This window comes from Centropristis striata, chromosome 5, assembly GCF_030273125.1.
Source record: "Centropristis striata isolate RG_2023a ecotype Rhode Island chromosome 5, C.striata_1.0, whole genome shotgun sequence".
Lineage (NCBI taxonomy): Eukaryota > Metazoa > Chordata > Actinopteri > Perciformes > Serranidae > Centropristis > Centropristis striata.
This window is the reverse complement of record NC_081521.1, coordinates 13,414,217-13,486,305: the sequence shown is the minus strand read 5'-3', so window position 1 is coordinate 13,486,305 and position 72,089 is coordinate 13,414,217. Positions and strand designations below refer to the sequence as shown.

Below are 72,089 nucleotides of genomic sequence, written 5' to 3'. Positions count from 1 at the left end.
ATCTGGTCATAGGAGGGACTGTCTTCCCCCATAAACCCATCCACAAAGCCACCTGGATATCACCTGACCACACTACCGAAAACCAAATCGACCACATATGTATAAACAGGAAGTTCAGGCACTCTCTCCTGGATGTACGAGTGAAGAGGGGGGCAGACGCCGGGACAGACCACCACCTACTGACTGCAAAACTCCAACTTAAGCTAAAGCGCTGCAACAACCCCTCTGACAGCAGAACAAAATTCAACCTACAGCTCCTTCAGGACATTGGAACAACTGAACTGTATCAAACCACCTTACAGAACAGGTTTCAAGCCCTGCAAGAACTCCAACAACCAGTGGAAGAGTACTGGAACAGCCTGAAAAACATATGGAAGGAAACATGCCTAGAAGTGTTGGGGAAAAAGACAACGAAACACAAACCCTGGTTGTCAACAGAAACACTGAAAAGAATAGAAGAGAGGAGAGCAAAAAAGGACACACTAAACAAATGCAAAAGTCGAGCAAGAAAGGCAGCAGCCCACAAAGAATACGAGTTAGCAAACAAGGAGGAGAAGAAAAGCGCCAAATGTGACAAACAGAAATACATCGAGGCCTTGGCACAAGAAGCACAGGAAGCAGCTGAAAAAAATAACCTCAAGGACCTCTACATGACCACCAAGAAACTGGCTGGAAAGTTTAAGCAGACGAACACATAGATCTGTGATAAACAGGGACGACTCCTTACCACCAAGGAAGAACAACATCAAAGATGGACAGAGCATTTTAGGGAGCTGCTTAATAGACCACCCGCCGTCCAAGAGATAGAGATTCCACCAGCAGCACACATGCTGAACATCAACTGTGCCCCCCCAACAAGATCTGAGGTAAGGAAGGCCATCAAGGCACTACGACGTGGCAAAGCAGCAGGACCAGACGACATCCCAGCGGAGGCCCTTCAGGCTGATGTGGAAACCTCAACCACCATGTTATACCAGCTGATCAAGGAAATATGGGAGGATGAAGAAAATATACCAGCAGACTGGAAGGGCGGGCTTATTGCAATCATTCCTAAGAAAGGAGACCTCAGGGATTGCAATAACTACCGAGGAATCATGTTGCTATCAACACCAGGCAAAGTGCTCAATCGCATAATTTTAGAGAGACTGCGAAAGGGGGTTGATGATGAGCTGAGAGAAAACCAAGCTGGTTTCAGAAACGGAAGATCATGCAGTGACCAAATTGCTACCCTCAGGATCATCATCGAACAATCTATAGAATGGAACTCACCTGTTTACGTCAATTTCATCGACTTTGAAAAAGCATTTGACAGTGTAGACCGAAAGTTGCTATGGAAGTTAATGGCACACTACGGAATCCCCCCTAAATACATAAACATCATCAAGAACACATACCAGGACATGCAATGCCAAGTGCTCCAACAGGGACAGGCACAAGAAACATTCACGGTGCTCACTGGGGTGAAACAGGGCTGCCTGCTTTCCCCTTTCCTTTTCCTCTTGTGCATTGACTGGATCATGAAGCAAACTACCCACAATAAAAATACTGGCATCCAATAGAGTTTGACAGAACAGCTAGAGGACCTCGACTTTGCAGATGACATTGCACTACTCTCACATAGCCACCATCAGATGAGAGAGAAATCCCAACTGCTAGAAACAACAGCAGCAGGACTGGGGCTCAAAATAAACGGAGCAAAAACCAAAATAATGCAGATAAACAACAAAAGCGTGAGTCCTATAAACATCGGGGACCAGACACTGGAAGAAGTCGTCAAATTTACATACCTGGGAAGTGTGATAGCTGTGGACGGTGGGACAGAGGAAGATGTGAAGTCAAGAATAGGGAAGGCAAGAACAACATTCAATATACTAAATAAGATCTGGAAAACTAAAAACATCTCACTCTTTACGAAGCTCAAAATCTTCAACTCCAATGTCAAATCTGTACTGCTATATGGATCAGAAACCTGGAGGACCACCAATACCATCACCAATAAACTGCAAACTTTCATCAACCACTGACTTAGACGCATCCTCAGGATCTTCTGGCCAAACCGTATCAGTAACACCAACCTGTGGGAACGCACCAATCAAGAGCCAGTAGAGATACAACTGCTAAGGAGAAAGTGGAGCTGGATAGGTCACACACTAAGAAAAAGCAAAACGGCAATAACCAAACAGGCACTAACATGGAACCCACAAGGCAAACGGTGCAGAGGGAGGCCCAAAAACACCTGGAGAAGGAGCACAGAGCTAGATGTGAAAAAGAAGGGACTGACGTGGAAACAGCTGGAGAGGATGGCACAAGACAGACGGGGTTGGAAACGATTCATCAATGGCCTATGTTCTGAAAGGAACACATAGGCCTAAGTAAGTAAGTAAGTAACCACCTACTCACCACTAGCTTTATGCTACATTGTGGTAACAAAGATAGCTCATATAAAAGCAGAGATTTAGCCAATTCCAGTGGTACCAGCCATGTACCACAGCAGCAAAAATGTGATTGTACACTTATCATAATTTCTGCCTTACCCTTATTGTGCGACAATGAAACAGTGATTTTGTGTGAACCATTCCTGAAAGTCTACAAGCCATTTATCCGTTCTGGGAGCCCGTTTGTACAGGGTAGGGGGGAGGGTCCTTCACCTGGCTCCCTTGCATTCGAGGCCAATGTGGTGTACATCTAGATTTGGGTGCCAGAGATATCGCCATGCGTATTCCACACAACCAGCTCTTTTTAATAGCCCGTCCAACCGCCTTGCATCTCTGCTGAGGAGGCAGCATCGCGAGGTGGTTGGACAGACTGGTCTAAAGAGCTGGTTCTGTGGTGTGAGCCAGGTTGGACACACTGGAGGAGGTGGTGGAGAGATGCACTGTCAAGATGTTCCAAGGCCACCTTGAAATACCTAGATCATCCGCTACACAAAAACTTTATGGACCAAAAAAACAGCAGTGGATGGCTCCTCTCTGCAATGTGATAGGTCAGATGCCAGATTAGCCAGCTATTTAATAAAGAGCTTTGATGGTCATCAAATCTCAACAATGGCAGATCTGGCTTTACTAGAAGACATTTATGTGCATGGACGGCTGGAGGGGGTCTTTCGGGACCGCCAGGACCCTTTTTATGGAGAATGACGCATGGCTCATGAATCGTTATCGTCTCCCAAGACATCTCCTGGTGCAACTGTGCCATGATTTGGAACCACGACTAAGAAGGAAAATGCGGCGATCACGTGCCGTACCAGTCCCCGTACAAGTGCTCTCCACATTGGGGTTTTTGGGCCACTGGGACCTGTCAACAGGAGGTAGGGGATAGGGCTGGCATCTCACAGCCTACAATAATCATGATGTTACCAGCTGTGTTGGCTGGTGTTAAGGGACTTTGTCACAAATCTATCAAATTCCCATACAATGATGCTAAGCAAATAGTGATTAAGAGACAATTTTATGAGAATGCTGGGTTTCCTAATGTGGTAGGTGCAATTGATTGTACACATGTGCATCTGAAGCCGCCATCCATGAATGATTACGCATTCATCAATCGTAAGAACGTCCCTCCTAAATATGGTAGCCTGGTGGCCCGGGGTGACACGACATGTATATCTTCCAGAACAGCACTGTGGGGACACGGCTAGAGCGTGGCGCACTGCAGGGCCAGAGTCATCTCCTCGGTGAGCTAAGCTAAGCTAAATTAGACCCAACTAAGCTAGATTAAAAGGCTATTATACAAGCATTTCAATGAACATGTTAGTGTGATTTTTTTTACAGGTGATAAAGGCTATCCACTAACTGATTACCTCATTACCCCACTGGCGAACCCTGACACCGAGCAAGAGTGCCGATTCAACCGTGCGTACACGGGCCACTGTGGATCGCTGAATAGGACTGCTCAAAGGCAAATGGCTCTGTCTGGGAGCAGCAGGGGGAACCCTACTTTACACGCCAGAAAAGGTGTGTGACATCACCTGGTTTGTTTGTTTTTTTTACTTGAGCAGCACATTGGCCCTCATTTATCAAATGAGCGTAGAAACAAGCACACATCTGAGCATATATTTTGTCTAAAGACAGGGTTCACGTGTGATTTATCCAACGATTGTATCCCGCCAATCACAGCGTAAGAATGATCGGACGTTGATAAACGGGGCGACTGAAAACAATCGTAATTTGAATGTCACACCCTAAGAATTTTCCGACTCAGACGTGTGGACTTCACGCTGACTTGCGTACACGAGCTGAGAGCAAACGTGAGATCTGATCGTACCCTCCGCTCACGTCCAAACTGATAAATGCCGAGCCTTGCGTAGAAATGATCGTGCGCCCACTTTACGCTCATTTTCTGGCGTACACTCTTTTGATAAATGAGGGCCTGTGGCTGTGTCCCAATGTCAAGGAAGGATGCTCAAACGGCTGGATTTGAAGGACACTACGTCATCGACATCCGCCGAAGGACTGTCCCAATGTCGAGGATGCTCCGGAGGACAGAGTCCTTCTTTTGCCCAAATTCCGAGGATGCATGTGTGTATCCTCCGTGCGCTCCGACTACCCATAAAGCATTGCGCACACCGGTCTACCGGGAGATTTAAAAATGGCGAGCGTAGAAACAGCGACGCTGGCGGCGCAATATGCATTTAAATAAGTATTTACAGTTTACACTGAATGTTGTCACATAACTTACAAAACGTGTGTTCAAAGTCAAGCAAAAACATAAACATAAACAAATGCCAGAATATTAAGCTAAAGATAATAAACGTCATCTTGATACATTGCCGGTTAAGTTAATTAATGCCGTCTCAGTCGCTAAAGTTATTGTTTATTAATTTATATGTGTCCGATGATGATGTACTATGTGCAACTATGTCATTCAGAAAGTTATACATTTCTTTATTGTGTTTACACGGACCGAAAGTCCGCTATTATCCGTTATTGTTGTTATTAATAAATAACTGTTGTACTGTACTGTAAAATAAAAAATAAAAAATCACAGAACATATTTCCATGATGAATTTTGCGCAGCTGCATTCATGGCACTAAGTAGCGGCCGAATTCAGCCAGGATCAGTTAAATATTCAGGTTTAATCCACTTTATGGTTTTTACTTGATAAATCGTGGAGATTCAACCTTAAAGCATCTTCTTCCATTTTCACAAATATGTGTCAGAGTGCTGATGCCAGAGACACATTCATGTCGTGAACTGATTTTGAAATTGCGGCGCTGAATTTATTTATGTATTTTTTATTAAACTGATAAGAACAGATACTACACTTGATCTTAGCCAAAGGGCCGAGAGCGGCGCTGAAGTTAAGCAGGACGTCCAATTACGCAATGACGCACAGCTGCACACTCCGAAGGCTGTCCCATTTGTGCATTACACCAGTCAAAGGAAGGACTCTTGCCTTGCCTTCGGAGGACCCGACTCTGAAGGAAGGATCCTACCAAGGATCCTTGACATTGGGACACAGCCAGTGTGTGTATTTTTACATTTTAATTGCTAGTGCATTAGGGTTAGGGTTAGATTCTACTTCTAATGTATTTGTTTTTCTTTCACATTTGGTTTCACAGCAATGATTAGGACTATAAGCTACCATTGTCCATTCAAGGATCTGCGCAGCCCCCATCTGAGACGAGGGCAGGCCCATAAACACCTCGCCGAACCACTGAAGGTGTTAATGTAGTTGTGGAGGGAAGTGATTGTGCCAAGGACGCGTTATGTGGTTGTTAATGTTGTAATGAAGAAGTGTGAACAGTTGTGTGTTAATTTAAGTGAGTATGGTATTGTTGTATATATTTGTTGGTTGAATATTTGTGTATAGACGTGTATATTTTGTGTTGTATATTTTTGTATGTGTTGTGAAGTCAAACGTTGTGGACCTTATTTAAGGCATGTAAGATGATATTTGGTGTTTTTAAAATATAGATGGTGAACAGTGTACTTTGATTAAAAAGTTGATTGATGATATACATTTATGTCGTATTTAATTATAATTTGTTTTATTATTGTTTATTTATTATTTATTGTTTTATTTGTTTTATATTTTGTAAAAATATAATAATTGGGGCGTCCCCAGCTCACACTGGTAGAGCGCTTACCACTAAGACTGAGTCCTTGCTGCATGTCTTCCCCTTTATCACACCCTTTCACTCTATCACTTTCAATAAAGCATAAAAATGCCCAAAAAATAAAAAAATATATAATAATTATATTCAAATAAAATTAAATATTTAATTATAACATGTTTTAATTAAATACTTATATTTATCAGCTCTATCAACTTTCATTTACTTAATCATACAATATTGATTATTTATTTATGTAGGCTATATATTTATTTATACATTTTAACTGGGACTCCTTACTGTTCTCTTTACTAAGAAACATCTAAATATATGACATCACTATATTTTTATTGAGGACTGAGCTTACTAGCATTATTGTGTTTTTCCTTTTTCCTGTGGAAGTGGTTTTACTGGCCGGTCTGGAACCGGGGACCTTTCCCCCGCTCATCTATTGGTTGTTGATTGTGTTACTTCACTGAGACTTGAGATAATATCAAACACGTTTGATATGATCCAAACCCAAGACTAGGAAAAGACTGATATGAAACAGAGCAGATTACTACCTTACACTTAACCATGGAGATGACGGGACAACGTGACTCCAGTAAAACTCTTAGATTTACTAAAGACTTTCACTTTTTAGTCTGGGACTGGGAAAATATTTTGGTGTAAGCCCATGGCAGACAGCTGCAATGGAGTTAGTCAGTGGAAGGACAGTGATGTTTTATGCTGGGCTTACACCAAACGATTTTCACAGCCCCAGACTAAAAACTGAAAGTCTTTAGTAAATCTAGGAGTCTTACTGGAGTCACAGCGCGCTCCCGTCATCCCGATCGTTAAGTGTAAGGTAGTTATCGGCGCTGTTTCTTATCAGTCTTTTCCTAATCTTGGGTTTGCGATCATATCAAACGTGTTTGATATGATCGCAAGTTGCAGTGACGTAACACAATCAACAACCAATAGATGAGCGGGTCCAGACCGGCAGTAAAACCACTTCAACAGGAAAAAGTAACATCACAATAATGTCAGAAAACTCAATCCTAAATACAAATATAGAGATGTAATATATTTATGGCCACAAGTGGGATTTTGGGGGCGCTGTTTCTTAGTAAAAAGAACAGTAAGCAGACCCAGTTAAAATGTATAAATGAATGTATACATAAATAAGTAATAAATAATTGATGATGAATGTGTGATTAACTAAATGAAAGTTGATAGAGCTGATAAGTATAATTATTCAATTAAACAAATAATTAAATAGGACATAAATGTATATCATGAATTCTTTTCTACAGTTTCCTTTCCTTTATTCTTCCTTATATCTATTTTACTGTAAAATAGTCAACTTTTCATGTCAGAAAAACAGAAACCCCTTTTCAGCTTTGTGAGGGGGCATTATGTGGCGTCTTCTCCTCTTCTTTTTGTTGTTTTTTTTTTTCAACACAAACCACTGCACACACAAAAATTGCACGGTAGGTAGAAAATGCTTAAGGGAATCTAGTTGTAGTCTTGTAAATAGTGATCCTGCAAGATTCACAGTCTTTGTAGAATCTCAGTCTGAGACTAGGCTGGGACTAAAAACTCTCAACAGTTGTCTTTAGATGTGAGCAGATGTGAGCTGATAGTTTTGCAGGAGTCTTTCCAAATCTTTTCAAAGTCTTCTGGTGTATAGGTAGCATTAGACTTCAAAATTATTAGGGACCGAGCACTAACGGTGCGAGGACCCTATTGAAATTGGTCCGTTTATTATTATTCTTCTTGTTGTGATTTTTGAATTGCCTTTTTTTTTACTTTATCATATTCAGAACTTTACAATTTTTGGAATATACGTCAATCTCCCGTGAAATTTACGTATTCTGGTATTCGCGGGAATGGACCTTGCAAAATGACTCACTAGCGCCCCCTTGAAATTTTCAAAAGAGCCTCACAATATAGGATTTTTTCACCTAGAGACACGAAATTTGGTCCATACATATATCATGGCAAGACGCACCAAAAAGTCTCAAGAACCCATACCCTAAAACGTACAGGAAGTCGGCCATCTTGGATCGAAAATGGCGTTTCCTGCTGTTTTGGGCCATTTCCACGTTGCATACTTTAACGAACTCCTCCTACAGATTTCATCCAATTCTCTTCAAACTTGGTCAGTAGCCTCACAAGGCCTTTGGGATCAAAAGTTGTATAAATCTTTACCGTCGGTCACACTATGTGGGCGTGGCATGGCGGCAAAATATGGCGTCTCGCCATAAAACACGAGATTGTTATAACTTTTCCATTCTTTGTCCCATCTGGTCCAAACTCCTCATGCTTCATCAGAGTCTAGCCCTTAACACTTCTACATAATAATATTTCATAAAGCCCCGCCCCTAATGCTCAATCCACGCCCCCTTTCATCAAATGATCACGTTGCATACTTTAACAAACTCCTCCTATAGATTTAATCCCATTGACTTCAAATTTGCTCAGTACCATCACAAGGGCTTTGGGATCAAAAGTTATATAAATCTTTACTGCCTGTCACACTATGTGGGCGTGGCATGTCGGCAAAATATGACGTCTCGCCATAACACAAGACACTGTATAACTTGACCATACATTGTCCAATCTGTCCCAAATTTCACACACGTGATTAGGGTCCAGCCCGGAACACACCCATGTGTCAATATTAACACACAGTCATAGCGCCCCCTGCTGGCTACAGGAAGTCACATGTTTTATACTTAGCCCTCGCAGTAGGCTTCACGTAGAGACACGAAATTTGGTACACACCTGAATCATGTGAAGACATACCAAAAAGCCTCTTGGACCCATATCTCAAACCCAACAGGAAGTCCGCCATCTTGGTTCGAATATCGCACAATTCATAATTTTTACCCATTTCCACGCTGCATACTTTAACGAACTCCTCCTACAGATTTTATCCAATTGACTTCAAACTTGGTCAGTACCATCACAAGGCCTTTGGGATCAAAAGTTGTATAAATCTTTACCGACGATCACACTATGTGGGCGTGGCATGGCGGCCAAATATGGCGTCTCGCCATCTAACACCAGACTGTATAACTTGACCATACATTGTCCAATCTGTCCAAAATTTCACACACATGATTAGGGGCCAGCCCTGGACACACCCACGTGTCAATATTGACACCCAGTCATAACGCCCCCTGCTGGCTACAGCAAGTATTATGTTTTACACCTACCCCGAGCACAGTGGTAGGAGACACGCCATTTGAGACGCATAGGGACTCCCCCGACGTGCCCTACCCCGACGTGCCCTCCTCCGACGGCTCCACTCTGCGAGGGCCCGTTCAGTACTGCTTGCAGTCCTAGTTTGGTTTGGTATCTGTGCAAGTTAAACTTTAAGGGGTCGTATCATAACTGGTCTGTGTTCAAAAGCATATTAAAATGTGGGAAAACTGAGCCACCAGTTCCAGCAGAAAACAACGGAAAAATCAAAACCAAACAAAAGCCTGATCACAAACTACAAGCTGCTTCTTCTGCTACAAGGTGCAAGTGAGAGAAGAGGTCGCCGCCTCCTCTTTATAACTTTCTCTCAATCAGCCTCATTGATTACACCTGAGGGAAAGCACAAGACACCAAATGACCTACAGGCTCGTGAGGGGAGCAGGTAACAATTGCTCAGATGTGATATTTTTGTTTGGCTGTACACATTTGTTTTTCAAATAAGGAAGTGTTAAGACCTGCAGTGTGAACATAGCCAGAGAGAACTAATTCAAAAAAACTAATGCTTCATATACAACTATTAATCATGTTATTTATCAGTGTTAATGATGGACCAGGTCACCACTTTTTCATGTCTTTACTTGAAGGGTCATAGACATGATAAAGTAAGTCATGATTACAACACTTGGGGATCAACAGAATACATGTTCACTAGAGTCTTAATGTCTTCATGGTTAATTCCGCAGTTAAAAGGGTGTAGTTGCAGTTTCTTCCCAAAATATTGAGAGTGTTTCTAAGTCTCTAAAGAAAAATGCAACAAGCCGGTATGGTCAATCAAAGCCTTAAGTTACGTGCGGCACGGAGAGAGTCCTCACATTCTCTCCTGACAGAAGAAACTTTCCATACTTTTATACAGTGCCTCAGTCTTACATGATCAAAGGACAGGAGATGTTACAGATGAAGTCGCGTCTTAATGTAATTAACATACATGATCCAGACATTACAGAGTAGTGAGAGAAACTTCAAAGAAACAATAGAACGTGGATTGGGAACACAGCCAGTTAGATATTTGTCGTGCAAAATACATTGTAATCAACTGCAGTAGGCTTGTCTGCCCATTTGTCCATGAGATATGATTTAATTAAATGTGGTGTAATGTTTATTGTTTAAATATCAAGAATCTAATACTAATTTTCCACAAGGGACAGGCTAAACATCATTAATTCTAAAATAACCACGAGATATCTTAGTTGCATTAACTAACACATTGTTCCTGCATTAATTCATACATGAGACGCTATTAATTCCTGTTTATTCCTGATTGTTCATGAAGCACTACATTAACTACTTAACTAACTTTTCAATGCATGAATTCATGAAAATTCATGCATCCTCACAATAAAGTGGTATCTGCTCAATAACAACTGCAAGCCTGGTACGTGGTAACTTATCAATTAATTCCAATAAATGTCCAAAACAATGATGTGATGTGTGACTGCGTCATCAAAACAACAAAGAAATTGCCACAACAGCTGATGTGACATACCAGCTTGTGAATGGTTATCATGTACTCATATCATATTGTTGAAAACTCTATACTCCAGTGGTTCATACTGGCTACAAACAATCAGAAGCAGAAGCCTGCAACATTTCAGGCAGCTTGATGTCTGTTTCAATCAGAGAAACAACATGACTTGCACAGATGGAGTGCAGCTGGAATCAATAAGACTAAATAGAATCAATGTATAATCCACAATGCTGCCTAAATTCTGTCTTGTTCTGTGATTTTTTTGCTGCCCTGCATCTCTGCAATACTCATTATTTAAGTATGATTGCAAAAAAAGTTGGGTCACTATTACATTTTTGGTTGTATGGATGCTGTCCTCAATTCAAGTTTTTCCCTAGAACTGTTAAAACGTTAGTTTGTTTATTGAGTAAAACTCTTTAGAGACACCATGGTAATATGGTTAATCTCTTAGGTATTTTACTGTTATCCCTTCAATGACTGTGGAGCGTCACCTGGCTAGGACTTCCCCTCCAGAAACATTTGAACAAACAACAAAGCAGGTATTATTTTGAAAAAATAAAAATCAAAGAATTTTGATCAAGATCGTTCAAAACTACATTTGGTGACACAGTTGTAAAACAGAAATTCTAAAAGTTATGAGCCTGGCTCATTGTTCTGCTAATGCTAAGGATGTGGCTTCTGAAGTATTTTAAAAACAAATGTGAAGAGACTTCTAGCAATTCAGACAGTTTGTGGGCTGGATGACAAAAAACAACAACAAGCAAAACAAGGCAAGCAAAAAGGCAGATTGAGAAAGGCCAATTGATCATCTGATTAATTCCCCATTTTATTCAGTGATGAAAACAACCCCAGCAGTTTAGTTCTCTAATCTTTGCATTTCAGTGTCAAAAGGACACCCATTAGCATTAGATATATCAAGGGTTTTGCAGTGGCATGTTCTTGCTCCAGGTGTTGCACAAGCTGGTCCTCGGTGCCTATTTGGAACTAAAGTCACACATTTAAAAAAAAAAAAATGTTTTTCAATGCTTTTAACAGCAAAATACCAAGCAAAGAATGCCTCAGTGCAGTTTCTCCTTGGAAATTGATATTGCCAAGCAACATGAGTCAATCAAAACTGTCTCTCTGACCACACTGGGCGAGAGTTAAAGTCTGGACCTCCTTGGAGACCTCACACCGATAGGCCTTTCTCCCTTTTTCTGCCCTCTATTCTTCATTGTCTAATTCAAGTGTCAGTTGCCTGCGTGGACCCTTTCTTCTGTCATTGTCTCAGCTCGGCGGGGTGGGATTCCTCTCACTTAATCGTTGATCCAATTAGTTTGGGAAACCTTTCTCCTCTTCTTTACAAGAATGAAGGCCACTGAATAAAATGTGCAACAAAAGAAGTAAGTTAACACAGAGCAGTGTCATTGATTGACACCGGTGCCAAAATGCCTGTGTCTTGCCATTATGCTGGATCGAGTTATTGAACCTTAGCATAGAGGGGTTGCCATGATGTAAGACAATGAACATGTCTAATGAACTTGTGTCAAATAAAAGTTTCTAGCTCCTCACAAGTGACTCGGCCACCCCACAGCTTTTTATGGTTTTGCCTCCTGGAAGGGCTTCTTCAATGGCAGGAGCTTATTGAACTGATGTCATTTTATCTTTTTTCTTCTGCAGCACACACCTGGCATCTCTATGCACCATTCTCTATTGGGTGCACAAGAAAAACACTTGGGTGTGCTACAGTAGGTTTCAAACTGCCACACACTACAGGGGAACTGAATAAAAAGGTATTCCAACACGTCTCAGAATGTAACTATACACTTTGTTAAACTTGTGTTGACTTAACAGAATCTATATTAATTAGGATAAGACCATAATTGGCTGCCTGTAAAGTTACACAGCTGTATACAGAATCATAGACAGGGCATTCTCTTTGTAATTCCTGGCTTCATTATTTGATTGAGCTGGCTAATTGGGTGCTGAGGTGGAATACCTCACAGGGGCAGAAACATATCAGCAACTGGTCTGAGTCACTGGAGGGCCACATCTTTCAGTTCTTTCAAGGGATTCAGAGATTGTGGGTTTGGACATGAATAAATCATTATGTGGCCAGCCTCGAGGGAGACGCTTTCAAATTTGCCAAAGAGGAATCAGGACTGAGATGACATGGTGCTCATATGGATGCAGGTGGTACTAAAGTGAAGGAAGACATGCATATATGATGAATTAATGGTGAATATGAATCTGTTTGTCACATTCTCAGGAACAATCAAGACTTGCAGCATGACTTCATCCTGTTATGGTTCTCAATATCTGATGTGTATTTATTTCAGAGTTAAATATCTCCATAACTCTTGGATGGATTGCCTTACAATTTACATTTAGTCATTTAGTAGACGCTTTAATCCAAAGCAATTTATAGAAAAAAAGGGAAACAATCAAGGAATAGTGCAATAAAAACCATTAGTGCAGCAATAAGTGCTAGTGAGGATTCTTTAAGGAGTAGAGTTGTGGTGTGGTCTAGGAGAGAAGGTCCTCTCTGAAGAGTTGGGTCTTCAGGAGGGTTTCAAAGGTAGAGAGGGACGCCCCTGCTCTGGTAGGAACTGGTAGTGTGTTCCACCAACGGGAACAACAAACACAAGCAACGGTCTTGAGGTACTGTATGTCTGAATCAGGGCGTTCAAGTAGGTAGGAGCAGTACCAGAGACAACTTTGTAGTTCCAGCATTAGAGATCTGAATTTGATGCGGGCTGCAACAGGTTGCCAGTGGAGCTCAATGAGCAGCGGTGTGACATGTGACCTTTTTGGCTGGTTGTAGACCAGGAGCACCACGTTCTGGATCATCTGAAGCGGTTTTATTGTGCAGGCTGGCAGGCCTGTCAGGAGGGCGTTACAGTAGTCAAGTCTTGAGATGACAACAGCTTGTGTCAAGAGTTGAGTGGCATGTTGAGGTAGGTAAGGTCTGATTTTTCTGATGCTGTAAAGTGCAAAGCGGCATGACCGGGTAACTGAGGTGACGTATCTGGAAAACGTGAGTTGGTCATCAATCATCACCCCTAAGTTTCTCGCCACCCTGGTGGGGGCAAGACACAGGAAGTCAATTTTGATGTTGATGTTGTGGTGTATTGTAGGTTTAGCAGGGAGGACCAACAGTTCAGTTTTTGAAAGGTTCAGCTGGAGGTGAAGTGCCTTCATCCATGTGGCTATGTCTGAGATGCAGTCACAGACCTGTGCAGAGACCGATGGGTCATCAGGAGGAAATGACTGTTCGATTCCAACACAAGCCTCCTCATTGTAATTAATGAGACACTGATCAGCTGATCTATCTAACACTGGAATGGACTGGCTGCCATACATGTAGAGATGCTGATTTAAGAAACATTTGTGAGAGTGGTCTCTTCATTTTTTCCAGAGCTGTATAGGCATACTAGTACAACTACAAACATGCTTATTATTACAGTCTACACTAATTTTAGGTTCAGATTTTTTTGCAAAAATAGTCTAAGAAAAGCAATATGAAAAAAAGGTTATAGTGCCTAAAAAAACTATTGTGATATGATATTTTGGCCTTATTGCCCACCCCTAATCTGAATTGGATCACATAACTTCTTTCATCAACAAATGAGACAGTTTGTCCTAATTATTGTGTTCTGTTTGTATGTCATACAGGGAAAAGTAGACAGCGGTGTGCATGAGGAACTTAAAAAAATATGTGGATCATCTGAGGCGCCACCACCTCCAGGCCTAGAACAACGTACACAGTTTACTATCCAGCTGTTAATATGTTTTGTTTGTTTTGTTAATAAATGTTTCTTTTTTTGTTCAAATTGAGACTTGTGTAACATTTGTTATCATTGTGTCATTGCCTTTTCTCCCTCCATTTACATGATAAAAATATCTGCTTCAAGAATCCGCCCAAAAAAAATCGGCAGCACATATCGGGGATCGGTTAAAACTGATGTCAAAATAATCGGTATCGGCATTAAAAAACACATTTCGGTTGACCACTAGGCTGAAATGTTGTTGCGTTGTGATTATCTTCATCTGATATCAAATAAAAAATTCAAAAAGGATATTCTTGGCATTTTTCCAGCTTGTTACACTTTGGGAACTGCTGTAATATAACATATGCACCTAAATGGTGTATTTGCATATAGCCTGCCATGCAGCAGTTAGACAAAATTGCAAGTATTTTAACGTGAAACCTGCATTAGTGAAATCCAGGGGACAAGGGATTCATCTAATAATGAGTGCACATCGTCTACCCTCTCCCAGCCATGTGTCCCTGTGGCTTCCCCCTAAGTGGCTGCAGGTGAGTGTGCACAATTACTCTCGTCTTTGCCATTTTGGGGTGAGTGGGCTGATAAACAAGCGGCGTACGGCGCAACTAATTGTTCCATTACACAAAATGGAAAATGCAGGAGGGGTAATCAAGCAGCTTTGTTGCAAATAACACGCTACAGAAATGCCTCTATTCTGTCTGATGATGTTTTGAGTTTTGACTACTGAAAGCCTCCTATCCAACCAACAGTCCACCTGCACTCTTTTAGAGAAATAAAAAAACATCAAGTATGTTTTTTGGCAGTGGATAACATGCATAAGTGTGAGCTATTATTTTTTTACTTTTGAGTTTTGAGGAAGGTTGTCAATAGAGACATGGTTAGCAAGTTCTCCTTGTTTCCGTGTAGGTTTTCTCTAGGACTTCCAGCTTCCTCCCTGCAAGTTAGGGTAATTAGGTTAATTGATTACTCTATATTGCCTTTTGGAAGAGGATAGTACATTTTATGGTTGAATGTACAGTATAAAGTATGGATCCAGCCATTCAGTTCCCTCCCTCTTGTGTTCCCCAGCCTGATTATCCACACCTGGTATGATAATCACCTAACCCTGCTCTTCCCCATGTGTCAACCTGTGTATAGTCATGTGCTTCCCTTTCTTCTCTGGCAGATTGTCTTTGTTCCCCTTGTGTGCACAGCTCTCTCGGTCCACGTCATTTGTAACTTTTAGTGCCATGATTATATTTTCTATATTGACTTTTAAGCGCCTATTGAACACACCTTTATAATATCGACTAAAGATGCAATAAGTTGACATTTTATACTTCACAGAAAAATCATAAAAATGATGGGGTTGGATGGACACCTCACCTCCACCCAGGTGTCCAAAAAAATGGGACAATTTAAAGCCAAAACATAAGGTAAGATATTGTATTTATTAGGAGCTCAAAGTATTTGACTTTTCCACAATGCATCTCACTCTAGTGGTCTTAGTGTGTCTATATCTTGCTAAAAAACAGAGACAGGGTGGGGGAGGCCACATCAGCCACCTGGCCATGGTTTTCCTTGATGCATGGGGCCATCGGGGCTGCTACTTGTGGCTAGGCACATGAGGAAGAGGACGATGCACAGCCTGGTACAAGTACCAACCCCACAGAGCAGGATGGTGAGCCATCCACCTCTGGCTGTCTGGCAGCGGCTATGGACCCTCAGAAAGTTGAGTAAATTTTGATCTTTAAGCTAAAAATATCTACCCTCCAGACGCAACACAAAAACAGCATTACGTCCTTAAACGAAGGGCAGAAAGTTACGTTTTGTTACCACAAAAGTAAAGCAAACCACACTACAGCACCATGTCTATTGCATTGTGTAACTTGTAAGTGTAATTTGAAATTATTTAAAATGTTGGTAATGTTGACATCCCGAGATGGGAAACCTTATGACCAGTACCACAGAAAGCGTGATGAGCAGCAACATCACCTTACGAAAGTAATTTGCACTCCACATGAGATAAACAATATCTTTGTAGGGTTTCAAACGAGTGCTATTGGGGCTCATTGTGGAATTAACAAAACAATGAACGCAATTATTCAGCGTTATTACCGGCCTGGAATGAAAGCAGATATCACAAATTGGTTAAATTAAATTACTTGATATTTTTTGGATCTTATATAATATTAACATATCATATCTCAATGTTCTCTATTGCCTTTCTTTATTAGATTACCCTGTGTGATGCATGTCAAAGAAAGCCGGTCTCTATAATGGAGAAATATCAGTATAAACCTATAGAGGTGAATGATCTAATTACATTTAGCATATGTCTTGTCTAACACGAAAGTCCTGATGTTGATGTAACATTTTGGTTTGTATTTAAGGTGTCGTAGCCATTTGAACTTGTGGGGATGGACCTTGTAGGAAAGTTGAAATGCTCCAACTATTGCCACATGTATATGTGTGTCATGGTGGACTATTTTACAAAATAGCTGGAAGTTTATCCTCTCAAAAGTAAGAGAGCAGAGGAAGTGACAGAATGCATAATGGACTTCTGCTACAAGTATGGTGCGCCAAAAATTACCATCAATGCCCTTGGTCTGGAGCGCCATGCAAGATTTCGCCTTGTGGGGTTTCAATGATCAGAAGAAAGGTGAGAAATCAGCCCAGAACTACACAGGAAGAGCTTGTAAATAAACTCAAGGCAGCTTGGACCACAGTCACAAAGAAAACAATTGGTAACATACTACGCCGTAATGGCTTGGCCATCTGAAGTTTGCTAACGACCACCTGAATGATTCAGAGGAGGCTTGGGAAAAGGTGATATGGTCAGATGAGACCAGATGGAGCTATTTGGCATTAACTCGACCCGCCTTGTCTGGAGAAAGAAAAATGCTGCATATGATCCCAAGAACACCATCCCCACTGCCAAGCATGGAGGTTGAAACGTAATGCTTTGGGGCTGTTTCTCTGCTAGAGGGGAAGATTGACGGGGCCAAGTACTGTGAAATTTTGGGTGAAAACCTCCTGCCCTCAGCCAGGGTACTGAAAATGGGTCGTGGATGCTCCTGGTAGGGTCTCCCAAGGCAAAGTGGTCCCAGGGGAGGGAACAGACTAGGAGCGATTCGAAAAACCTCTACCAAGCGGACCCATGACAGTACCGTACAGTACCCATCAGTGTACCTTGTGTCACACCGCGGTGAGTGTTTTGTCAAGTTGCGTTTTTGTCCTGTCTCTGTCTTGTCAATTCCTGTTTTATTTTGAAAAGTAACTCTCCTCTCGTTTCAGGTCACTTGCCCTTCCTCATGTGTCTCCAGTCTGATTGTCTTCCCTGATTCCCTGATTGTGTCCACCTGTTCCCCATTACCCTCATGTGCTTATAGTCTGTGTCTCCCCTTTGTCCTGTGCCAGTGTGTCATGTCTTTTGTCCGCACCACTAGCTCTGAACCACAGTATTGCCACAGTCATAGTCTTGTGAAATTGTTATTTTTCCTTAGCCCTCGTTAAGAGTGATTTTTTGTTGGCCTTTTGCCCTTTTTTGCCTAGAGATCTCCTCAGTTTAGTTTTGGTATTTTTCTTAGTAACTCCCTCGTTTTTAGAGGCGCCTTTTGTTACCTGTAGCTCCGTTTTTCTTGGACACAATAAAGACCTTGTTTTTTTCTCAACTACTCTGCATCCGAGTCCTATTCCTGGGTTTCCCCTCCGTGTCACCTTGCCCGCCATGGGTAACCCGGGGCCCCCTCCTGTAGCCAAACCCGGGAGTGAAGCAAGCAGGTGAGCCTCTGATGGCCGGGCTCAGACCTAAGAAGCCACATGGATCAGCCGACCTGTGGGCCCACCACCCACAGAGTGAGGCATAAGGGTTGGGTGCAGTGTGAGCCGGGCAGGAGGTGAAGCCCAGCTGGCTCTGCGGAAGTGGAACATCACCTTGCTGGCGGGGAAAGAGCCCAAGCTTGTGCATGAGGGGGATCATTACCTGCTAGAGGTAGTTGAGCTCACCTCCACGCATAGCGTGGGCTCTGGAACCCAACTCCTGGAAAGAGGCTGGACACTGCTTTTCCGGAGTGAGAGGTGAGAGGCACTGGGCGGGTGTGCGAATACTCACAAGACACTGGCTGAGAACTGCCTTGGTGGAGTTCCAACCCTCACCTAGGGTCACTGAAAAAAATGTTGCAGGACCATCAAAGTGACTGGGACTGTTACATGAGTATTCAGATCACGCACCAAAAAACAAATTACAACAAAATATTCCCCATACTTTCTAATTTATTGAAGGGAGGCACATTACACAAAGAGAATTCCAGAAAATTTGCAGGTATGATTTCAATTTGGCTTTAGTGGGAGGCATTTTGGCAAATATATCATTCTCTGCTGCAATGTGTAGGATACCTGTGTCTAATTATCTAAACCACCATTGCAGATAAGTGAGGAACACATCAATGTATTGGCTGGAAATGAGGACGTATGCTCTACAAACCTCAAGAATGCCAAAGTGGAAGCCAACATTACAGAAGGACAAGAAAGGCTACGGAAGAGGACACTGTCTTTAGGAGAAGATGATGGCTTTGCAATGGGGGACCAAGTGCTTAGAAAGAACATTCGGCAAGAACAGAGAAAGGGAAATTGGAATATAATTTATTGGTTCCATTTGGAATCACTAACATTGATGGGAAAAGTGCAGATCTGGAGACCACAAAAGGAAAGATCATTTAAAAAAAAAATCAACATCGGGCACGGTGGCGCAGTTGGTAGCGCTCTCGCCTCACAGCTAGAAAGTCCTGGGTTCGAATCCCGCCAGGACGCTGTGGGCGTTGGAGGCGTGTCCCCACCTCCATGTCTCCGGTGTCTGCAGCGCTGGTCGGTGTCGGCAAAAGGGCCTTTCTGTGTGTTGTCTTTCTGCATGTTTTCTCCCCGTGTCCCCTGAGGATCCCCTTACAGGGACCTCTCACAAAAACATTGATCCTGGTCGCTATAGAGCCTTCCTCTGGTCGGTCGGGGCGCCTGATGGGGGAGAGGAACCGGTGGAAATAACATGATCCTACCACGCGCTACGTCCCCCAATCTCCCCGTCAGGTGTCAAGAAGCGGTCTGCTATCGGAGGAAGCATGTGGCAAGTTCAGGGCTCTCCCCAGACCGACAGCGTCGAGTTATCACTCAGGATCATGGAATAGGACAAATTGGCTGATAAATAAAATGGCCACATAAAATGGGTTATAAAATGGGATAATAAAAAATAAAAAAAATATGTGGATCACCTAAAAAAAAATATGTGGAGCCACAACCAAGAATTCCCGCCAAATAGATTGCTGCATCATTTGTGTTGGTATGAGTCCAACTCTTCCTTTGTTGAATACAGCCATTGAATGTTACTTATTGTATTGCAGAGCTTCTCCGAAACGGTCAGGTGCTGGATTTCAGTAGTGAAGAGGCCACTATTATACAGTTCAGGCGGGAAATAGCTTTGAGAAAGGTCACTGACTCAGGTTTGTTTTTGTTCATATTTGTGTCAATGTATCATCATAAACCTTAAGGCTCACTGAGAAATACATTAATTCTAATGTGTAATGTGTGTTAGACCACCTGTCAGACCTCCGCAAAACATGTGGGAATGCATGCCCAAGTCCAGGAAGAAAAAAGGATGGGCAGGATGACTGGGTAAGAATAAACTTACAGTTCTGTATACTTAGAAACGTAATGCATCTCTGATCTACGGCTATTCTCCTCCTCAGATCCAGTGTACATCATGCAGTCTGTGGTTTCACTGGATATGTGTTGCCAGACCCTCCTCCAAGAATTGCCACCTTGGAGGAGGGGTTTGTGTTCTACAGTGATCCTGGGAGCTGTGTTGTCGGGAGCAATAACTCCTGGTAGGGTCTCCCAAGGCAAAGTGGTCCCAGGGGAGGGGCAAAAGACCCCTATGAAGCGGACTCATGAAGATCGGTGTACCTCACCCAGTACGGGTAAACCGGGGCCACCTCCTGGAGCCAGACCCGAGAGTGGAGCACGCAGGCGAGCGTCTGGTTGCCAGGCCTTTGTCCATGGGGCCCGGCTGGGCTCAGCCTGAAAAAGCCACATGATCCGCCGACCTTTGGGCCCACCCCTCGCAGAGTAGGGCATTATGAGCCGGGCAGCAGGCGAAGGTGGGTACCTGGGCGTGCTGATCCGTGGCTTCAGCGGCTAGACCACCACTGGACCAGGACTACTTTTGTCCAGCCTGTACACCTTAGCAGGATCAGCAAGAGGAGGAGGGTGGAAAGGGAGTATTGTCTGAAGCTGCTACTGTCTCTGCTTCTACAAAGCTGATAATGAGGGCTAAAAGTATTGTTAGTGTTAATTATTGCACATGGTTCGGCTGCGACCCAAGGCACAATCAAAAAAAAAAAAAAAAAATAGAACTCTTGTTTTGTCTTACCTGCCTCCCGCTGGGACGCCTTGGGGCCGGTTTGGGGGTCCCCTGGCCTGACCCCCCTGACGTATGTTGTTGTTGTGGCTATCATTGTCATGATACGTTGGTTTATATTGGGTCAATTACAATTATGTGTATGATCTCGCACGTCTTGTCATTGTGTAAGATGGTAAATGGACCTGCACTTATATAGCGCTTTTCTAGCCGCTTTGCGACCACTCAAAGCGCTTTACACTACAGACTGCGCTCATTCACCCTTTCACACACACATTCATACTGGTGGCAGAGGCTACCCTAAACGGTGCCACCTGCCACCATTGGGAATTCATTCACACACCGATGAACACAGCACATCGGGAGCAATTTGGGGTTCAGTATCTTGCTCAAGGATACTTCGACATGTAGGCTGCGATGGTGAGGGATCGAACCACCAACCCTTCGGTTGGGGGGCCAACCAACTCTCCCAACTGAGCCACAGCCGCTGTTGTTCTATATCGCATCAAACTATATCGTGTGGTGATGTCTCCCATCCCCCTTGGTTATTATATTATATATTATGTTATATGTTGTTTATTTTATATTTTTATGTATGTATGTATGTATGTGTGTGTATATATATATATATATATATTTATTATTATTTTGAATATTTATTTATTTTTTATTTAATTAGTTATTTTATTTATTCTTGTTTATTTGTTTTCTCTCATTAGCGCTTCTTGCTTTGTTTGCCTATTTATTTTCATTGTGTTATACATGTAAGTGAGCCATGTTATATATATTTATATATATGTCATAGCATCTGCCCTTCATCCACATACACTCACGCACACACACACACACCTGTGATGCCTCTGTGCAAATCGTTTATCATTTATGTTTTTCTTTGTTGTTGTTTGCGCTGTATGTCTACTGTCTCTACTTGTGGTCCACATGGTGTAGTGTATTTGTCTGTCATGTCACCTTGTTTGTTATGTCATTTCCCCAATAAATAAAAAAAATATTGCACATTATAGTCATCCAGGGACTCCAGTCTTGTCTGTCTTTACCCATGTAGAAGTTTGTCATATCACTCCTCACCCATGCTCACTTACCCCTTAATTCCACTGAATGCGTAACGGCTGCAGATCCGTTGGCGGAGCCTTTATGCACTCATTATAATCAATGTGTGAGATTCCACCGACTCCAGATCCGCTGCGTAGTGAGTCCGACGTTGCACGGCCATCCATCAGCCTTCCAACACTTGCGCAGTGCTTCTATTTTTGTCGGACGACAGCGCATCAATTCAGCACAGAGCAGATCATTCGGGGCAGGAAGTCGTGCACAGACACAAAATAAAACATCTGGTATATTTTGAAAATAAAGTACCTCAGGTTAACAGCGGATCATATTTCACAACTTGAAGACATCATGATGGGCGGGGACCAACCTGAAGTCAACAGGTTAGAGGTTTTCCCTCGTCTTTTCACCCCACTGACACCGCTCACTCCGGTGCTTGTTGTAAACAAACAGAGATCGCTAAGTGAACACCTGCAGCAGCAGCAGCACATACACACTGTATAATATCCATGCATTTGGATCATTAAAATGTGATGCCTACTTAATGACTTCAAGTAGCTGGCCAGTGGCTGATACTGCTGCAGGATACGAGTCAAATATTTCTCCAGGCTAAACCATCGAACGGAAACGTGCATGAGCATTTCCATATACTCACTTCCATGGAGCTCACAGAATTCTATGACAAGAATGGAACAACGTAATGCCAATTTGATCAAACTCTTCTGGATTTAATTTGTACTACATTGGGACTTAACATACATCAGGTCAGGTAACCTTTACGGTTGGTACTTCCTTTAAACCAATATCCGACATCCATAGCGAGATCCTCTGGATCAAATCCACACACCTGCAATTCATGATTATTTATAGTCACAAGACATTGTTGTCATTGGTTCATGACACCACACAGCATAACAACCTGTTGGACTTGACATTATACATAGGTAGGTCTTAAGCACACATGATTCAACTCACCTCCAAAAAGGCCTGACCAGCCTGTTTTGCAGTGTTGTGAATGATGTGACAAGGACACCCATGGATGTAGATGCTGGCATTTTCTTGATGAATTCTGGATGCGATGGAGTTCCTTGCTCCTGTATTGACAGGAGCATTATCAACAGACAGACTGACACAGTTTCTCCATGGTATGGCGTTTTTCTGCAAGGCATCATCCATCTTCTTGTAGATCACTTCAGCCGTGCTGCAGTTTGGCCCGCTGGTGGGGCACATATCCAGGAACCTGTGGACAGCTTTGCTGAGGTCACTGTCATATACCCGCACAGTGAGCGGGTATATAAAACAGAACATATTAACTAGGAAACTCAAGGAGAAACAGTGAATCAACTATCAACAAAATTGAGTAGTTACTTACCATCCGTCTTCTAGCAACGTCGAGTGGGTTTTAAATGTCGGCGCTGTTGTGTGTGAAACATAGTTCGAGACGCCAAGACCCGCCTTACGTTGCTTCTGATTGGTTTATATTGCGTGGTGCCTTCCACGGTTGGTTAGATTTAGGCACAAAGGACTAATGGATTGGTTATCTCGGTCAGTCAATCAGAGTTACTCAAACTATGGCAAGCCGCGAGGACCAAAGTTTATTATCATGCGTGTGGTGTGAGAATGGGGCAAATTGCGTGACTGTCACACTCAAAGCGTGACACTTGGCAGCTCTGTGATTACGCGTGAATTCGCGAGATCTCGTGCGTCCTTGTTGACTCCGCTGTCCGCAACAGCTCGACACAGACGGATCCGATGTGTGTTGATGGACTGCGGAGATACGCAGCCGTTGCGGACAGACCCGTTTCGGAGTCGTAACGCATCCAGTGGAATCCCGGTGTTAGAATTCCTTGCTGTCATTTTCCGGTGCTGTCAATCAGGTTCTGAACTCGTTTCATATTCGATAGTTCAGCGACACACTTTCTTCATCAGCCTGCCATCTTGATGCAGCCTCTTTTTTAAATATGATTCTCTCTGCCTTTGTAGTTCATGTTGCTGTTACAGGCGCCCCTCCGTCTCCTCATCCCTGCAGAGTCTTTGCAGATACATCAGCTCATCATTCCGTCAGCCTACCAACCTGCAGGATCTTCAGCCACCATTGCCACCACTGTAATGACCTCTCACATTTTATCTACTGTAGTTTACTCTCACCTCCACCCAGGTCTCCAAGAAATGGGACAAGTTGAAAAGGAAATAAGGGTTTTTTTTTAATGATCAGTTCATTCCTTTATATAGTGTTTGTGACTGTTTACCACTATGTATCTCACTCTAATGGTCTTACTGTGTCTATATCTTGTTAATCTTTTGTTTAACATCCTGCAGGAGCTCAAAACCCAAGCAACTGGGACGGGGACAGACAGGGGGGAGGCCACTGCATGCCATGGTTTTTCATGATGCGTGAGGCCATTGGGAGCCGGCCCTCTATTAAGCCCCTGGTGCTGATGGACTCATGTATCCTGGAAGGCCATGAGCCTAAAGCCTGATTTCCACCGGGCGCGTTACTTCAGCGTCGCGTACGCCGTTGCAAATAGGTAACACTCTAATCAATGAGAGCATTTCCACCGGGCGCGCTGCGTAACGTTACAGCAGCGTCACGTCAGCGTCTCTACGCGAGCATTAGGTAGGACTTCTATTTCTCCGCGAGACGCTGCCAAATCGCGTGAATCTCAACAGAGCAGATCGCACCAGACAGGAAGTCCGACTCAGAATCAAAGTAAAACACTTCCGCCCCCTTTCAAAATAAAACACTATACGCAGTTCATGCATTCTAAAACTACTTCACATCAACATTACGTCATGCCCGGGGGCAGCAGGTGAGCCGGCAATCAATCAAAGGGTCTCAGACGGTTGGAGAAGCAAAGTAAGCTGCATGTTATTGTTGTTTCCTTATACACACACAGTTTATTGCAGGATCTCGCAGTCTCGCATACGTTCAGGATTATCGCGTGATCTCGCATGTAATACGGCCGGCTCGCTAAGCTGACGTGCTGCTGCTGTAACGCGCCCGGTGTGAATTGACGCCGGGCAGAAGACGCAGCAAAACCGCGGTGGAGACGTGCTGCTGCTGTAACGCGCCTGGTGGAAATCCCCAGTTAGATGCTGTGGCCTCCAGTGTTGGCTCATCATCCTCAGGAGCTGGGGTTGGTACCTGTGTCCAATCATGAGGACAAAGAGGACCGTGCATAACAAGTAGGGGCCCCACCACAGAGCAGGATGATGAGCCATCCGCCGAGAGAAAAAAAAAAAGGTGTGTCACTAGAGAGTCCAATAATAATAATAATAATAATAATAACTTCGACTTATATAGTGCCTTTCATAATACCCAAGGTCGCTTAACAAATGGGGCATTGTGAAAAGGAATGTTTTGAGGTTTTTGAACATGGGTAGGGACGGGGCAGAGCGGACATGGAGTGGCAGAGCATTCCAGAGTGTGGTAGCATTTACAGAGAAAGCCTTGTCCCCAAAAGTCCGCAACCTGATGGAGTATCTAAAAGGAGGAGGCCAAGATTTGACACAATCCGGAGCAATACAAAGAGATTTTTGGATTTGAGCTTTTTTTGTTTTGTTTATTATAAATAATAGTCATTTATATATTTTTCATGAAATACTGTGCCTTTTTCCTCTTTATTTTGACAGTTTTAAATTCTGGAAAATGTTTTACATGTGTTAAAATTGTTTAATAAATTGAAGTTTTGGTAAATATTATATATATAAAGGCTAATTAGAACTTCTACATTAGATTAAATTGTTGGTGATGCTAACCTATATTAAACAGCATATCCCATACAGCACTCACACATGCAATTTTAATTTTCTGACATGCTTGTAAGGATCTTTTGTCTGACACTTATAGATGGTGTCGGGTTTCTTCCTTTTTAAATAACTTTATACGTTCCAGCTGTCACTCATCAGTTGTTTGGCCTAAATTGATTGATGGCAGTGATTGAAGTGAATAGAAATGAAGGGTTTATTTGTATAAAAGGTACCGAGTCATTTTCTTGCATTGTCTTGTGTGTACATTCATTCATTGATTTATTAATTATCCTTAACCGCTTACCCACACCCGGGTCCTGGTGCAGATCCCAGCTGTCATTGGGACGGACAATCACGATTTTATTCACACCTACGGGCAATTTAGAGTCACCAATTAAACCAAGTGCATGTTTTTGGATTGAGGGAGGAAGCCGGAGTACCAGGTGAGAACCCACAGATCTGAAACTACTGAAAAACAAAAGGTATGATGGGCTGGCAAAAATCAACAAAAGAAAGGGGGACACTTGGACCAACCCACAATGGGCTAGCAGATCCAAATTAACCCCTTCTACCCCAGAACCATAACCTAGTAAAAACCAGAAACGGAAATAAAATGTCAAACTGAGCCACCAGTTCCACCAAAAAACAAGGGAAAAATCAAACCAAATCAAACAAAAGCCTGCTCATCAACTACAAGCTGCTGCTTCTGCTGCTACAAGGTGCAAGTGAGAGAAGAGGTAGCCACCTCCTCTATATAACTTTCCCTCAATCAGCCTCATTGATTACACCTGAGGGAAAGCACAAGACACCAAATGACCCACAGGCTCTTGACAACAAGAGCAAAGGGGCGGAGGGGAATAAAGAAACTAAAGAAGGATTTAAGTTTTACACTTTAACATAGCAGGTAATGGTTTAGACAGTTTTTAATTTGAATGTGTTTTAATAGGGGTTTTTTGTCTTTACAGTTCAAACAAAATGAATAAAGGACTGTGCAGACAGAAATGCCAAAGGTAAGACTAAGTCCACATATGAACTGTTTCAGGTGTATTTTCATTCTACAAATTTTCGTATAACCATGCACCTTCCTGCAGGAAAAAACTGCTGGAACAAATACTTCAGCAAGGAATGAAGTAAGTGAGAAATTAAATAATAATCGCCAAATATAAAATCAGCTACTGTTTGACACATTTTCTTTAAAAGGATGCCGGCTGTAAAAGCGCCATCTGCTGATTCGAATAGAAAACCAGGAACTCAATATAGAGTACAAGAAGCTTAAAAAAACAGGTTGGAGATAAAGAAACAAGACAAGGTTATACGTATACATTTTAACACAGAACAAGGCCAAGGATTAGACTTTTTTTTTTTTTTTAAATCTTCACAGTTTAAACAAAATTAATAAAGGACTACCACAAAACATCATGCAATGCTTTCAAATAAAGGCTTTATTCTAACGAATAATTACCACTTATGCCCTTCTTATTTCCCTCCAAACTGTTTTTGCAAGACCTTCTGCATCACCCACACTGTACAATAAAGTTCCACATGCAAAGAAATGCAGAGCTATACAGACTGACCGATCAGTGGTCATGGCTACGGGGAGTTTGCTTTCTTATGTGGTTCATAATGTTCTGGGAAAAAACACTTTTTTGTCCATAATCCAACAGCCTAACTCAGAAACATAAAATGGGACATTTTGTCAGACACTGAGGGCATGGAGCAAACAAACAGGGCTGGCAAGACGGCGAGATACAAGGGCAAACTAGAAAAAGGCACAAAAAATAAACCCATGACTAATACTCGTGAAAACACTGGAGTACTCGCAAGAAAAATCAGATTCATCACTAATAGTGCATAACTAGTCCAACAAACTTATGTTAATGACACCGTCTGTAAAATTAGCTCACTAAGCTTGCAAGCAATGTTGCTAGGAGCTTAACATACTACAGCGCTGTACAGTGCAAATAGCTAGCGTCACCAAATCCCACATCCGCCGGCATTTGGCTAACATTTTATCAAAATGTCACATTAACTACTAATGAATGTTCATGTTATGTTTCCAATTAATTATGTGGAAACACAACTAGGGTCTAACTTACATTAGCCTTAGGTTTACCGAAGTCGGCAAAAAGGACGCTAATGCCAATGAATTAGCTTAGCGCTATCGGTTTCATGGATCAGTCACTTTCATCTCCTTGTTGTAAAACAATGGGAGCTGCCAATTTTTTTCCAGGGGAAATTGGATATTTCTGGGTAGGCCAAATAAATATCAACGTTATCAACCATCGTTATCAACACAAGGTCCAGTCCGGTTCCGTATTTATTCAGTCCTTCACAATAAGTCACAGTACAGTAAAAATACAGATGTAGCCTGTAGCATGTGCTACATCAGTCTGTGCAATGGATGCTTTACCACCTTGGCACCAGTGAGATCTTATTTTTCATTTTGAGTGTAGCCTACAGATGAGGTATTTGTAACTATAGTTAAATGCATTTCATGTGCTCTGCCCCACTCACTTGGAATAGCCTGCAGAAGGACTAAAAGTTAAAGGAATTGGTCTCTCTGCCTGATTTTAAAGCCCTTATAAGTAATGGTGAATAATTAAATTGGTACTTGTTGCTGTCTGTGGATTTTTAAATAATTTTAATACTTATAGCTATATATTAATATTAATGTTTACTTGTTTTGTTGTTGTTTTGCCTGTAACTGTGCTGTTGTCTTGGCTAGGTCTCCCTTGAAAATGAGATCAGTGATCTCATTGAGACTAACCTGGTGAAACAAAGGTTAAATAAAAAATAAGAATATATTATTATTATGTGTCATTCTAAAAGCAAGGAGTGAGACTGCTGAAAAATTGTATTTTTATAACATGGAAATATTCACAGCCCTTACATCAGGTCAGGTCAGAGGCTTCTGAATTAATCTCAGTTGAAGGCAGAAGCACGGAGCTTTAATAGAACATTCAGCTGCAGAGATCGGCTCCAGCTGCCTACACAAGGTGGTAGACTCCTCAAACCCTTTTCTTCATGCTACAGACATAAATCATTTGAAAGTGAACAGACAGAATGTTTATTTGGCAAACTTGAGACATCAAAGAACTGCAAGCATGACAACTGAAAATTGGTGGTGGGTGAGTGTTCTCTTGTTGGTTTTCAGTTTGTTCCATCCCTCCAGATTAAAGCGTCATCTTTGGCTGCTTTATTGTGAGTGGGTGACAGGCAGACATGAGTAACATTGAATTCAGAATGATTTTTACCTATTATTTAATCCCAATATCTGGGTCATTAAAGCCAATCAATTTCTCACCAGTACAGAAATGTAAAAATCCTAGATTTCATTTAACCTAGAAGTGACAGTTTTACAGAGTTTTTCTGTATCCCTTGGAGATAGAATGTGTCTGATTTTTGTAATGTTACATAGGTTTTAATAAAGACAGGTTGATCGTGTCTAGGACAGAAGTGCTAAGTAAGGGTAAAACTTCTTTAATCAGCCTAGTTGGGAGGTAGACAAGGTTATGGTTTAGAAGAGGAAATCACTTAATTAAGAGCTGTTACTAAGGTTTCCTAAGTTTGAAGATAAACCAGGGCCATTTGAGAGCAGGAGGTGCTGAATTTAGTGTCTTACATTAAAAATGTTATTACTGAAGAAGCTCATAAAATCAATCTTAAAGAGGGCTATAGATATACATTGCCCAACTGTACAGTGAAACGACCTTTTGTTTTAGTATCTTCTTTTTTTAGGCAACAGGCAGCAGAGTTGAGTGTCATTCACAGTGAGCCTGCAGCACTGTCAACAAGATAATCACACCACGTCTTTCATGGAAAGTCTATGATTATCATTAGGCAGCAATTTTAAATTGGATTAATTTACCAAATATACCTCTGGGGATCAATAAAGTATTTCTGATTCTGATTCAGTGTCATTCATTCCAGCCCCAGGAATGCATTTGACTCCTTTTTGTCAAAATTCTTCCAGTCATTAGAGTTGCTACAGCCACCCTGGTTTCCCTATAGAGGGGACTGTTAGAGCCAGGGCTCTTAAAGCCTCCCGCACTTTCCCCCGGTTCTTTTGTTCTAGAATTGGTTTTTACAAAAGACTCAAAATAATTGAATACAGTTTACCATTTATGAAAAGAATAATAGCCAACTGCAATGAGCAGCTGGACTCTGCTGTGTTCATGCCGGGATCACAGTCAGAGTGCCAACAAGTTCCTCTAGTCACAGTTATCTTCTGGGTGTGGGCCCCACCCAGACAATAGGTTGGACTCTTTCACGATTGGTCAATTAAGGATGGTGACGGCAGTAGCCAACCCATACCAAAAACTATGGCGTCATGAATGTATGTATGTTTCATGTGTATGTTTCTTACTGAAATAGCTGCACCCTGACCTAGCTCTAACCGGTTTTCAGAAAAGGTTCAGTAAGAGGGCACAATGTGCTCTCTTAACCCATAGCCAAATAGAAGAGCTCTCTTTAACCTATAGCCAAATAGAAGAAGATCTCTCTTTAACCTTTAGCCAAATAGAAGAAGAGCTTCCCTTAACTATAGCCAAATAGAAGAAGATCTCTCTTTAACCTATAGCCAAATAGAAGGAGTGAGCCTTGCTCAGGATGAGGGCAGGATGTGCCCCCTTGACCTGCAGTTCAATAGGGGAACTAAACTTTAAATGTTCGTTGAGCACTCTTCTGCAAAGTCACTGAAGTTTTTAAACAAACACTTAAGTTACAGCTAAGCTAAACTAAGCTAAGCTAAGCTAAGCTAAATATCCCTATCCTTCAGGAGAGAGGAGCCAAAGCAATTCAGATAAAGCAGCTAACAGGACAGAATAATGTGAAAACAGCTGTGATCTTAGCTTGGAAGCTACTACAAGAATGAGAGAGCTATGAGTGCTTGAGCAGAACTAGTGTAGGTTTAGATGAAAAGCAGGCCACTGTTGTGATTCATTTAAGATAATTAACAGTATTTAACAATTTTATTTAACATATTTAGCAAATACACACCACCTGGGCGGCTGTGGCTCAGTTGGTAGCTCCCCATAGCAAAGCAAAATTGAAGATGAGATCTCCTTTATGTCACATTTACATCTCCTAGACATAAATGAGCACTAATCGAGACCAAACTGGTTTTCTCATTCTTCTCAAATGTCTCTCCTGAGAAATAAGTCTCAAGGTGAGCAATGTGCAAGTTCTCTAAATTCTCTCACAGTTGTCTCTTTTCTTGATCTCACTTAAGAGACAAATGAGACATATTGTGCCACTTTCAAATATGTCTCAATTTGGTATCCTTACCTGGAAACACTATCTCAGTAATGTCTCAGTGAGAAATATACATGGTTCTGTCTCTCACTGCTCACTATTTGAGTTCTCAGATTCTCTTACAGCTGTCTCTTTTCTAGCGTCTCAGCAAAAAGAAAAATGAGAGCAGGGCAAGCTCCCAAATGATGACACATTATACCTCAATCATATCTCAGTTTATCTCGTGCCAAAATTTGAGAAAATACGTAATCAATACAGGCAAATAATTTTTTGAGATATATGGTTTATTTACATTATACGGAGCCCCCCAGGGGACACGGGGGGAAAAAAAAGATGGGTGAAAAAAAAAAAAATGATGGGTGAAAAAAAAAAATGATGGGTGAAAAAAAAAATGATGGGTGAAAAAAAAAAAAAAATGATGGGTGAAAAAAAAAAATGATGGGTGAAAAAAAAAAAGGACGGACTTTTGTGAGATCCTGAGATACTTTTGCGAGATCCCGAGATATGACACATCAGAAGTGGTTTAGTGTTGATATCTATAAAATCAAGTGAGCTATTACAAAATAAAAGCCTAAGATATGAAATAATTATATATACTGATTACTTATGCCTTTTAAAAAAATTGAAAGAGTTTTTAATGACAATAAAGGGTTGTTGGAAATCCACAATGAATTCATGAACACATCAGAAGTGGTTTGGTGTTGATATCTATAAAAACAAGAGAGCTATTACAAAATAAAAGGCTTAAATATTGTACACACTGAATAAAAGGAATTGAAAAGGTGTGTATTGAAAATAAAGGGTGTGGGAAGTCCACAGTGAGTTCATGAACACATCAGAAGTCGTTTGGTGTTTATTAGATGAATTTCCAGTGAGTTATTAAAAATAGAAAAGAAAGACGTTGCACTTTTGCGGCGGTCCCTAAGCACTCTGGCTGCCGTTGGGCACTAGGACGTATATTCGGCCCGGTTACTTTAATCTTGTGCCAGACTTGCTGATTTTGGTGAGTTGATCAAGCCTGTGAAATGTCAGTCTTAGTTTTCTGTACAAAATAAAACCATCCTGGGGGAAATTGGTGCGGTTTTCGTGACGCTATTCCAGTTAGAACGCCGGAAAATAGGCGAATATCGCTCCTCCATTGCTCCTCTTCTTTCGTCAGTATCTCGGGATCTCGCAAAAGTATCTCAGGATCTCGCAAAAGTATCTCGGGATCTCGCAAAAGTATCTCAGGATCTCGCAAAACTATCTCAGGATCTCGCAAAACTATCTCGGGATCTCGCTAAAGTATCTCAGGATCTCGCAAAAGTCCGTCCTTTTTTTTTTTTCACCCATCATTTTTTTTTTTCACCCATAATTTTTTTTTTTTTCACCCATAATTTTTTTTTTCACCCATCATTTTTTTTTTTTCACCCATCTTTTTTTTTCCCCGTGTGCCCTGGGGGGCTCCGTAAGAAATGCCTCCTCCTGCCATAAAAAAGGAACCTGCTGAGGTGAAGTTTACATCAGCTAAATGTCGACCCTTTGTTCCTGAGGTAGGGAAGACGTTAGCGCTATCTCACCTAGCTAGCTATCGCTAGTTTTCATGACGCAAAAATTTAATGTTAAGGAGTCGACTTTAAATAGGCTAATACAATGGTAATTACCTATCAATAGTACTTTCTATAAAAACGTAAATGTTAAGTTCTGTCAAATACTACCACATACTTCAGTCACAACATATCAAAACAGCTTTTCCCGCTAGCTTACCTGTGCTGCGCATCAACACATGGCTCATTTGAATATTCAAATGAGCCATGTGTTGATGCGCACACTTCTCGAAGGACGGGGAGTGGGTGGGGTTAGCATTGTGTTTACTGGAACTTTGACAGGGGCGCAAAGGCCACCTTGGCCGTAAATTGAACATTTTTTCACAGGGCATCAAGGCCAGAGTGTGAAATCCCCACCCTGGCCCCCACAACTTTCCACTGGAGGACAGGAAATAAACATAATCAATTATGGCACTTTGCCGCATCGATGCTGAATCGTGCATGCCCCGCATTGCGATGCATCGGCGAATCGATTATTGTTGACACCACTATTAATTACTTAATTACTTGCCATTAATCTGGCACAAAGGACAGAAGTATGACATACTTACCACGTATTCTTTGACCAGTGTGTCCAGGTCTTCATTGAGGTAGATGCTCAGACAGCTCAGCACACAATCACGCCTCACGTTGATGTCTTCACTCTGAAACAAACATTACATGATTCCATGCTGGTCAGTGTCAGAGACACATTAATATGAGGGGCCGTACAAGCCATAATTCATTCTGGTCCTCTCACACACATACATTCTCCTTACACATACATATATTTTCACTCTCACACACATACATTCTCCTTTCACATACATATATTTTCACTCTCACACACATACATTCTCCTTTCATATACATATATTTTCACTCTCACACACATATATTCTCCTTACACATACATATATTTTCACTTTCACACACACACATTCTCCTTTCACATACATATATTTTCACTCTCACACACATACATTCTCCTTACACATACATATATTATCACTCTCACACATACATTCTCCTTTCACATACATATATTTTCACTCTCACACACATACATTCTCCTTTCATATACATATATTTTCACTCTCACACACATATATTCTCCTTTCACATACATATATTTTCACTCTCACACACACACATTCTCCTTTCACATACATATATTTTCACTCTCACACACATACATTCTCCTTACACATACATATATTTTCACTCTCACACACATACATACATTCTCCTTTCACATACGTATATTTTCACTCTCACACACATACATACATTTTCCTTTCACATACATATATTTTCACTCACACATACATATATTTTCACTCTCATATTTATACATTTTCATATTATAAGTAATATATGTATGTAAAAGGAAAATGTATGTATGTGTGAGTGAAAATATACGTATGTGTAAGGAGAATGTATGTGTGTGAGAGTGAAAATATATGTATGTGTGAGGAGAATGTATGTGTGTGAGAGTGAAAATGTATGTATGTGAAAGGAGAATGTATGTGTGTGAGGGTGAAAATATATGTATGTGTAAGGAGAATGTATGTGTGTGAGAGGAGAATGTATGTGTGTGAGAGTGAAAATATATGTATGTGTAAGGAGAATGTATGTGTGTGAGAGGAGAATGTATGTGTGTGAGAGTGAAAATATATGTATGTGAAAGGAGAATGTATGTGTGTGAGAGGACCAGAATGAATTATGGCTTGTACGGCCCCTCATACATTAACATGCATGTGCTGAGGCAAGCCAAGCCACTGACATTTCCCTTGACCATCCTGAACTCACCTGGTTTCACCCCACTCAGTTAAAGCTCACACAGGTCCTAGCCCATTCACTACACAGTCATTTTGAAAGTGCCTATCCTTTTCCAAACCGTTAACAAAAGGAGCTTTCCCATATGGCTGAGTCAAACAAACCCTATGTGTATTAGGTTAGACCAAAATCAGAAATTTTAGGCCATTTGAATTTTCTGTTACTAATGAATTTATCCCATTGACTTAAACAATTAAATTGAAATATCTTAAACAATTTTAAAATCACATGAACTGTCAGTCAACGTGTGTTGCGCTCCGTTTAGAAGCACACGCATGTCGTATATATCAGTCGCGGTGTTTTTATTTTGAAAATTGACCGGATTCTCCCTTTGTTTTATTGTTGACTTCCTGCCTGACTAAACACGATCTCTCGCGGCGCAAAAAAGGCCCCTTGAACTGCCCTCGCGCCCTTTCATAGTGCAGTCCGGCGTAGCGGGACGAGGTGGAGGAGACGATAGTGACGTGCGTCAGAGCAGCAGCAGTGTTGTGTAGCAGCGCAGTGCTAATAGGCTACGCAGTTAGCTCTGTAGCAATAAAGTGTGTATGTGCTGCAGCAGCATGTGTTCAGTTAGCGATCTCCGTTTGTTTACAACAAGCACCGGACACTTTGTTTACAGTTAGCATGCTGGTTTGTTTAATAAGGAGGACTCTGTGCACAGTTAGCGACGGCAGCCGCAGTTGTGCAGCTGCTGATATGACGACTGTCGGACCAAGTGGGAGACGTGTTAGACATCATGCGCGACGTCAAATATCCCGCTTTGCCCCAATGGCCCGTTCGCAGTTGCCCTGCTTCCAACAGTCAGTGTGACTACCTCTGGAGGCGGAAAATTGCCGCGTTCATGGTGCAAGACGTTACAGATCCGTAAATGTCCCGGCATTGAACGGCACTATGAAAGGAGCTAGTTTTAAAACACACTGTACACTCAGCGTAACATAATAACATAATAAATTACTGTTATCAGCTGTACCAAGTTCAATGAATTGCTAGCTAACGTTAGCTAGCGAGCGCCGGTACACACGACGTAAAACTACTTATAATCATCACAAACTACGTAATTTCATCATCAATGAATTGATATTAATGTTATATGAATTAAACTGCAAGAATAATACACAAATTGATGTAATTAGACAATGGATGACTTGGATTACTCACCTGCCAGAGGCACCCATAAGCTGTGTCCCAATGTCAAGGATCCTTCCTTGGTAGGATCCTTCCTTCAGAGTCGGGTCCTCCGGAGGCAAGGCCAGAGTCCTTCCTTTGACTGGTGTAATGCATAAATGGGACAGCCTTCAGTGTGCAGCTGTGCGTCATTGCGTAATTGGACGTCCTGCTTAAATTCAGCGCCGCTCTCGGCCTCTAGTACCTGTTCTTATCAGTTTAATAAAAATAAATAAATACATAAATAAATTCAGCGCCGTAATTTCAAAATCAGTTCACGACATGAATGTGTCTCTGGCATCAGCACTCTGACACATATTTGTAAAAATGGAAGAAGATGCTTTAAGGTTGAATCTCCACGAAGTGGATTAAACCTGAATATTTAACTGATCCTGGCTGAATTTGGCCGCTACTTAGTTTCATAAAAGCAGCGGAGCATAATTCATCATGGAAATATATTCTGTGATTTTTTATTTTTTATTTTACAGTACAATAGCAGTTAATTATAAATAACAATAACGGATAATAGCAGACTTTCGCTCCCTGTAAACACAATAAAGAAATGTATAACTTTCTGAATGGCACAGTTGCACATATTACATCATCATCGGATGCATATAAATTAATTAACAATAACTTTAGCGACTGAGACGGCATTAATTAACTTAACCGGCAATGTATCAAGATGACGTTTATTATCTTTAGCTTAATATTCTGGCATTTGTTTATGTATATGTTTTTGGTTGACTTTGAACACAGGTTTTGTAAGTTATGTGATAACATTCAGTATAAACCGAAAATACTTATATATATTTAAATGCATATTGCGCCGCCGGTGGCGCTGTTTCTACACTCGCCATTTTTAAATCTCCCGGTAGACCGGTGTGCGCAATGCTTTATGGGTAGTCGGGATACACACATGCATCCTTGGAATTTGGGCAAAAGAAGGACTCTGTCCTCCGGAGCATCCTCGACATTGGGACAGTCCTTCGGCGGATGTCGATGACGTAGTGTCCTTCAAATCCAGCCGTTTGAGCATCCTTCCTTGACATTGGGACACAGCTATAGACTGTGAAATGAAGATGGCGTCCAGCAAAAAAAAAAAATGTCATTTCCTGTTTCCCGATTTCACTTCCCCCTCAATTGTATGTAAACCAATCACATACATTTAATATAAAATAATCATGTTTGTTTCACAGCTTTGACTATTTAAACCATATTAATATGTATTAAGTAATTACATTTAATATATTTTAGAATTGACCGAATTATACAGATTATAATTAATTGCTTTACATAAATTTAAAAAATATGAATATTTAAATAAAATCAAATAGATTTGTATGCTTAAAGATGAACTCCACCATGATTCATTTCTGTGAGTGCAGCTCTGTCTCCACTGTGTTAAAGTGTTCATGTGTTAATGTGTTTTAGTCTTTTTGGCCATTTAATGTCTTTTTTTGGTAATTTTGTGTCTTTTTTTGGTAATTTTGTGTCTTTTTTTGTCATTTTGTGTCTTTTTTGTCATTTTTTGTCTTTTTTTTGTCATTTTGTGTCTTTTTTTGTCATTTTGTGGTCAATTTGTGTCTTTTTTGGTCATTTTGTTTCCTTTTTTGGTCATTTTGTTTCTTTTTTGGGTCATTTTGTGTCTTTTTGGTCATTTTGTGTTTTTTGGTCATTTTGTGGTCAATTTGTGTCTTTTTTTGGTCATTTTGTGTCATTTTTTTGGTCATTTTGTTTCTTTTTTGGGTCATTTTGTGTCTTTTTTTGGTCATTTTGTGTTTTTTTTTTTAATTTTGTGTCTTTTGGTAATTTTGTATCTTTTTTTGGTCATTTTGTGTCTTTTTGGTAATTTTGTGTATTTTTTGGTCAATTTGTGACTTTTTGTCATCATTTTTTGTCATTTTGTGGTCAATTTGAGTCCTTTTTTGCTTAATTTATATATTTTTTTTGTCATTTTGTGTCATTTTTTGGTCATTTTTTGTCTTTTTTTTGGTCATTTTGTGTCTTTTTTTTAATCATTTTGTGTCATTTTGTGGTCAATTTGATTCTTTTTTGGGTAATTTTTTGTCAGAAAAGACACAAGTCTTTTCTAACAAATCCCAAAGTATCAAGTTATTACTTTCCAAGGAGTCTCTGGCTTGAAGCTGACTGTTACACACTCAGGAGGTCAGAATGGACCTTTAAACTGATAGCAAAGGACTTAGATTAAAAGTAACAATAAATTATAAAAACATATATCAATGCACAGACAGGGAGATGTTTTAGTTGTTGTCTGCTTCATTATTTGTCCAAAATTCGTCGTATCAACTGAGTTTGTCTGATCTGAACTGTGAGATTGTGTTCAGTGAGCGAACAGACGGACAACATGATGTTAAATTGGGGGTCTCGACTCAAAAAGGTTGAGAACTACTGCTCTAAAGAGACGATGTAAGCATGGTTCAACTTATATTTCCGTAGTGTTCACCACAGTGACTCCAACTGCTTTTTCTCTGTAAATCTGGACACAACATCAACAGCTGCACTGACTCAGCGCTGTGGAAAATGGGATGGTGAAGAGCCCATCTCACCATCCATTGTTCTGTGAGCTTTCTTCACACATCACAGATTCTCACAGGCTACAAGGAACTGTTTTAAGAAAATCTTTATAGCTGCTAAAAAAGAAAGATCAGCTCAATACCAAGGACACTTCTCATTATAAACAGTAGATACTGTGCCTCTCTCCTCCAGCACTTCTTTATGACTTGTGGGCCCTGATTTAAAAGGCACTTTACTAATTCTGCCTTTACTTTGACCCTGTACTGAATGACATGCGCATGGAGCTGGACGCTGGGACTTTTTCAAACCTCATGGGTCTCAAACTTGCGGCCCGCGGGCCAATTGCGGCCCTCATGATGATATTTTGTGGCCCCCACCTTGATATGAAAGTTTAATGTGAGTTTTATATAAATGGTACTTTACCGTGTTGTGTGTGGAAGGTCCCTTTAATTACTTTTTTTGGTAATTTTGTGTCTTTTTTTGATAATTTTGTGTCTTTTTTTGATAATTTTGTGTCTTTTTTTTATTTTGTCTTCTTTTTGTAATGTTGTATCTTTTTAAAAATAATTTTGTGTCTTTTTTAGTAATTTTGTGTCTTTTTTAAATAATGTGTCTTTTTTTGTAATGTTGTCTTTTTAGTTTTTTTAGTAATTTTGACTTTTTTTGATAATTTTGTCTTTTTTGGTCATTTTGTGTCTTTTTTTAGTAACTTAAAAGGCACTTTACTAATTCTGCCTTTACTTTGACCCTGTACTGAATGACATGCGCATGGAGCTGGACGCTGGGACTTTTTCAAACCTCATGGGTCTCAAACTTGTGGCCCGCGGGCCAATTGCGGCCCTCATGATGATATTTTGTGGCCCCCACCTTGATATGAAAGTTTAATGCGAGTTTTATATAAATGGTACTTTACCGTGTTGTGTGTGGAAGGTCCCTTTAATTACTTTTTTTGGTAATTTTGTGTCTTTTTTTGATAATTTTGTGTCTTTTTTTGATAATTTTGTGTCTTTTTTTTATTTTGTCTTCTTTTTGTAATGTTGTATCTTTTTAAAAATAATTTTGTGTCTTTTTTAGTAATTTTGTGTCTTTTTTAAATAATGTGTCTTTTTTTGTAATGTTGTCTTTTTAGTTTTTTTAGTAATTTTGACTTTTTTTGATAATTTTGTCTTTTTTGGTCATTTTGTGTCTTTTTTTAGTAATTTAAAAGGCACTTTACTTATTCTGCCTTTACTTTGACCCTGTACTGAATGACATGCGCATAGAGCGAGACGCTGGGGCTTTTTCAAACCTCATGGGTCTCAAACTTGCGGCCCGCGGGCCAATTGCGGCCCTCGTGATGATATTTTGTGGCCACCACCTTGATATGAAAGTTTAATGTGAGTTTTATATGAATGGCACTTTGCCGTGTTGTGTGTGGAAGGTCCCTTTAATTACTTTTTTGGTAATGTTGTGTCTTTTTTTTTTTAATTGTGTCTTTTTTTGGTCATTTTGTGTCTTTTTAAAATAATTTTGTGTCTTTTTTTTAATAATTTTGTATCTTTTTTGGTCATTCTGTATCTTTGTTTTGTAATTTTGTGTCTTTTTTGGTCATTTTGTGTCTTTTTTTAGTAATTTAAAAGGCACTTTACTAATTCTGCCTTAACTTTGACCCTGTACTGAATGACATGCGCATAGAGCGAGACGCTGGGGCTTTTTCAAACCTCATGGGTCTCAAACTTGCGGCCCGCGGGCCAATTGCGGCCCTCGTGATGATATTTTGTGGCCACCACCTTGATATGAAAGTTTAATGTGAGTTTTATATGAATGGTACTTTACCGTGTTGTGTGTGGAAGGTCCCTTTAATTACTTTTTTTGGTAATTTTTTGTCTTTTTTTGATTATTTTGTGTCTTTTCTTTATTTTGTCTTCTTTTTGTAATGTTGTATCTTTTTAAAAATAATTTTGTGTCTTTTTAAAATAATTTTGTCTTTTTTTAATAATTTGGTGTCTTTTTTGGTAATTTTGTGTCTTTTTTTGGCAATATTGTGTCTTTTTTGGGCAATATTGTGTCTTTTTTAAATAATTGTGTGCCTTTTTTTAAATAATGTTGTGTCTTTTTTTGTAATGTTGTCTTTTTTTTTTTTTAGTAATTTTGACTTTTTTTTGGTAATTTTGTCTTTTTTTGGTCATTTTGTGTCTTTTTTTGTAATTTTGTGTCTTTTTTTGGTCATTTTCTGTCTTTTTTTGTAATTTTGTGTCTTTTTTTTGGTCATTTTGTGTCTTTTTAAAATAATTTTGTGTCTTTTTTGGTCATTATGTATCTTTGTTTTGTAATTTTGTGTCTTTTTTTGTAAATTTGTGTCTTTTTTTTGGTCATTTTGTGTATTTTTTTTAGTAATTTAAAAGGCACTTTACTTATTCTGCCTTTACTTTGACCCTGTACTGAATGACATGCACATAGAGCTGGACGCTGGGACTTTTTCAAACCTCATGGGTCTCAAACTTGCGGCCCTCATGATGATGTTTTGTGGCTCCCACCTTGATATGAAAGTTTAATGTGAGTTTTATATGAATGGCACTTTACCGTGTTGTGTGTGGAAGGTCCCTTTAATTACTTTTTTTGGTAATTTTGTGTCTTTTTTTTATTGTGTCTTTTTCTGGTCATTTTGTGTCTTTTTAAAATAATTTTGTGTCTTTTTTTTAACAATTTTGTGTCTTTTTTGGTCATTCTGTATCTTTGTTTTGTAATTTTGTGTCTTTTTTTTGCCATCTTGTGTCTTTTTTTGGTCATTTTGTGTCTTTTTCTTAGTAATTAAAAGGCACTTTACTTATTCTGCCTTTACTTTGACCCTGTACTGAATGACATGCACATAGAGCGGGACGCTGGGACTTTTTCAAACCTCATGGGTCTCAAACTCGCGGCCCGTGGTCCAATCGCGGCCTTATTTGAAATATTGCTAACGCCGTATAATTTATTGCAGGAAAATTGGGAGATTGACATGGTTATGGACATATATTTGAATAATATTAATGATAATTTAACTAAAAATCATATTTTAACTGTCAATTTTTTTTACCTTATATGGTAAAATTCTTATTGACTGCAGGGTTCTAATTTATTACTATTCCATCGCCTTGATGTTGTTATTCTAGAATGGACAGCATTCTGAAGCCTTTAGGAGTCTCACATCTGTCAGCTCACTTTTGGAAAGACCTTGGATAAAACAGCCAGATATAGAAGAGCTTTCCAAATATTTTCAGTTATTTAGATAATTATCAAGACCTGTAGACATGTTTTCTTGCTTTTGTAGACGACAGAGGGTATGAACTTAATTTTCTTTTGTCTAAACTGTTGTGTTATGAGATGATTATTACTGAATTTTGACATTATTCATGTTTTTTGATAATTCAATTTAATATTTGTGTGTGAAGCAGCTGATTATGTGTCTGGCATATTTGCTAATGTACGGTTTTGTATATTTTTAACAGAGAAACAGTCAAGATGACGTGGAAGTTAGAGACGAGCCATGCTCCAGCCCACAAAAAAGGTAAGATAATGACTTCATATTAATATTCTTGTTATTCATTTGTATATATTTTATTGTATATGGTATCATGTATGTTGTTTTTTATCAATTTGTGTGTTTTTTTGTGTGATAATTCTATAAATATTTTCCTAAATGTAAAACTTTTAACCCTCTGGAGTCCATCTATTTTTTGAAAATAAACATGTTTTATTTACAGTAATAACTTTATTTATATATTATATGTAGACAAGTTGAGAAAGCCAGTTGAAAGTTCAATCATAGGAGCTTTCACAGTGTGACATTTATGTTTCTAGACCATTTTTAAAATGTGAATTTTCTTTCTACAATGAAAACTATTACTATTTTTAATTTATATGACTGTTTTGCAGTTTTATTAGGGCCACGGGGCAATTGCACCAAGCACTACTGTTATACTGTGGATTTTTTCTTCTTCCTCTTCCGGACGCAATTTCGTCCCGCTACTAGTCCTACAACTTGAAGAGTTGCAGGACAAATTATACAGCAAAACGTGCGGTTTGATTGCGATCGGTGTGCTATACGGAATACGATTTGTTCGCGAAGTAAGTTGCGAAAAACTGCCCAAAATTTTGCATTGGAGATAAAACATCTACCTTTCCGGCATAATTTCAGCTAGAGACTCCATTTAAACTTTAAACAGTAGACACAAGTCTTGTGTATCGGTGTATTAATCCACGTTTCGATAGGTCATATAGTTTTTTATCAATCCCTGTTCAATGACCATGATCATTTTTGGAGAAATTCTGAGATTATAATGGGTGTGTATTGCACGGAATGTTCGTGTCACAGTGTGTGACATCATGACCAGAGTGTAGAGGGAGAGAAAAAATTGTCAAAAAATAAATTTGAAAACTGCGCTCCAGGCCGCAAATTCCACTCTACAGAAATAATTTATACATAGAAACGTAGGAAAATTTGTCTTCTCACTCACAATCCTCTGGTAAAGCTGTCAGAGTTATAGTTTGGGCGTACGACGCACAGATGTGCCACCAACACCACCAACAGCCTCATTGGCTCCCATATTAAGAACGTAGGAAGATTTCTGAAAATTCCTTCCTGCATAGGAAGTTGACAAATTTGAACCAAAATCTCCTGGACTTCAGAGGTTTAAATGTATTATTATTGTGATTATTGTCTCTCCTAAACATTTCCACAAGGATGTCCACTTCTGAAAGACGTTGAGAGCATTGTGAACGCATTACACATTTGACTAATTATCTGGATTTCTTTATTACAGTGTCATTATTGAAAAGGAGCCAAAACAACCCACTGTGGTCCCCGACACCAAAAAGTCCTGGTGGCGTAGGTTGTTCTGTCGTAAGAAGGTATGTTTGTCTTGCAACATAATCACTGACCAAACTGGTGCAGTCATTTGTGTCACTCAGCTGTATTTAACTGGTTTTATGTTTTTTTTTAATACCAAACAAGCAGCAGACTCCTTTGGAAGTTTGTGTCCAGGAGGTTTCACCTGCCCCTGACACCTTCATCTCAACTGCAGCTGGAGACAAAGATGTCCTTGATACTGCCCTTGATACTCGAGAAGAAACTACTCCAGTCCCCAAGGAAGACACAGACCTGCCACTGTCCACAACACAAAACATGTATGAGAATCTTTTATTGTCTGTTACGGTTTAAAATACATTTTATTGCTGTTTCATTCCAAGGTTATTATAGTTAACGGAAACTAACAAAATAACGAAAACTAGAGAGATAACTAGATAACTAACTGAAAACTGTATTTTGTGGTTACAAAACTAACTAAAACTAACTAAAATTATAGTGAAAATGTCCTTAGTTTTCATCTTTGTCAACTTTTTTCATACGTAAACCTTTTTGGTTGATATGAAATCTATTTCATCTATCTGGTTTTATGACTTAAGAAACTTATTGGGGCTGTGATGGATCAGACAAATGGAATAAAGGAAACATTTATTGTGACCTTATTGAATCTGGCACCCAAAAAATACCCCATTACAAAACAACTAACACTAAAACTAAAACTGATCAAAACTAAACTAAAACTAAGCATTTTCCAAAAAATAAAAACTAATTGAAACTAGCAAACTCACTCAAAAAACGAACTAAAACTAACAAAATTGACAACGAAATCAAAACTAAAACTAATGAAAAATCCAAAACTATTATAACCTTGTTTCTTTCATGTTCACCTTCATTGTCCTCATAACTGTGAGTGGACCATGCAGTAGAATAAACATCTTTCTTCCCTTTTATCAGCAGTATCAACACCAGCGAGGAGTCTCAGCATGAAGATGGTGTCCAGGAGGTTTCATCCGCCCCTGAAACTTCAGCCTCAGCTGCAACTGAGGATGAAGAAGAAGACATGGAGTTGTTGTCTTCTTCTATGTGTTTTTTTTCTTTAATCAGCAGAATCAACGCTGACGAGGAGTCCGAGGAAGGAGCTGGTGTTCAGGAGGCTTCACCCACCCCTGGAGATGAAGAAGCAGCTAGTGCTAACCCCAGCATCCAGTCTGAAGATGGTGAAGCTGTGGAGAAGGCTTCATCCAGCCCTGACATTCTGGTCTCAACTGAGGATAAAGACGTACCAGAAGACACAGAGTTGTTGTCTTCTGCCCCAGAAGATAAGTATATGTCTTTTTCTATTTTCAGCAGCATCAACAAGGAGTCAGAGGAAGAAGCTGGTGTTCAGGAGGCTTCACCCACCGCTGATGAAGAAGAAGCAACCAGTGCTAACACCACCATTGAGCCTGATCACGATGAAGCTGTTGAGAAGGCTTCCAGTTGGCTCCGCTGGCTGGTGCCTCGCCGTAAGGTATGTACCACCAAATGTTGCTTATCAAACTGTTATTATGAATCCCAGTGCAATTAACAACAAGACAAACATGGTCTCACAGGAATCCGTGGAATAGCCACTGATTCGCTTGACTCAAAATCCGTGGAATAGCCACTTAATCACTCAAATTTCCGTGAAACTGACACGGATTTCGCTACAATGCAAGTTAATGACAGTCATATCCCTATCATAATAACTCACTTTTGACCAAAAATGCAGTTCCTGCCTTTTTGCTTTGTAGGGCAGTGCAGTGGGATCCATAGTAATGCGATCATGTAACATATTTATTCTGCATGGTGTGTTTTATTCGCTCTTATTTGTTGTGTTAAACTTTTCTTTTTGTTCTGACAACCAACAGAAACAGAATTTGGAGACAGAACCTCCATCTGAGACAGCAGAGATGGACACAGATTGCACTGAGGCCCAGCCATTTACCATTCACAGTAAAAAACCCAACCCAATAGGTCAGGGTGGGAGTGTAGACGTCGAAACTCTCAACGCCGATTTATATAGAAAAGTGTTCCTTCGGCAGAAGAATTTGTTGCAGGAAAAAACCTCAGCCAGCACAGACGTCATTCCCAGAGAGGAGCTGGTCTGCCTCGGGTAAGAACAGTGCAAAGAGACTCACATAAGACTGAATTCTCATATTTTGTTCATATAAAGTTATTTTAGTTTAACCCATAAGAACCCATGGTGACACCTGTGTATCAAACACTAAAAAAAACCTTCTATAATCTCCCACATACTCAAAACCCTGGTGTGGTGGTCATGTGACTTTGACAGGAAGTGACTTCTTAAGCCAACACTTAGTGTTTTTTGTGAATGTTTCAAGATTAATCATTGATTTTATTTCAGTTGGTAATGTATTCCAGATTTTACAACCTTTAAGTGAGAGAGCTGACTGTCCAAAAGTGGTTCTTTCTTGTTACTCTAGAAGATGATGGGTTAAGTTAGGGTTAGGTTATGTTGAGCTCCAGTCTGACTTTGATCTTGTTGTGTTAAAGGTTCCCCAACCTGGCGCAGACCTGCTACATGAACTCCACCCTGCAAGGCCTCCTGACGCTGAGACCTTTTGTTCACGACGTCATCAAGCAGAAGAAGGTGTGGATGTCTCACCCCGGATCTAAAGTCATCAGGTACAGCACCTCCTCACACACTCTCACTCTTTAGTTTGGTTTCTAGCTTTGCAGGTCATCATTATGTAACAATAACTAATGAAGTATATCTTGTTGTTTTTTCAGACGGTTTGTAGATGTGGGACACAGCCACTTTAACAGCAACAAGAGAGAGGCAAAAAGTGTCCTGGCTGCTTTTAAAGACGCTGTCGCTGAGTTTAACTCAGAGTTTAAGGACCATCAGCAGAAAGTAAGTGAAATGACCTCTCTGAAAAGACAGGACACAATTTATACATTTTACATTCTCATGTACTCATTAATACACAACACTACACCAGAATAACCTGACTGAGAATGTACACACACAGTATTTCTCTCAGACTTTTAACATGCGCGCACACAGTGGAGCCACAGGTGGCTAGTTAGCTTAGCTACTGCTACTCGACAATGCTACACCAGCGACACACATGAAATCATACTATCACATAAATACCCCTTTTTTTTTTTTTTTTTAAAGCACAGCACCACAATTATCTTTATTGAACGACTTCTACACTTTTAAAATGTCCATCTTCCATCTTTAATTGTTTTTCTTTGTTTCTGTGCAGGATGCCCATGAGTTCCTCAGCTCCTTGTTGAATCAGATGAAGTCTCTGAACTTTGACCTGCAGGAATCAGCAATTAACATGGGCTTCAAATACACCTGCCCTGTTGATGCTCACATCACCTTCCAGATGTTGAGCACCAGGACCTGCAAAGGGTATGAACACACAGCCACACTTATATTCCCAGTGCATTTTTTCTTCTTCAAGGAAAGGTTTTGGAAGAAAACCTCTCAACCAAAGTGTATAATCTGTGCTATATTTTCATTTCAATTGTCTCTTTATTCTATAGATGCGGTAAACAATCCATGAGGGAGGAGGACTACATCAACCTGTCCCTAGACCTGGTGCATGGCGGCTCAGTAAACCAGTGTCTAAAGGACTACCTTAAAGTAAGCAAGACACCCATTCAGTCATCCATCCATCATCTGCTCATTTACTCACATTTAAAGTGACTCATCACTTAAATGTGATCTTGTGATTGTGTGTGTTCCTGTCATCCAACTCTGGTTTTTATTCTAGTGGGACTCAATTTTATTCGTGTCTTGTGTGTTTAGCGTGAAAATTTTGGTCATTTGGTCATTTTGTGTCTTTTTTTAGTAATGTTGTGTCTTCTGTGGGGTTTTTTGGTCATTTTGTGTCTTTTTTTAGTCATTTTGTGTCTTTTTTTAGGCATTTTGTGTCTTTTTTTAGTAATGCTGTGTCTTCTGTGGGGTTTTTGGGTCATTTTGTGTCTTTTTTTGTGATTTTATGTCTTTTTTTAGTAATGTTGTGTCTTCTGTGGGGGTTTTAGGTCATTGTGTGTCTTTTCTTAGTCATTTTGTGTCTCTTTTTAGTAATGCTGTGTGCTCTGTGGGGTTTTTTGGTCATTTTGTGTCTTTTTTTAGTAATTTTGTGTCTTTTTTTAGTAATTTTGTGTCTTTTTTTTAGTCATTTTGTGTCTTTTTAGCAATAATGTGTCTTCTGTGGGGTTTTTGGGTCATTTTGTGTCTTTTTTTTAGTCATTTTGTGTCTTTGTGTCTTTTCTTAGCCATTTTGTGTCTCTTTTTAGTAATGCTGTGTGCTCTGTGGGGTTTTTTGGTCATTTTGTGTCTTTTTTTAGTCATTTTGTGTCTTATTTTAGTCATTTTGTGTCTTTTTTTTGTAATGCTGTGTCTTCTGTGGGGGTTTTTGGTCATTTTGTGTCTTTTTTTAGTCATTTTGTGTCTTTTTTTTTAGCAATGCTGTGTCTTCTGTGGGGTTTTTTGGTCATTTTGTGTCTTTTTTTAGTCATTTTGTGTCTTATTTTAGTCATTTTGTGTCTTTTTTAGTAATGCTGTGTCTTCTGTGGGGTTTTTTAGTCATTTAGTGTCTTTTTTTAGTCATTTAGTGTCTTTTTTTGGTCATTTTGTGTCTTTTATTGTGTCTTTTTTTATTTATTTTGTGTCTTTTTTTAATAATTTTGTGTCTTTGTGGCTTTTTTTTGGTCATTTTGTGTCACATAAAATGTGATATTGAATCCTTTTTTTACTTTCGAAACACTATCGTGCTCAATAAAGAATTTTAAATGTTGCAAATGTGAACAAAGGTTGCAAATATAACATTTTAAATGTGTTATGTCCCCCTGCAGTTGGACCAGTTGGAGTATCGGTGTGAGTGTGGTGCAGAGCAGTCAACGCAGCGGCCATCCTTCTTGACCCTGCCAAAGTGAGTATTACCGTCCACCATAGACATCTTATATATTATTATATATAATTTTAAAACATCTTCAAATGAATACACAACAGGCAAAGCAGTTTCACTTTCTCTTGTCTTCATCTATCAGTGTGTGATCTGACCCCTTTCCCTCCATCTCTTCCTCTCCCTTTGTCAACAGTGTACTGATCCTGCAGCTGAAGAGATTCAGCTTCACCAAAACCTACGACCTGGTGAAGGTGCAAAGCCCGGTTGTTTTATCAAGAGAGCTGGTGGTGAATCCAGAATCTAGCGTTGCCGAACAGGTAAGACTACTAAGAAGTTTTTTTTAGAAAAAACAGGGAGAAATCATCCTTTAAAATGTACAGTCCCTGTAGTCAAAGTGTCTGCATGTGTGGCTAATCGTTGGTATCTCTTTGTTTTTTTTCTAGACAACAACTCGCTACTCTCTGGTGAGCATCGTCAGCCATTTAGGATCCACAGCCAACTCTGGTAAGTGTTTGGTTGCAAACACACATTAGTCTAGACGGAATTGTCCAAATCGTCTAGACCAGTAGTTCTCAACCTTTTTGAGTCGCGACCCCCAATTTAACATGCATGTTGTCCGTGACCCCTGCTCACTCAACACAATCTCACACACACAGTTCAGATCACCCAAAAAAATAACAAAATGACCAAAAAAGACAAAAAATGACCACAAAATGATAAAAAAAAACACACACAAAATGACCTAAAAAGACACAAAATGACCAAAAAAAGAAACAAAATGACCAAAATAGACACAAATTGACTACAAAATGATCAAAAAAGACACAAAATGACCTAAAAAGACACAAATGACCAAAAAAAGAAACAAAATGACCAAAAAAGACAAAAATTTACCACAAAATGACCTAAAAAGACACAAAATGACCAAAAGAAGACACAAAATGACCAAAAAAAGAAACAAAATGACCAAAATAGACGCAAATTGACTACAAAATGATCAAAAAAGACACAAAATGACCTAAAAAGACACAAAATGACCAAAAAGAAGACACAAAATTACCAAAAAAAGAAACAAAATGACCAAAATAGACGCATATTGACTACAAAATGATCAAAAAAGACACAAAATGACGTAAAAAGACACAAAATGACCAAAAAAGACACACAATGACCAAAAAAAGAAACAAAATGACCAAAAAAGATGCAAAATGACCAAAAAAGACACACCATGACCAAAAAAAGAAACAAAATGACCAAAAAAAGACATTAAGTGACCAAAAAGAATAAAACACATTAACACACACGGACTTCCAAAATGATTTGGCGACCCCCAGAAATCATCTCGCGACCCCAATTGGGGTCCCGACCCCAAGGTTGAGAATAGCTGGTCTAGACTACATGTTGAAAATTAGTCAAATTTGATCATTTACAAATCGAGTTCCCCTCCAGCTGTATAAAAACGTGTCCCCACCTCTTCTCTCAGGACATTATATTTGTGACGGAGCCTACAGACCGGGAGATAATAAAGACCGATGGCTAACTTACAACGACAAACACGTCAGTGAAACGACCGGCGCGTCTGTCTGCCACAATCGCCAACAAACAGCCTACCTCCTGTTCTACGTGAAGCAGGTAAGGCAACAGCTCTTCTCTATGGACAGAAATATGTGTCTTTCTGAAGAAGCTGATAGACACACACACTAGGGTTGTCAAAAGTAATCGGTACTCAAAAAAGTATCGATACTAAACGTTGTATAAGGATACGATACTCATTTTCAAAAATATCGATACCCCCCAAACTTTCGTTTCAAACTGACCTATTACTGATGTTATCGTAGCATTAATGTTAGCCGTGTTATTATTAGCCATTAGCCGCAGCTAGCAATTAAAGGCTGACGTCACTTCCTGCTACTTATGTCGTTTGTGAGTAAAATGGGCGGTTTTAGCAATGTTTGAAAGAAACTGATAACTTTAGTTAGCTAGCTAGATAGCTAGCTAAAGTTATCAGTTTCTTTCAAACATTGCTAAAACCGCTAGCTAGATAGCTAGCTAACATTTTCATATTTTTTCTGTTGCTTAGATAATACCAAAGAGCTGCTTTTGGTACACCAAAAAAACTAAAATCAGCCATTCTGGCTAATTTATTAACTTTAACCCATTTAATTACACCATATTTCTTAGTTATAAGGCTCTGAAAATGTAATTAATGATGTATCAATGTATTTCAAGCAAATATTGAAACAATAAAGGGTCTCAATGAAATATGTGCAGAATATATATATATATATATATGGCACCCTCACTTGAAGTGGCCCTCAGTACAACTACATGCATTTGAGCATGAAATCTTAAAAGTGCAGTGTAAAAATGCACAACATTACTTCTTGCAATTAATGTTGGTCTGCCGTTATTGTACTGGGAAAAAATGGAAAAAACCGGATAGACACACACACTAGGGTTGTCAAAAGTAATCGGTACTCAAAAAAGTATTGATACTAAAACGTTGTATCCGGATACGATTCTCATTTTCAAAAGTATCGATACCGCCCAAACTTTCGTTTCAAACTCACCTATTACTGATGTTATCGTAGCATTAATGTTAGCTGTGTTATTATTAGCCATTAGCCGCAGCTAGCAATTAAAGGCTGATGTCACGTTAATGATTATAAACAACGTAAATAAATAAATAAATAAATCAGGCACGTAGTATGCCCATATTACGTTAATTGACACAGTGTCAGTATACATAAGCATAGAGTTAATAAGTTTATATCAATGTTGGTGACTGAAAAGTGTTATTTTCTGAATGAAGCAGAGAAAAGTCGACTTATCAAGCTTGACTAATATTGTGCACAGCATACAACCTCAATATATTGTTCTAATTGTTATTGTTTATTGTATTTTTTTTTTTCTGCACGACCTCAGACCTGAAGCTTGGTATCATAGTTGCAGTTTCTTTTTGCACAACTGTTTTTTATTATAAATATTTAACCTGTGGTTCTGTTCATTTTTACATGTTCCATTTTTCTTCTTAATAATTTTGGGGTCTTTGTTTTTATCCTGGTGGTATCGGAAATGGAATCAAGTATCGAATATTTTCCTGAGTATCGGTATCGAGTTGAAAATTTTAGTATTGTGACAACCCTAACACACACACACACACACACACACATTCACGACCACAGAGGAGATAAATGAGCAACATGGTATTAATGAAATGTGTGTTTTTTTTGTCTTCTCAGCAGTAGAAAAGAATCATCGTTGGAGGACCAAAATTCAAACAGTGTTTTGTATATTTTATATATATTTTTTTTCTCTTTTATATATTTGTGTTTATTGGTATATAGTTTTATGTATATATATATATATATATATATATTTTTTTTTTTTTTTTATATGTGTATATTTATATGTGTTTGTTCTTCTCTGTCTCTCTCTTGAGGTAAGTATTGTTTTTTTTAGCTATTGTTGTTGTTTTCTCATGTCATTTAATGCTTTTATTTTATTGTTCTCTCTCTCTCCCCCCATGTCCCCTCTCACATTCTCTCTACGTATTTTTCTCTATTGATCTGTTTCTCTCCCTGAGGTTTCTCCTCGTTTTTATTACCCATTAAAGGGTTTTTTGAGGAGTTTTTCCTGGTCCACTGTGACGTCAAAGGACAGAAGGTGTTGTACTCTGCACAGTCTGGAAAAAAAAGTTTCTTTTTCTTTCTCTCTTTCTTTGAGGTTTCTCCTCGTTTTTATCACCTGTTAAAGGGTTTTTTGAGGAGTTTTTCCTGGTCCACTGTGACGTCAAAGGACAGAAGGTGTTGTACTCTGCACAGTCTGGAAAAAAAAGTTTCTTTCTTTCTTTCTTCTGTTTCTTTCTTTCTTTCTTTCTTCTGTTTCTTTCTTTCTTTCTTTCTCTCTTTCTTTGAGGTTTCTCCTCTTTTTTATCACCCGTAAAGGGTTTTTTTGAGGAGTTTTTCCTGGTCCACTGTGAGGGTCAAAAGACAGAATGTTTTGTACTCTGCACAGTCTGGAAAAAAAGTTTTTCTTTCTTTCTTTCTTTCTTTCTTTCTTTCTTTCTTTCTCTCTTTCTTTGAGGTTTCTCCTCTTTTTTATCACCCGTTAAAGGGTTTTTTGAGGAGTTTTTCCTGGTCCACTGTGAGGGTCAAAAGACAGAAGGTTTTGTACTCTGCACAGTCTGGAAAAAAAGTTTCTTTCTTTCTTTCTTTCTTTCTTCCTTTCAAAAACGACATCCATTGCACATCTGTCACACACCTGCACACCTGTGAGGGATCCCTCTTCTGTTGCTCTCCCTGAGGTTTCTCCTCTTTTTTATCACCCGTTAAAGGGTTTTTTGAGGAGTTTTTCCTGGTCCACTGTGAGGGTCAAAAGACAGAAGGTGTCTGTAAAAACATGTGTTTCCATCAAGCCAATTTCATGCAAATCCTCTAAATTCGCATTGAAAACTGTTCATGGGAACACCACTGTTCTTCTTGTTCCTTTCTTTCTTTCTTTCCTTCATTCTTTCTTTCTCTCTTTCTTTCTCTCAAACAACATCCAAAAAAATTTGTGAAAAAATAAAACTATAAATATAAAAACTATGGATTTTAATAATTTAATAATAGAAGTTAGCTAATTTAAAATATTTTGCTAAAAGTAATGGATAAACTAAAACTATCAGATAAACAGTTGAAATGGTTAGCTAAAACTATCAGATAAACAGTTGAAATGGTTAGCTAAAACTATCAGATAAACAGTTGAAATGGTTAGCTAAAACTATCAGATAAACAGTTGAAATGGATCGGTCTAGCCTGGCTAACACCAGACCAAATCTCATTGGAGATTAGGTCTGGACACGTTCAATGCTTTTCTCCGTAGAGGAGGTGTGGTTTACGATCCTCCAGAGCCGTTTATTGGACGCTTAGAATGTCTATCAAAAGCGTCTGTAGGTAGCTCTTAGCCAATCAGATCAGTTATATCAGATGACGTAGTAGAGCAACAGAGATGGATGTTTGTTGTGTGTGTGTCTGTGAGAGAGTGTTGTTTGCTGCTTTGCTTCTCCAGTTCTCGCTTTCTGCAAGATTATTTATTTTCACGCTTTATTCCCCCTCATGTCATTCTGCCACTCACATCCACTGATTTTTATGGGCAATAAACAAGCTGCTGCGGGCCTCTTGGCGGCTCCGCTGTCCGCGGTAGCGGGGCTATTAGCCGCTAGCGACGCTAATAGCTATTAGCGGCTAATAGCTATTAGCCGCTACAGCGCTAATAGCCGCTAGCGACGCTAATAGCCCCGCTAGCATAACGCCGGTGATCTCAGCGGAGCCGCCGAGAGACCTTTCGCCTTTCAACTTTCGCTCTAAACTATTTAAAACACCATCTGCAGCTATAGAGAGTTTCGTCTGCAGCAGCCATGTTGGATCCGGAAAGCTTCCAAGTGCCGAGTAGTACGCGTCATCGTCTCACCGTCCCTCCCCGCTCTGTGATTGGATCCCTAAAACAGGGCTACGAAACTGGCTTGGTTGCCAGACCGTCTGGAGGTTCGAAATTAAATTCGAGCGCGCAAGGCAGTCTGGGTATACCCAGGCTAAGATCGGTCGTCAACTGATCAGAATGTCGGTGGTTCGATCCCTGACATCCCTGTATCATATATATATATATATATATATATATATATATATATATATAAATAAAATAATCAACAAACTCCAGCACATTCACACAACTCTGCTGCTCGCCTACTCACCCGCACCCCCTCCCGTGACCACCTAACCCCTGTGCTCCAGAACCTCCACTGGTTACCGGTTCAACAACGCATCCACTTCAAAATCCTCCTCACCCCTCACAAAGCGCTTCATCAACCAGGCTCCCTCCTACCTCACTGACCTCCTCCATCCCTTCACACAGCCTCCGTTCCTCCGAAGCAAATCTCCTTGCCCCTTGCACCGAACCTGGGGTGACAGAGCCTTGTCAATAGCCACCCCCTACCTCCAGAACTCTCTCCCAAAAAACATAAGAGACTGCTCACATCCACCCACCTTCAAAAAACTTCTCAAAACACAGCTATTCAAAACTGCTTTTAGTGTGTGACCAATGTTATTGATTTTAATTGTAACTGCATTTTTACTATGTTTTAACTGTAAAGCGCCTTTGAGTACCTTGTAAAGGGCTCTATAAATAAAATTTTTTATTATTATTATTATTATCCTTGGGCATGATACTGAACCCCAAATGTCCCACCGATGCTGCGTTCATCTAGCCTGGCTAACACCAGACTAATCTCAAATGAGATCTAGTCTGGCAACCAGCTATTCATTTCTCCGTAGAGGTTTACGATCCTCCGGAGCCGTTTATTGGGCGCTTAGAATGTCTATCAAAAGCGTCTGTAGGTAGCTCTTAGCCAATCGTATCGGTTATACCAGATGACGTATGTAGAGCAACAGAAATGGATGTTTGTTGTGTGTGTGTCTGTGAGAGAGTGTTAATTGCTGCTTTGCTTCTCCAGTTCTCGCTTTCTGCAAGATTATTTATTTTCATGCTTTATTCCCCCACACACATCCACTGATTTTATGGGCAATAAACAAGCTGCTGCGGGTCTCTCGGCGGCCCCGCTGTCCCCCCGGTGCTGGGGCCGGTAGCGGGGCTAATAGCTAATAGCCCCGCTACCGTAACGCCGGTGATCTCGCTACGAGCCGGGGGACAGCAGAGCTGCCGAGAGACCTTTCAACTTTTGTTCTAAACTATTTAAAACACCATCTACAGCTAAAGAGAGTTTCGCGTCTGCAGCAGCCATGTTGGATCCGTAAGAAAACTACAAGATTCCGTCTTGCCGTCCCTCCCCGTTCTGTGATTGGATCCATAAAACAGGGCTAAGAAACCTCTCTGGTTGCCAGACTGCCTGGAGGTTTGAAATGAAATTCGAGCGCACAAGGCAGTATGGGTATACCCATATACCCAGGCTAGCGTTCATCGGTGTATGAATGAATTCCCAATGGTGGCAGGTGGCACCGTTGTAGGATAGCTTCGGCCACCACTATGATTGTGTGTGTGAACAGGTGAATGAGTGCAGTCTGTAATGTAAATCGCTTTGGATAAACACGATATATAAGTACAGTCCATTTACCACTACCACAACCCAGAAATACTGGAAATGACACAAGACGCTTACCATGAGTATGTCACCAAACAGATGGACAGGACCCAGATAGTCTAATTCCATTGCATAATTGCCTTACCTAAATTAAAGAGTTGATGCATCAAATCTAACTGCATCTAAACAATAACAAAACAAGTAAAATGTAACCTCCGTATGTCACACATACTGCCTGAAAGTTATATGCTGCTCTGACCTTTAACAAGCAGGTTAAGAGACATGGCAATGCTCGTTACGGTTCTCTTTTTTTTCTCCCATCCTTCAGCAACATGGATCAGGTTTCAGGGCTACAACTGATTCAAAATTCTGCTGTCAGGCTTTTTATGGGCATTAGAAACATTACAACTGTCCTAGGAGTATTACGCTGGGTTCTACATTTTAGCATTCATTTTATGGACTGGCCCCAGAGTAGGCTATATATATTTAATCTCTTGCATCCTATGTGCCTGAACATGGTGTAAGATCATTTAATGGGATTATATTTCTCGCTGTTCAAATTTGTGACAAGACCGGATCCGGCTTTTGCTGCTTTTGTTTTTACATGTTGTGTTATAATGAGGCTTTTGTTTTCCAGGTTTTTGGTAACACTGAGTGTTTCCTGTTCTGTTTTGTAGTATGTTTTCTCTCCGTCTGCTTTCCTTCCAGTGTGATTGTTCGCCCCATCCTTATTGGTGTCACCTGTCTCTCATTACCCAGTGAATTTAGTCTCTATCTTTCCATGCATGTGTTGCCAGTCTGTCTTCACTCTTTTGGTAAGCATTCTAGCCAATTTCCTAGTCTATGTACTAAAATGCTGGATTCATGGTTAGTCCTGCAGACTGTATGAATGTCAAAGCCATTTTATTCCAGTTTTATACCGATTTCATCCTATGACAGAAACTGACTGAAGCACTAAGGACTTGTACTTGTTGTAAGACTTGCTTGTTGTACTTATAAGATACAAAAGTAAGCCTCATGACTACTTTGAATTATGTTTTCATATATACACACACACACACGTATATATATACACATATATATACACACATATGCATATACACACACACACACACATATATATACATATACATACACACACACATATATACACACACACACACATATATATACATATACACACACACACACATATATACATATACACACACATATACATACACACACACACATACATATACATACACACACACACACACACACACATATATATATATATATATATATATATACACACACACACACACTATGGCATGCCGTTCAGGAAATTAATCTTTGAATATATTGAATGAATTCTTGAATATATGGAATGAACCTTGAATATATGGAATGAAACTTTGAATATATGGAATGAACCTTGAATATATGGAATGAAACTTTGAATATATGGAATGAACCTTGAATATATGGAATGAAACTTTGAATATATGGAATGAACCTTGAATATATGGAAGATGTTGACAATGACAGAAATAATAGAATATATAATATGTATAATTGGTCTTCCTTAATGCCTATCTGCCCTGAAAAAACTAATAAAAAGTTACAGTTAGATAGATGATGGTGGTTAGTTCATAGAGACACATAAAACTGTTGAATGCTACTACTAAAAAAGGGATTTTACAACTGTAAATGCAATTGGCTACAGCAATTTATTTAAATTTAAGTGATATGTGTTCGAATACAAATCACAAGTCAAAACAGTGCTAAATTTGTCTTAATTATAAAAGGTATAAGTGGTAAAATGAAGAGCCATTTGGGAGCCGAAAGAGCCGGCTCTTCTTGGTGAGCTGAGCCAAATGATCCGGATCACTAAAAAGAGCTGAAATTCCCATCACTAATCAGAATACATCTAGGCAAGACATTAATTTAATGGAATATACCAATGTAATTACAGTCAGATCTTCTCATGCCCTCTGGGGCAGTGATATTATGAGACCAGAAAGTCAAGTCTGCACCCTAGATAATGCTCCCATATGGTATTTAATGAATACACAGTGACACATAAATATACCAAGACCTTTGGAATGCCATGGAAAAACCCATGCTTTTATTTGGTTTCAAAAACTAGTTTACGGTTGTAAACCTCAAGGTGAGGTCGAGCTTAAAAATGTTCTCACTGCAATGAAATGACAAACATCATTACATATGAATACAATTGGGCTAATTGAATCCATAAGATTCTCAGGGATAAGTGATAAAACATTTTCCAAGACTGTTTCTGGACCCCAGTTATGTAGAAATATTTAATTACCATAGATGAAAATAACAAATGAATGGTACTACATTTTTTCTTGTTTTTAGTATATCAAAAATTGATTTTAAAAAAGAAAAGAAAAGAAGATGACAAAAGCCAACAAAACAAAAATATCACATCAAGACACCAACAACTTGAGGAGCAACAACAAAAAACATCCATGCTGTGATTTTGTTGCTGAACTGGCTGTCTGAACTGCTTAGAAACACCCTTTTTGTTAATATATGTTTAGAAAAATAAGTGCAATTTTCAACAAAATGTTTCAGTTTCTCAGTCAGTCCTCAACTCACTGTCATTACATATGCATTGCAATTTACACATCACAGTGTTACACATGTATTATGAAACTGAACAACAATACAGTATTTTACCTTTTTAAGATTCACACAACTCAATACATTTCCATATATATCCAGTCTTGTGTAGTAATGCTGGTATTCCAGCACCACACCTACTGAAGTGGAAGTTATAAGGAAGCAGGTTAAATTTATCTTATGTTCTACGATCGATGTGTTGCACAATTGAAATCACTGGGAGCTTTTAACTCAGTGTGCAGATCTTTTTCTGAGGTTAATCCTTGGCTTGGTTTTTGATCCAGCACATTTTGGATGTACACCCTGCTTATAAGAGGAATATATAGTGAAGGGCACTGTTCATCCTGCACAGCTCATCCAGGATATGCCTGGGCACCTCTCTGTCTGACCACCAAGGACACAGCAGTATTTAATGAAATTAGTCGTGAATTTACTACACCGTATGCAAGGCCTCTACATCTAAAGAGTCGTAAAACCCAGGCAGGGGAGAGGGCAGGATGGAGGCAACCGCACTGGGCCTGCAAAGTGTCTTAAGTGGTAGAAATAATCCCACGGCCCATTAATTTTCTAAGTAAGCACTGCCTGCCTACACTCATTCTGTCCTTTATCATAAAGCGATTGACATGGAAGTTAGTGCTGCCTGTCTTTGCCTTCAGATCCTCAGGGGTTGTCTCAATCTACTCCCTCAGGCTGCTTTTGTCTCTGAGTCCTGGTGTACCAATTAGCATGCCATGTTAGCAAGCATGCACCATACAGGGTGAATATGCCCAAACCTGCCTCCTCTATTTCTGTAATTGCACTGTGGCCTCATTATCTCATCTAGCTAACAAAGTACTTGTGCGAAATGCAGTGTAGACTAATGTGTGTGTGTGTGTGTGTGTGTGTGTGTGTGTGTGTGTGTGCCTGACGTTGCTGATGCTTGTTTTTGCTTATGCAGTTGTTATGCCCCAGTCTAGGGGGCCTAGAGCACAAAATGAAAAGGCCCCATCTTCCCCATCTCCCAGGTAGCCACAAACAACTACTCCTCAAACTAATCTTTAATATTTATTTACAACAATAACTTAGGTAAATACAAATATGTTCTTCAACTTAGGGGTGGACTAAAGCCAAAATAACAAACAAAACAATCCTGTCTTAAAAATAAGAAATTTACCTGAGAAAACAAAAGTTACAAAGTCTTACCTCCCTACCTACTTAAACAAGAGAAAACCAGAAACCAAACCTGGCAACCCACCCTTACTGCTCAAACAAGGGAATTATATCCAAAACAACAAGTTAAATCAAATGAAGGTGTGAACCGGTTGGGAGACGAGGAAGATGAGGAAATGCCTGCCGCCATCTTGGCTCCCTTTAAACCAGGTGGTTCCGGCTGCAGCCAATCCCGGCCCAGGCGTGGAACCTCTCCACCAATCACACCACGGCTATGGCACACTCCAATCTGCATTTTAAAAATGAAAACAAAGACACAGGGCACACATACAAACGCAGTTTGCTAATAATAACTATAATAATGACCACAGTCATAACACAGTACATTAAATTATATCAGCTGGTAATGTCACTGCTGCTGCTCTTTATGGAAAACAGTTTCCCCAAAAACTACTCTGACCTTATCAGTAAAAATTGAGTTTGCAGCACTGAATGCAAACTGGCTGGCTGATTCATTCTGGATGCAGAGAGGTGGGCAAATGGCAGTGATTGTCTTTTAGCGGTTCATTAAGCAGCAATAAGGTCGAGCATTAGCCCCTAGCCATATGATATTCATGGCTGCTGATACCACTTAGCCCAGCATCTGTTTCTGCTGCTCACGTCAGAGTCCATCTTTAAACAAGCCAAATCAATATGCCCAAGATAATCACATAGTACTGGAATGATGGCCTGACAGCAGGCTGAGAGAATACCTGACTTCGTGTGGGCCTTACACACAAAAAGGCCAAGCCAAGGGTTACTGTGTCCACGTGTAGCTTTAAAAGCACTCCCACGGCCTATAGAAAATGTCAGGGTTTAGACCAGACCACATGCGATCATTAAATCAATAAAGAACTGCTTAAGAGAAAAAAAGACAAAATGGTCAAAATATATATATAGCAGTATAGTATTGTATATATGTCTAGAGCACAGAGGTCATATTGATTTTAGTTCAGCGGCCACATACATCCTAATTTGATGCCAAGTAGGCTGGACCAGAAAACTATGAACAGTATAAATAACAGTATCTCCAAATGGTTCCCTTTCTTTGAGAGTAAAACGCATTTTCAATTAATGTACAATCCATTTCCAAAAACATGATGAACAGTCTGAGATGTCAACATTATTACGTGTATTATAATTTACAGTGACATACAAATGTTAATGCAGTTAATCACTTTCATTACACATGCATTGTAATTTTCAAATGGCAGTGAAATTACAAATGTGCAAAATGTTCAAGTAAAAGTGCAATTTAAACAAAATGTCAGTTTCTCAACATTCAGTTAGTCTACAACTTGTTATATATATATATAAATAACTGTAGTATTTTAGCTTAGTTTAGTAACACATAAAAGTAGTGGGCGCAGCAGAAACTTATAAAGGCTTATATGAAAACCACCGGGAACGCCCCAAAATACTTATATATTTAAATGCATATTGCACCGCCAGCATCGCTGTTTCTTCGCTCGCCGCTTTTAAATCTCCCGGTAGACCAGTGACCGCAAGGCTTTATGGGTACATGGGGAGCGTGGAGGATACATACAGTGGTGTTCAAAATAATAGCAGTCCAATGTGACTAACCAGATTAATCCAGGTTTTTAGTATATTTTTATTGCTACATGGCAAACAAGGTACCAGTAGGTGCAGTACATTCTCAGAAAACCAACAAGACCCAGCATTGGTGATATGCAGCTCTTAAGGCTGTGACATTGGGCAATTTGTTGAAAGGGGCGTGTTCAAAAAAATAGCAGTGTCTGCCGTTGACTTTACAAACTCAAAACTTCAGATTTTTTTTTTCTTAAAATTCTTCAGATTCAGCCGTTTGAGGATCCTTCAATGACTTTGGGATACAGCCAGGGTTTCTGGAAAGTGTTGACATGTTTGGCTGAGCTACTGTCCTTAAGAGGTGAGTATTGTGTTGCACTGGTTGCCTATACTTGAATTTTACTACACAACATCTGCACGTTTCTTCCTCTGGGGACAGGCATCCATCCTTATTTGCTTTTCCTGAGTTTTCCTTCATCGTTTCCATTTAAAACACGCTGAGAACAGAGGGTGTCTGATGCTCTCTATATTTTTAAGCTCCTTGAGGCTAATTTGTGATTTGTGATAAGTTAGACAAATAAAATTGACATTTCAAATCTATCCTGCCTGATTAGTCACACTCCCCTTACTGGCTTGACATGTATGTATGTGTGTGTGTGTTTCCTTAGTGCCACAGCCAGGGCCCAGTCCCGCAGGAGTGCTGCTTCATCAATTCTGGTAGTGGGAAGCAAAGGGCATCATCATTAGATTAGTCTCTGATCACTGTCCCTAAGTAATTATGCTCCTGCCCAGGCTTCTGCAGCATGCAGACTTAATTGATTTAATGGAGTGCGTTGTCTCCCTCCATGTCTGTCTCACTGCCCCCCACCCTATTTGTTCCAAGAGCACATTTCCTCCCATCAGAGGTGAAAGGGCCCTGCACTTGAAAATTGATTGCAGACTGAATGGTTTTGTGTGGGGTTTTTTCTCTGATACTAAAACAACCATATCCACTCACCTTTCAAAGTTTTGGTTGCATACATCAGCACATGCTGTCAAGGAAAACCAACCAAACAAAAGGTACATTTTGCTGTCAATGAAAAGATATCAAAGATTCAAATGAGGATAGATCTGAAGAGATATGCTACGTTCATATTTAGTCATCCACACTGAAAAAATCAGCCTGTTCTACAGGCAGCAAAAAATGAGCTATATTTATGAATTTTGTCATCCACTGTAATGCATCCACTGCCATCTTGCTGACGTAGTAGCGATTGACAGCTAAGTGAAGTATAACAGGGCGTTGGAGGCTGGGGTGGTGAACAGGTTGAACAAGCAGTTGACTTTCACCCAGGGTTCGCGTCCCATGTGGGAAAAAAAAAGTAAACCATTTTTAACTTAAGTTACGTGAATCACGTTTTTGAACGTAACTTACGTTTTTTCCCCGGGCCGGGACTCGATTAAAAAAATTAATCTAATTAATTAGAGGCTTTGTAATTAATTGATCGAAATTCAATCACATTTTAATCGCATATAAATATTTGACATGAGAACAGTGAGAAGTGATTTTTTTCACATGGATTTTTAGTATACCATTGAATAATGACTGAATACTGTTTATTTTTGTTCAAGTCCAACAGACCAGTGTAATTTTTGCCATTAAGTGTAGCAATAGCATATTTAGAAATATAGTACATTTCATAAATCCAGGTAGCCTATAGGTAGGTAGACCTTCTGTAAACTAGAATACTTTGTTTTTTTAAGTAAAACACAATCCACGCTAGCTACCACACTAGCCGTTAGCTGCTATATGTTTAGCATTGAGGTGATACTTGAGGCTGGATGTGCTGCTGATATGTGAATTCCTTGTTGCATAGCAACACAACCATGCTCTTATGGACGCTTCCATCCGTTGGTTTTTAGTAACTAAATGTCCCATCATCCACGGGGCCAACCAAAGCGTCTCATCAGCTTCTTCCTTCATGTTCACTGTGGTTTGTTGCTGTCTGAACTCATCAACGCTAGTTGGTGCTCCACTATAATCGGTCCGCCTGAAACTCATCCAGTGAGAAACGTTCCGCGGTGCAAAAATAAGTGCCATTAACATGCATCAATTTTTTTAACGCGTTCATTTTTGTGTAATTAATTAATCTTAATTAACGCGTTAAAGTCCCGGCCCAAGTTTTTACGTAACTTGCGGCAGTCACGTGACCGTTGTAACTACTTAGTTTAAACAGTAATAAATGTATGTGAATGCCAGAAATTGTCTTTTATTACACATTACCAGAAGTTTTTTGCCATAAACTTAAGGTCAGGCAAGCCTTGATACGTACCTACATGCCGTAATTTGTGGTACTGAAACACGACCCCTTCTGCTGTTTATGTTGGAGAACTTGTTGGAAAAAATGGAGGTAGTGGACTGTTTGATTAAAAATATGCACTTGTTCTATACTACATAATTAATTTTGATGTATCTTTCTAAATTATTTTAATCTTTGCATAACTATTTTCATCTTGAGGAATGTGAAGTCTACAGCTCACAAGAGTATGTAGTAGAAGAAGCTGCAGTTTCAGGACTGCAGCACAAGGAGCCCATGACAACACCACCTAGCTTATCGATAACAGAGGGCCACATTTGGAGACAGTCAGAGTGTGAGTACTGATGGTGATTAAGTTTTCATTTGTGTAACCGTTAAAAACTATTCTGGTGTTTTGAAGTCAGCTAGCCGAAGTGTGAGATGCTAGATTGTACCCACCAACCCTAGTAACTGGAAGGCGTGACAGGCCCTACTCCACCTCTCATTGTCTTACTCTTCTTCTGACTGACATCTACCGCATGTGATTTCTGGTCCAACCTGTTTATGCACTCCCCAGCAGCCACCCCAAAGCCTTGGCAGATGGCAGTTACACCAAGAGGTCCTCACGGCAATAGTGGTAGCAGTCATTAAAACCAGCAAACATCTTCCCAGGAAGAATACCATATTTTTTCTTAAAACTGGAGAGAAGCCACACTTACTTCAACATAGAAGATGTAGCCTGCTTTCAACTTCAACATAGAAGATGTAGCCTGCCGTTTTTAGGCTAGACGTCAGACGTTTTTATCCAAAGCGACTTACTGGAAGAATAAAAACAAACAATCAAGGTACAGTGCAATAAGAGCTATTAGTGCAGCACAGCCCCTGCTCTGGTAAGAACTGGTATTGTGTTCCATCAGCGGGGAACAAGAAATGCAAAGAGTCTGGATTGCCTTGGACCAACGGGGGGCAAAGCCAGGCGCCGTTCATTGGAAGAGCGCAACGGTCGTGAGTATAGCATATGTCTGAATCAGGGCGTTCGGGTAGCTAGGTGCAGTACCGGAGACAACTTTTTAGGCCAGCATTAGAGATTTGAATTTGATGCGGGCTGCAACAGGTAGCCAGTGGAGCTCAATGAGCAACGGTGTGACATGTGACCTTTTTGGCTGGTTGTAGACCAGGCGCGCCGCCGCAATCTGGATCACCTGAATCGGTTTTACTGTGCAGGCTGGCAGGCCTGTCAGGAGGACGTTACAGTAGTCAAGTTTTGAGATGACAACAGCTTGTGTCAAGAGTTGACGAGCATGTTGAGGTAGGTAAGGTCTGATTTTTCTGATGTTGTAAAGTGCAAAGCGGCATGACCGGGTAACTGAGGCAACATGACATGAAATCTTGAAAACAACTAATATTCCCAGACCACATCACCCTAATAACTCTCAGACATGCTCATCTTATCAGAAGTCATGTTTGGCAGGCTTCCTGTGAGCCAGTTAATGTGGTCTGCTCTTCAAATCTGACTGCATGCGTGGCCGTTGTTTTTTTGTACCCCGGTGGCTCTCAGCACAGTCACTCAAGTTGCAGAGAGAGCCACCAGATGGCTCTGGATAAAGAGGGATTGTTGCTAAAGGATTACAAGCCGGGACTTGATTACCCGGCTATGTCACCTGGGAGAGGGTCTGGTTTTAAAAGACCTGAAACCCACTAGTAATGCATCCCAAAGCAGCCTCGAGATGTATCTTACAATTAAAGACCTGCCCTACTCCGTGTCTGATTGACTATGAAGGACAAGACAAGAGTAACAGAAATAGTAATAAAGCATTCCATTAATTAATAATTAATTAAAAGTAGGCATTAATAAATTAGTTTGGAAATGATTAAAAAAGAATAAAACAGACCAAACTACAGAGTAATTCATGATTTTATAAGTTGGGATGTTGTCTGAAATGTAAATAAAACAGTGTGATATCCGGTAATCCTTTGTGCAGATTTTTAATTGAATGTAGTGTATGTCGCAAAGACAGTATCTTTTATGATCAAACACAAACTTTCGTTGTACCATTTATTTCCATTTTTTTATATTATGGGTTTTTACATTTCACATAGCGTCCCATTTAAAAAAAATCCTTTTCAGGATTGTATTTCAATGTGCAGTAAAAAAGAGGGGAAAAAAATACAAATCCATCAACAAATATTTCAAATTAACAACACCATAAAACAGTCGATAAGTATGTCTTTTAAAAATACATCAATTCATTTATACATAAATAATGTAGTGTAAAATCCTATTTGAATATGCAGTTTAAAAAACAGTTCACATGACAAATGTTCACTGAAAATCGGACAGAACAGCAGGCTGTTTTCCCAGAGCAGAGAGGAGAGGACAGGAGAGCATGTGGAGACACAATATTTTCAATATTTATGTCACTTGTGTGCAACAAGACCTGCAACCTAAAATATCGAATAGAGAGTTTGTCAAAATGAGCGTTTTGCGGCCCGTGATACCAGAGCATATTGATAATATGATTCGTGGTTGTAAAAAAGGCTGCAGTTTCGGTGAATTAAGGCCACAAAACACACACAAAAAAAAAAAAGTTTAGGGGAAAAAACTTCCTGGTAAGGTGTTCTAAAAGACAGTTTAAACAGTAAATAAATGTATATAATAAACATCCTTTTTTATATCTAATATATAACATTATATATATCTTTATTGACACGTTGCCGTGGAAACGCATTGTTCTGCTTCTCTCCTGATGATGTCTCGCCTTGTTAGTGACCTGTCAATCAAAGGTAGCCAGCCCAAAATAATATGATTATTTATCTTCTATTTTCTTCTAAATGGGGCCATTATTTTCACTATTAACATCAAATTGTCTTTTTTTACTAGCGATTGAGACCATAGTGTTGTCCTAAAACAAATAATTCTGAGGTAATAAATCAAGTGAGAAGTTTTCACATTTTGCATTGAAATTAATGGATAGAATTTTTTTGCAGCCAAACTTAGCGCCCTCTGCTGGAAGTTTTGGTAGAATGCAGCTTAAGGCACTTCCTGGTTTGCCTCCCTGCTCAGACCTGGAGGTTGCCGCCTGGTGAAAGTCCGCCGTTTGTTCGACCGAGTGTTGTTAATAGAAGGTGATGGTGACATAATGTGGTAAACATGACATCCCAACTTCTTTTGGAATGTTTTGCAGGCATCTAATTCAATGAGTGTATATTCATAAAAACTATCATCAAACTTCCATTTACTGCTTTATTAAGGTTTTAGACCAATAAAATAAAGCATGTTGTGAATATGCTGCTACTCCTCCACTGCCCCTTCCATTCATTTGTGCAGTGCATGTTGTGAAAGTCTTGACGTGTGACGTGCACAACCAACGCTCCAAACACACACACATGGGACACAGGAGGCAGCCATCATGTGCACGCAAACATGTAATTAGGAGCAAGTATATCTCCAGCCATGCTGTGGAATAATTTGCATGCTGAGTGTAAAGCAGCACGCTGGAGGCTTGCAGGCTGTTTGATCAGTGCCATTAATGTTTTTTTTAAATGCTAATGTACATACAAGATGGCAGGTTAATGATGTTTTAACCTCAACATCTCTAGCCCTCCCCTCAGCCTTCTCTTCCTCCTCCTCCTTGCCAACAGCACCCATCACACAATCACTGCGCTCTGGATCACAGTCTGTTCAATATTTCATGTTCAGGTACATTAAAGACACAAGAGGCTCCTTCTCTCTTACTCCTGGGCTTCTCATTCAAAAACACTCAACCACCTGCTGTTGAGAAGATGAATGAATATACTGTAGTAGCCATAGATAATATGTATGTGAGTGTGTGTGTGTGTGTGTGTGTGTGTCTGTTAATGCAAACTATATATAGGTTTCTTTGGCTGCTCTTTAACAACAACTGCTACAGCCAAAATCCCATAAAAGTTACCCTAACCCTAACATACAATATACTAACTCTGTAGTTTTTAATTGAATTATAGTGAAGTGCCTGTAGGAAGTATGTATTCGTACATTACATGCCAAACTACGTCTAGGACTGGGAACACCCAGCCCACTGTGTGTTTTGCTTTTGCTACCACAAAGTCTACTTAATCAACCAGCTCTAATAAACACACTGCACACTTCCTTCTCAGCACCAAACAACCGACCCGACCTGTTTAGGTTGCAGTGCCTGTAGGAAGTATGTATTCATATAGTAGGAGATTAAGTAATTTTTTCAATTATGGCCAAGTGAGGTTGTGTGTGAAAGTGGGATGTACAATGAGGTGTAATACTCTTGAGTAGTGTTAATATACAAAGTGTATATTAGGTAATACATGGATGTACATTGAGATATAAAGAGACACAGAAATAGTTATTTTAAGAAAAAGAAACTTAACATGGTTAGACATATATACAGACAGATATAGGAGGGAGGAAGTTTACATGCAGCACAAACAGATGGATGTGAATAATGTGAGTAAAAACACATACTTTTCATAAGGTACCACACCATCCAGCACATACACATTGAACATTGATATTCGCTGGAAACGATTTGATTATTGAAAAATCAAACCTTGTAGCGCACTTTAAAACTCCTAAAGATAGGTAGGCTAAATAGACTTCCAGATGAGATGAGTCAGGGTGTAAATCCAGAGTGAATTGTGTTACTGACCAGGTGTAGGCCTATCACACAATGGGGCGGAGCTCCCCTAAAAGGCGTCCGATCAGAAACAGTGCAATGCCGCAACACGTCTTACGTAAATAATGATATTTTGAAAAATGAATGAAAAAATCAAGGATGCACACCTTCGTGCCATGCGCAAGCTGCATACGAAATCTGAGGTCAGTCTGACTAATGATCAGAGAGATATGAACTAGACACACACACACAGACTCTTCTTGCTTTTATAGATAGATATGTCACAAAGGATTTGGCTAATTATTACATTGTGTTTTACATTAAGTCATTTAGAAGAATTTAGAAAAAGCTTTTATCCAAGGCGACTTACGGAAAAAGGGAAAAAAATCAAGATATAGTGCGATAAGAGGTGTTAGTGCAGCAATAAGTGCTAGTGAGGATTAATTTGTCATATTTCTTGTCAAAATGTCTTAAAATGAAGACATTACCTAAAAGTACGCTGTTTTTGACTTGTTTCCAAGTTAAATTTCACCAAATTTCAAGCAAATTTTTCACTTGAAGTAAGTAAAATCTGCCAGTGGAACAAGGGTTTGTAACAAGAAAATACATTTTAATTCACTGACAGATTTTGCTAGCCTGGGTATACCCAGACTGCCTTGCACGCTCAAATTTAATTTCGAACTGCGAAAGGGTCTGGAATCCAGGAAGGATTCCTAGCCCTGTTTTAGGGATCCAATCACAGAGCGGGGAGGGACGGCAAGACGATGACGCGTACTACTCGGCATTTGGAAGCTTGTAGTTTTCCGGATCCAACATGGCTGCTGCAGACGCGAAACTCTCTTTAGCTTTAGGCGGCATTTTAAACAGTTAAGAGCGAAAGTTGAAAGGCGAAAGGTCTCTCGGCGGCACCGCTGTCCCCCGGCTCGGAGCGAGATCACCGGTAGCGCCGGTGATTAGCGCCGCACCGCCGAGACCGCCGGTCACCACCGGTGATCTGGCTCCGAGCCGGGGGACAGCGCAGCCGCCGAGAGACCCGCAGCAGCTTGTTTATTGCCCATAAAATCAGTGGATGTGTGGCTGAATGACATGAGGGGGAATAAAGCGTGAAAATAAATAATCTTGCAGAAAGTGAGAACTGGAGAAGCAAAGCAGCAGCAACACTCTCTCACAGACACACACACAACAAACATCCATCTCTGTTGCTCTACTACGTCATCTGGTATAACTGATACGATTGGCTAAGAGCTACCTACAGACGCTTTGATAGACATTCATAGCGTCCAATAAACGGCTCTGGAGGATCGTAAACCACACCTCCTCTACGGAGAAATACATTGCTCGTTGCCAGACTAGACCTCATTTGAGAATAGTCTGGTGTTAGCCAGGCTAAGATTTTGCCTGAAAAAAGTGAAATTTCACTTGAAACAAGTCATAAACTTTTTCAGGTAAATGTCTTACTTTAAGTGTAGTGAGACATTTTGTCTAGAAATATGACAAATATTATTGGTTAGATTTTGAGTTTTTGCAGTGTTCCCTAATCCTCTCTTCAGTTTCTCCTCCCCCTCACTTCCTCCTCCTTGTCTGCTCCTGGTCCCCTCCATGTCCTCCTCTTCTCTTCTTCCTCCTCCTCTTGCTTTTCTCATCCTCTCCCTCTTTCACGTGTCCTTGTCCTCTTGGTTTTGTTTTAGTTTTGAAAAATCATTGGTATAAATGCCTGTGAACCCTGATTATATGTCCTTCCTCATGGAGTAGTTTAACATTTTTGGTCTTCACAGGGTGATTCTGTGCAAATGAGGAGAGGTTGTGATCTGTGGATTGGTGGTTTACCTCGGAGAAAAGGAGGAGAATCTCTTTAAAGAGCATTTGGTAGGTAAATCTGACACAGAAAAACTATACTTTGTGTTCGTCTTGTTTTTAATTGTTACTCGTGTTTAATTCTGACATTGATTCTGACTTATTTCTGCTAGGTTGATGGAGATCTCACCACTGAAGTGTTGAAGATCATTGTAACCAGAGGTGCCACGTCTGATCCAGCCAGCGCACAGATTGTGATTGAGGGAACAGAAGACCTGAAAGATGTAGACGTACCCAGAGCCTGTGCCTTGCTAATGGGGCTGATCTACTCTCTACTCCGAAGGTAATGTCTCTGAAAAGTAAACTGCTGTACTAAAAATGTGAAGAATTAGGCTGTCCACTAATTCAGCAGGAAATTGTATGCAACACGTTTTATACATCGCATCTGAAAGTCTATTTAGCCTACCTATCTTTAGGAGTTTTAAAGTGCGCCACAAGGTTCGATTTTCTAATAATATTCTAATAGTTTCCAGCAAATATCAATGCTGGATGGTGTGGTACCTTATGAAAAGTAAGTGTTTTATGGAGTTGCAGACGTTGTAGTGTGGCATGTAATATGCAAATTCTGTTATTCGCGATTAGCATGCTAAGAAGAAGACATGCGGACATTTAGCTTTATTGTCACAACCCTCCGGTTGGGACCTGTCAGCTGCATGAATTACTGCTGGGGGGCGTGGTCACTGCTACTCCAGCCTACACACCTGAAACTCATCTCATCAGTCCTGCACTCCGGTTCCTCATTCCACAATCAACTCTCGTATAAAAGACCAGACCGACCATCCAGTCCCTGCCGGATCGTCGCATCAGTTTGTATGAGACACACCAGCTATTTAGAAGTAACTCTAACCTTTTGCCTGTATCTAAACCTTGTTTTCTCTGCCCTCGCCTCAGACAGTCTCGTCCCCACCTGCACCCAGTCCAGCCCGCCAGCCAGCCAGGACCAAGAGCTCTGGATCCAAACCTGCATCAGAATTCCCAGCAACACCACCACGACCTGTTTTCTGTGTGAAACCTCAAAATAAAACTACCTGACATTTATTCACTTCTGATGTTGAATCTCCCACTATACGAATACATACTTCCTATGGGCACTGCACTAGTTTCATAAAGACAAAACAATTAACAGATGTCCATCTATGCTGTTGATTTCTGTCCCTGTCCTAATGACGTCGTGTTTGTCTTGACTGTACTGTGGTCTGTATGGCCTCCTATTTTCACTAATCTGCCAGGTACTGTATGTTTTTCTTCAATTTGTTAGGCTGCAGGATAAGAAAAAAATACCACCCCGATTTTAATGAAACTTGGTGGAAGGGTGCAGCATAGGCCAAGGAAATACACAATTTATTTTTTACCTTCATTAACACTGGGAGAAAGGGCATGTTGTGCATGGAGGTCTGCATTCTCTGTATGCCCTGCAAGTTGCAAATGTAAGCATATCGCCTGTAAACAGCGCATGGTGATCTCCCATGCATCACTTCCATCATAGAAGTAGCTCTGAGTCATTTCTGAAAATGTCATAAATAGCAAGGAAGGAGGAGGAAAAACCTACTGCATCTCCCATTTAATTTTCATCAAACCTCACTGATTTGAGTCAGTGGACAAGTTTACTGTCGCTGAAGCAGAGCCTGTCATCTTGTTTATCTGCTGCTTCAGTCCCTGAGCCTCATGTCCCCACATAGTCTTTTTTCCTCCATATCTGACATCTCCCTCTTTGCAGCTTACCCCATATGTCTGAGCCACTCGAGCCTCATGAACAGCTTGGCAGTGAGAGGAGGCTTCAGTCAGTGAAAGTTCAAAAGCACCCCACTTTCTGTTAAGTGGAAATCCACTGGAGGATTAATCCTTGCCTTCTCCACGTTGGCTGAAACAGTATGAAAGAGGAGAGAAGAGGTCTCACAGAAGAGAGGAGAGAGGGCAGTACAAGTCATCCTGTGGAAAGGAAGAGAACAAACAAGACAGCTCACAGGCAAAACAGAGACAAATGGACTGGGAGGGGTGCAACAACAAACAAAGCACAAAATGCAATTTATTAATACATTATTCTGATTATTATTATTCATTTATTATAATACATTTGTGTCTACTTGAGTATCCTGGTGTGCACTGGAACTTTACATCATGCAGCCATTCTGAATTGCATCACCTTTCTGACAAATATGCACTTTTAAAAAATATAAAAAAATAATTCAGGCACCACTTTACATAACCTTATTAAAAACAATCGAAAGTTTGACCTAAAAATGTGTGGTTCAAGATCAACACCACCTTCAAAAGGTGCCACATGTCGTTTCCTGTATAAAGTTATATATACACACACACACACACACACACACTTTTTAACCTAGTCCTTCAGGGCTCAGATTTTCCGTGTTGTTGTAAAGCTTCATGTTGTTACAGTAAAGATTTAAACTAAAACAATATATAAACTTTTTTTTCCCCAAAACACTACATATCGGGCGGCTGTGGCTCAGTTGGTAGAACGGGTTGCCCACCAAACGGAGGGTTGGTGGTTCGTTCCCTGACCATGGCAGTCTACATGTCGAGGTATCCTTGAGCAAGATACTGAACCCCAAATTGCTCCCGATGCTGCGTTCATTGGTGTGAGAATGAATTCCCAATGGTGGTAATTATAACCCAAATGGCAGGTGAGTAGTAATGCATGTGAAAATGCGTAGCTACACAATTACATGGCTAACATGGCGGTGCGGGCAAAATGTAATTGGCAATGACATTCGCTCAAACCTTGTGAGTGCTATAGTTAGCAATGTGTCGGGGATGTTTCTTGGACACATACTTTTTGGACATTTTGGAGAGACTCTGGACTGTGCGATTTATTCCTGCCATTCTGGCGTTTCTGAGATTACAGTCGATCCGTGCATTACCTCTCAGAGTGGCAGGCATTGCTGAGTATGTACTAAATGAGCTGAGACAGAAGAAGAGGGTTGCAGATGGGCTCAGTGATATATATGATGAGTTAACTGATGGTGACTACATGAGTGGTGCAGCTTCGAGCGCTCAGTGAGTACTGGCGGGGGAAAACAGAAATGTAAAC

The 72,089-nt window shown here is 40.0% G+C and overlaps 1 protein-coding gene, 1 long non-coding RNA gene and 1 other non-coding gene across 3 annotated transcripts; 2 read left to right on the top strand and 1 right to left on the bottom strand.

Moving 5' to 3' along the window:
• Window positions 1-5,109: 5,109 nt before the first annotated feature.
• On the bottom strand, window positions 5,110-5,296 carry LOC131972406 (U2 spliceosomal RNA). The gene has a single exon (XR_009394466.1). It is a non-coding gene; the product is annotated as a U2 spliceosomal RNA (small nuclear RNA).
• Window positions 5,297-26,835: 21,539 nt separating this feature from the next.
• LOC131972298 (ubiquitin carboxyl-terminal hydrolase 37-like) lies at window positions 26,836-49,825 on the top strand. The gene is made up of 14 exons (XM_059334113.1): window positions 26,836-26,870; window positions 41,567-41,625; window positions 42,881-42,968; window positions 43,075-43,244; window positions 43,879-44,434; window positions 44,814-45,058; window positions 45,460-45,591; window positions 45,697-45,820; window positions 46,179-46,330; window positions 46,465-46,564; window positions 47,782-47,858; window positions 48,028-48,151; window positions 48,278-48,338; window positions 49,318-49,825. Exons 5-14 carry the CDS (start codon window positions 43,985-43,987, stop codon window positions 49,536-49,538), a joined length of 1,686 nt encoding a protein of 561 aa, XP_059190096.1. The 5' UTR covers window positions 26,836-26,870; window positions 41,567-41,625; window positions 42,881-42,968; window positions 43,075-43,244; window positions 43,879-43,984; the 3' UTR covers window positions 49,539-49,825.
• Window positions 49,826-60,013: 10,188 nt separating this feature from the next.
• Window positions 60,014-69,274, top strand: LOC131972034 (uncharacterized). Its single transcript, XR_009394425.1, has 3 exons — window positions 60,014-60,640; window positions 68,959-69,049; window positions 69,151-69,274. It is a non-coding gene; the product is annotated as an uncharacterized LOC131972034 (long non-coding RNA).
• The last annotated feature ends 2,815 nt before the right edge of the window (window positions 69,275-72,089 follow it).

Coding starts and splice junctions, on each gene's coding strand:
- LOC131972298 (XM_059334113.1), top strand. CDS start 43,985: ATGGAGTTGTTGTCTTCTTCTATGTGTTTTTTTTCTTTAATCAGCAGA. Junction 45,821..46,178: donor TTAAGGACCATCAGCAGAAA/GTAAGTGAAATG, acceptor GTTTCTGTGCAG/GATGCCCATGAGTTCCTCAG. Junction 48,152..48,277: donor AATCTAGCGTTGCCGAACAG/GTAAGACTACTA, acceptor TTTTTTTTCTAG/ACAACAACTCGCTACTCTCT.